This window comes from Echiichthys vipera (genome assembly GCF_963691815.1).
Source record: "Echiichthys vipera genome assembly, chromosome: 22".
Classification (NCBI taxonomy): Eukaryota; Metazoa; Chordata; class Actinopteri; order Perciformes; family Trachinidae; genus Echiichthys; species Echiichthys vipera.
This window is the reverse complement of record NC_139847.1, coordinates 10,686,544-10,747,577: the sequence shown is the minus strand read 5'-3', so window position 1 is coordinate 10,747,577 and position 61,034 is coordinate 10,686,544. Positions and strand designations below refer to the sequence as shown.

The following is a 61,034-nucleotide window of genomic DNA, read 5'->3' as shown; positions in this document are numbered from 1 at the left end:
TGGGAACAGATAGAGCTGTTAGAACAAATCAGTTACATCGACTAAATGTGCTTTTGGAGGAAAATCACACCGCTTAATATCGCTCTCTCTCTCTTGGTGGTAGTGTAACTAAAATAGTTTAGTTTCTTCTATTAATGGCCTACTGAACCCGCATATCGCTTCCAAATGCCTAGTAAAAAGGAGTCAGTCAGAAAGAAAATTTCACTGATGTGATAATAAAAGTGACCTCTGTTGCAGCAGCAGGTGGCCGCTTATTCTGGCCGCATAATCCCGTTTTAAACAGTTATTTTAACAAATGCATTCCCTCCTAAATGGGATTTGAATTGTGTCAAGTCGACCAGAGTTCACTATAATAAAACAGGAAATTGAACAATACCCTGTTTTCGGAATAAAATATATACTTGCCTTGTATGTTAAAAAAAAAATCCCATTAGTGCTCCTATTATACGGCCTTATCAAGTTAATACTTTGGCTATAGTCTTGTATGAAATGTAATGGTTCCTTCTGTTAAACTGAATGTGAAAAATATCTTCTCCCATGGTGGAACGTTATCAAGTTCATTTCCTACTTAAATATTTACATTGTATGCTACTTTTTACTTCTACTACACTACAATTTAAATGAAGATATTGTACTTTAACAGTCCCGTTTATTTATCTCACAGCTGTAGTTACTTTTCACTTACAAAAAATATTATCAGTTTATAAATTATGATACATCCTTACAGATTAATCTACCCCTCACTGTATAGGCCTATTACTAAAGGGCACATACTCCTTCACGACTGAGACATATTCCTAAAGTATTATATTTTTAGAATTGATTGGGGTTATCATAATTTTTTTTTAAACAGTAAAAATAAAGAGCCACTTTTCAACCTCATCATTAAAATACCAATTACGCATTAAACACCGGTTTGGGTGTATATATATACATACCAGTCGTGATCTTTATTTTGAAATGAAGTACCGGAAGTATCACTCCTCATTCTGTCCGTTTGACGCTGGTTGAGTTTTGAAGGAGAGCGAATCGTCTCCTCAGCTTCTTGAACCAAAAGTGAGCAGCGGACGGAAGCACCTGAACCTGCCTTTTTTAATTACATTGTCGCTTGTTTGAAAACTAGTCAATAGTCCAAATACAGCTTAAAATACCCTTAAAGTACTGTTAATATGTAGGTAAAAGAATTCGGACTTGTTTAAACCGTTGGATAACTGTATTTCTTTTCCTGAGCTCGCACACCGGGGGGCTGACTTTGTGCGGTTTAAGCTCTTTTCCCCCCGCAACTTTGTGGAAATATGTAACTGTGATAAATGAACCTGTAACATGGAGCAGTCGGCTACTCTCGACATAGAGACGTTGAAGGTAAGCAAACAATGGCGAAAAAGTGCATCTTTGACCATAATTGAGTTGACACAGTTGATTGGTGGAATGGGGGATAGTTTTGACCCGTTATGCTGCAGCAAAGTGAGTTTTATTAACAAGCCAGGAAGGAAATTGATGTAAGTATGAATAATTATAAATCTTGATACTGTATTGTTTTATTCATCAGTCAAGTTCCTCCTCTCTGCAACAGGTGCACCCTCTGTTTCAATTGTTCCCTTAAAAAAAAAGCTCAGCTAATGCAGGATGAACGTCTGCAGTTTTGCGGTGGTTGCTTCTCTTTCCAGGAACATGATGATTAATAACCGCTCATCTGCACTCAAACACCTACTTGAATTCTTTACATGATATAGGCGCCCTCTCCCTTTTGCACTATATGCCTCATATTCTATGCATTCTCCTCTTCAAGAATCACAGTAATGTGACAGCCTATGAATATTCTGCCTGCATGGTTTTCTCATTATCATTCCAGTCTAGCAAGGGGAGGCAGTAACCTCTGGGTACAGTATGTGCATCTTGTCTTCGTGCTGCAGTGCAAAAGAGCAGCTCGGTGTCAGAAACCCACACAGCACAGCTACTGTTTGGCTATGCACTCAAATCCATCCATTGGCCTGCTACACACACACACACACACACACACACACACACACACACACACACACACACACACACACACACACACACACACACACACACACACACACACACACACACACACTCAAACACGCACTGAGCTTAGTGGTTAAGTCAGGTTTATCAGTCAAGAAATCACTCCTGCTTACACCGGCTCTGATCCAGCACTTCCTACTTAGTGACAAGTCTGCAAGTTCAGTCTTTGAAGCTAATTTGTCATGTTTTTTATTTTAATCGTTGGAGGGCTACTTCAAAGCATCCACTCATCTTCTCTAATTAAAACGGAGGCTTTGTTAAGAATGCTTTATGGCATTACTTTTTGTTGATAATGCGCTGTGGAGTCTGGCACTTCCCCTGTGCGTTCGACTGATGAATGCAAATGATGCCTATAAGGTTGCGGTCCAAAATGGCCCCGTTGCTCTCTCCAAGGATTTGCTAGGGATTAGCAAGGAAAAGCTAGTGTCCTGTGGAGAAGTGACTGTCTGTTTACATCAGCAGTTTGACGTCTTCTTCCCCCTGCCAGAAACATCATGAACACCTAAAAACAAAAAAAGACTTTGTCTTTAATGAACAAGGGTTCATACTTGTATTTTAGGTTACTAGTAGAAAAAATGCATTATTTTTTTCAAACTGTTTGTCTGGCTATACTTGTATTTAACCTCTGTCTGAAACACTCTGTCTTAGTGCCTGTCTCTTTAAGCCCCCCTCCGTAAAAGGCTCTATCTTTTTGTTCAGAGTTCTGGGTCTTCTTCATTTGCGTCTCTTCCCTGTCATTGCAGACGGGGAGTGACTGTAACAGCACTGTTGCAGCAATTTCTACCCATATATAGTATAGTTGTGACATCACAAACATGCAGAAGTCCCGATAGCTCCGTTAAAGACAGTTCCTGAATATAGTTTGTGTGCGTTTCTTTGTAGATTGAGTGTTTGGATGCTTTCACAGTATTTATATAGAACTTTTTACCATATGTATTTAAAAAAAAAAATTTTTTTTTACACCCCTGGTCCTATAATCGTACAAGATACAGTCATGAAACCTTACAGGAGTGTAGTGGAGATCAAAATGAAGGTCGAGGTTGAAGGCCCTTAGCCCGATTCGGTTTAGCGGCTGGTGTAATCCCATCGCTAGATGGTCTCTAGTTTGATGTTTCTTTTATTTAAGAAGGGACAATGCACAATAAATTACATGAGCTCTAGAGTACAACATGTAAATGTGCCTGTAGCCATACAGGCCGGCTTTCATCTGCACTCCCTGGAAGGTTGATCGCATTAAAATCAAACATGCAAGAGCACATGAACACATAACCACAGACAAAAGCATACAGTAAGCGTATATGCAGTAATCACAGATCCTTGAGCACAAATATTAATACACATAAGCACAGACAAATCATATAAAAGCACATAAGCAGTGAGCACAGACAAATAGGCACATACAAAGCTTAAAGTGCACAAACACAGATAAACAAGCACATGGAGACATGTAGGCACAGATAAATAGTAAAACAAGGACCATGACTGCACGTTAACATGTTTGATTGTCCAGTAACCTCTGTTTTGTCATTTTGGAGAAACAGTTGAGAGATGTGATGTTCCAGGTATGTGCTACTGGATAGGAAAACGCTGACTGCCCGAAGGTACTTTTTCCACTGTGGTTTTTTACAATGCCCTCTGGTACTCTCTCTGGTTGATGAGTTTGGATTTTGTTTAATGAATTCATTAAGCAGAGGGGGGTGGCGGGGGTAAGTAAAATACCTGCAAATTTGATCATGTTTTCCCAGTTTGGTAAAGCCTATTTAGCTAAAAGTGAACAATGATAAAATGAGTTTGAATTCTCGTTTTTATGATCAGCTGGTAAGTGGTTCATATGTGAAAGAATCATGGCATTGATGTACACCTTTGAGGCCATGGCAGTAAAAATGTTTTTACCTTGCCTCAAATTTGCCAAATGAATTCATTTCTGTTCACAGCTTTTTTAAACTTGTGTTTTGAATGTCAGTTGTGAATCTATTATACCTAAATATTTAAACGTGCGCACTGATCTGGTCTTCCCTGCGACTAAAACATCTGGCTCTTTGCTGACATTGAGGCATGACATTGAAAATTAGTTTGCTAACCAATTTGAAATATTGACTATTGAAGATGATAGTTTGCTGCACTTAGCATGGAGATATATGACTGCATTACCATCATGCAGCTGACAAGTTACATTAGGCGATCAAACTTCAGATAGGTTAATATGAACATTAATTAACAGTGGACACCAATATAATCATCAACCATTTACGAAGGTTTATATTCAACATAAACGCATTTCTTCCTGTCTGTAAGGTATGATTTTATCACATTAGGTGAAAAGTTCAGCTTTGATTACTTTAATTAGAGCCTCATGATTGACTGTATCAAAAGCTTTCTTTAGAGCAAGAAAGACGGTCCTTACCACGCCTCCTTTTTTCCAATTTAGCCGTAATATTTTCTAGAAGAAAACGTTAAGCCCCCCCTCCCAACAAAGCCCAGTATGCTCTTTCATGAAAGTGTCATCAAAAGCAGAGCTGCTTGTAACAGCAAAAGCAAATTCTCTCTGAAAACCCATCTTCAAACAGTCTGTTGTTCAGTCTTGTTGACTGTGTGCTCTGAACAGCTGCGACCTTTCCTTGTGCTGGACTTATCGGAGATCTTTGATCTCCAGTCTCATACCTACTGTCGAGTTTCCTTTGTTGCTTTCAGCTGAAGGAAGTGTTATGACATGGCTCGACAGTAACAGTTCATTTGTAAATTTAGGGGTCTTTTATGTCAAATTTTCCTATTAATTTGAAGTATAACTGCATAGTATCTTAATTACTCAAAATATAAGGCTATTGTAAGGCTGCCAGCCTGGCAACCACTTTTAAAATGCTAGTTTTGAGCCATAAAGGGCAACCGCACTGCAGAAGGTGAAGCCATTGACAAGCTCCACAGCTATTGTGACTCCACCAGAGATGACGGAGCCACAAAAAATGGATTTCACATCTAGGTGCAGCAACTATTGACAGCAGCACCCTCACACACATTCTTGATTGTCTCATCAACAAAAACGGAAATGGTTACATCAATGAGTTGCACATTTGAGGAGTATAATTGGTTTTCCCTGTTACTGTCACGTATTCAGACTTCTCTGTCTTTTTGATTGGGCTTTCTGTCAAACTAAAAAACCCACGGAACCAAAACGAATAGGTGCTTTCATACTGTATGACAGACTTGCAGCAGGATTCTGTCCATCCCTTTTACCGTATTGCTGCCTCAGCGATTGTGCAGTGATCATACGCAGGATGGATGTGTACAAGCTTTACAGTCATTAGTGCATCTCAAATGTTTTCTTACCTCCAGCTGAGGCAGCCCTGTGGGACTCCTGTGGCACCGCTGAGTGAGCGAACGCTAGCCGTTTTGTTGATTAACACTATCAAGCATTAATAACGTCTCATTTTCTTTCATTAGGGGATTCTCAGCTGCATTTTGCTAGCTCTGCAGCATGTCACTGTTTGATCAAAACAGCATGTAGAATATCACCCTCTACGCTAATTGGTGGAGATGAGGCATGCTGGCAGTGGGTTGTGGACTGCTGGGTAATTGCTGGCTTTCGCTGGATCCAGCTGTAACGTCTGTAGTCAAAGCTCTGAGGACCACCCCTTCCTCCCCCACCTAGCAAAATGAAAAGTGACACAGTAAGATCTCAGCACAAACTTAAAGGAGATTGATGAAGTAGCATATAGAAAAATAAATATGGTCATGCAAGAAATCCACAAGGACTTTTCCAACACAGCAATCTACAGAGATAGCAGTTTTTTATACCTATTGTACCTTTTTAGAGAAGCAAGTTACTGCGTAGGTGTCACGTTTCTATTAATAGAAACTACATGTAATCAGGGTTGTAGGTGGTAAAAAAATCTGTAGCTTCGTGTATATCCATCTGTTCGTGATCTGACTTTTGTCTTGATCATACTGTAACATATTTTGATAATTTAGAGGAGCACAACTGTCTAAACTGTCACTTACTTTGGGCGGCAGTAGCTCAGTCCATAGGTGACTCGGCTGGGAAACGCAGGGTTGCCGGTTTGGTTCGAATGGAGCGTGAACTGGTGGCTTGAGAGGTGCCAGTTAATCTCCGGGGCACTGCCGATGGTGTTGAGCAAGGCACCGAATCCCCAACTGCTCAGGGTGACATCCATTTGGCAGCCCCTTCGCTCTGACATCTCTCCATTAATTGCATGTATATGTCCTGTGTGTGTGTGTGTGTGTGTGTGTGTTTAATTTGTTGCATTTGGCCCTGGGGTGTTGGATATAAAATTAACCAAGTACTTTAACATGAACATATTTTACTTAATCAGGAGCAGAATGCCCTTTGCTTTCAAGCACCTTCATTCCTTCTTGAAAACTCCTAATCTAAACAGTATGTAACAAGATACAGGGCTGTGTTTAATAAGACAACCAACTGTTTAAATATACATCTTATTAATCAGCAATGTCTTTAAACGCAGGAATAAAACATTGCTTGTATTTTATTCATCTCTTGGCTCAAGAAGAGCAAGGGTAAAAAAGTGGAAATCTTATTCATTATTTGGTGTGAGAAGACGTATTAAAAATATCTTAGACTCCACCTTAGATGAAAGCACTTTTTACTCTATTTTTTAGCAATATGCATGAAGAACCATTTGTAAGATGCTAATGGAGCACCTGCAGTTGGCAGCGGGCATCACAGATACAGGAGACCCCTGACGGCAGTGATTAGGAGGGCTTTTTTTTTTTTCAGTCTGAGCTGTGAGAAGGGCAGTTAAACATTGGATCGCCTTGAAATGTTGGATTTGAATTATTTTGGAGATCAGAAAAGGTAAAACAATACCCTGTTTCACTGGAACAGACAGGATCTGGGGAAATTGCTAAACTTCAGCATAATTATTTGTAGTAGAATCTACCCAACTAATGATCTTGTGAACGCTTTGATTCGTTTTGTGACTCGGGAGGTCCTACTACCAGGTTGGGAACCCCTGGGCTGGACAATATGCCCTCAAATGAATATCACAACAACAAAAAATGTTTTAAATAACATGAATGCATGTTATTTTCTTCCCTCGTAAAGGCTAATTTCTGATTTGTAGCAAGAGTCTGAACATGCCAGGTTTGGATTTGGCTTGGACTGAAAAGCTGGTTGAATGTTTAGCTTGAGATGTCTTTAGTTGTTGTAATTTTCCTCAGTTTGATTCTATTGGACTCTTTTGACAGTTTATAGAAAATTATTATATGAGTAAATGAATGTTGGTAAGAGACTTATTATCCGGCCCCAGACAGTTGTATCATAAGCGTCCATCTGTCCCTGCAGTGACCTTTAACTGACAACTGCTCCTATTTTTTTAATGTTTGTTAGGACTGTTTCTGTAGTTGCTACAGTAAAATGGCAAAATAATTAATTATGGTTTTGGAGTGGCCATACCAACAATATGGACACACATTTCTCAATCTGTACATAACAATACCTTTGCATATAACGTGGTAATTGTCTGACCTGCTAAAGCTGACATGAACTGATGAAAATGGAAGTCAACACTGTGTGACATGCCTGCACAGCTCGCTTTGTAATCAATATTTTCTTTCTGAAAAGCCAGAGTTGTTTCTCACCCCCGCTGCAGTCGGACATCTCGATCCAGCGTGTTTGTGAGAGTCAGCTGTGACCGGCATGCTGAAGTGACAGATTGACAAAACGGCGGCCAGTATGCACTCCTCCACTCTGTGAATAACTGAGCTATAGGAGTCATGACTTGACCAGGGTAATATATGCATTAAAACTCTTGCAAAGGAATCACAGGATCCACTAGCATTGGGAACAGTGGGTTGCCATAGAAATTACAAGTGCTGAAGTTTCCCCTAGCAACAGTGAATTGAAAATAGACTGAATCTGTCCAGCAGGGGCATGGCTCTAGGCTAAAAGATTGGTTTTTAAAGAGTTTTTTCTCTGTGTACAGTATGTAAGTTTTGAGTGTCTTCATTTCAGTGAGATGTAAGGATATTAGAAGTGTCTTGAAGATGATCTGTAGTAGTAACTATATGCTGAAACTGTGGTTGTAAAAAAGCATTTTGTGACACTGCATTAAGAGTTTAGAGTCAGCCTTTGTTTAAGCACCTCTCATAATGCTCTTGTCCCTCAGCTGTATCACCGGTTAAATTGGAATCATTGACATTTCTAGGCCAGCGACACGGGTCATTTGTATTTGCTGCAAAGTCGCAACATCCATTTGTGAGACATCTGCCTCAGTTGGCAGACGTGACCTAAAATGTTCGTCCAAGGAAACAGTTGCTTAAAGACTGGATTAAGTTGTTGGGCAGCGGGAACACTGTGGAGGACTCCGTTAGGTGCCATGTTTGAAGGGTATCACCCTGTGTTATTATTGTTCCGCTTTAGAGATTGTCCAATCATTCATTCCTTTCAAAGGAGATGTGTCAGTAATGGGAAAGATTTGGAAAAATAGACTTTGGTGCACAGAAGTGTAGACGATATGGAAATTTCATGTCACTATTATCCCGACTGTATAGTAGCAAGCTGAAAATATTTTTGAAAGTTCATATACTGTAATAGGCCTGCTCAACCAAAACATGTTAAATATTTTGCAAATGTGGAGTTTGTTTTAATTCCTTTGATTTGGATTGTAATACTTTGACTTGTCACAGTGATTGATAATGATGATAATTACAATTATTGCACCAGTTATTTTCATGATAAAATGAATCATTGTTTGGAGAAAATATCAGAAAATCATTTTTAAAAAATGTTAAAATTATAATATTGAAAGATGGGCCTCTCTTTTCTTAACAGTGTGGGATAATAAATAAAATGTAAATATAGGACTGTAGAATCTGTAGGTAACAGGGAAAGCGGAAGTGGTCTAGTTCCGGTGTCTAGTCGGAGTAGGCTTTGGTTGCATGCAGATAAACAGTCCACTTGGAGAGAATACAAGACGGAATGCATTGACCGTCATGCTATCATGAAACCATCTGCTCCCAAAGCTTTTCATTAGCTTTTGATATTATTTATCTGCATTCATCTTCAAACATCTGTTTATAGAGACACCTTCTCTCAACTCCAATTCTCACGGCTCAAGTTGCCAATCGGACCATAAACAATGACGGCTGCTCGGAAGAGGAAGTCCTGGTCTGGAAAACCGCTGGCTACACCGGAAAGCCCTAAATATGAGCTGTTGCCCCTGTAGGCGAAATTGTCATCAGACCGATAAGCGATGGGTTCCGAGATTGACTGCGGGGTAAAGCCAATGTTCTGAAAATAACCTGTGCAAGTCGAATTATATTCTCCAGGCATTCCTGTTTAGATTACTACTTAAATAATTAAAACTATTTGATAAGCTTTTTAATAGATTTCTCAAAAGCTGGTGGATCAGGGTGAGCGGGGGATTCCATATTTATTGTTATACTATGATGCCTTTGGCCTCTGGCACCTTGTCCTCTGGAGTCTTCCGCCTGAGCATAACCCAAGAACTTCAATCAAGCTTAAACTCAATCCCCACTTGAATTTGTCAGCAGGTATCTGGTTGAATCCCAAATTAATTAAGAAAAACAACAACATTCCTTTGGAAGCAGTGAGTGGAAACAGGTATTCTTGTACTGGGGGTTTTACTGTATATGATGGTGGTACATTGAAATCATTCACTGGTGCAGGAGTTCGGCCTCCCTCAACATCAGTTTTGGAGATATCTTAAAATTAGAAGTGTCCTATCACACCTTTGGTTCCGTACAACAGCCCCACCAAGTTCTGATGTTCTCTCTTGTGTTAAAGGTATTGGACCATGAGGCCTCAAAACATAACTCTCTTTTGGTCAAAAATTCCAATCTGATGTCATCCTGGGCATCTGATCTCAATGAGACAACATCTTAAAGAACTCTCAGACACACTAGGGTACTTGGAGCAAGATTAGTGCTGTTTAAAATATTAAACAGGGTATATTGGTCCCATATTAGTACAAGTAGCTGGAGGTGAGGGAGAAGCATTGGTACACTGCTCCTCCATATGTCGTGGTCCCCCCCGATGGTAAAAACATTCTGGTCAGCCATGCATGGGAATATCAAACCGATCCTTGAATTAGACATCCCATTCTGCTCAAGCCTGTTTGTTAGGGGTGATCCTCTCCCTTTAAAAGCCCTCCCTGCTGTGCAGGCGGACTGGTTCCAGATATCCCTTATGCTGTGGATAAAGCTCATAGTCACAGAATGGACCCTACCACCTGCCAGGGTGTGGTTGTCTTGGCTGGTATTGATGCAGCTCATTAGGGTCTTTCTTTTAGACTCTCCAACAAAGTTGAGAAATATCATGCTAAGTGTGTGAATTACAGTACATCTCCTTTTATTAAAGGGGTCTGAGACATCAGTATGAAGGATATCTGCTCAAATCAGAGAACTGTAAGAGTTATCTAGATCAGTTACTATGACAAACAACAACCTATTCATCTGCAGCCAAGTATTTTGTTCTTTTTTTCTGACCGAAATATTTGTTTTCTATTTTCTTTCTTTTTTTTATCACCCTCAGTCTCAGTTTTGTCTGCTGCTCAGCCATATTACCTTGTGTAACCTTTTTTGTACTCTTCCTGTCCTAGGGTTCTTTCTCTCAGCTCTTATGTAGCCATGTGATGTATCTGAAAAGAAAAACAATATCATTTTATTGTAAAAAAAAAAACAAACATTATAATGTCCCAGAATCTGAGGCAATATATTCAAATAGCTGGTTGGTGGGTTTTGTCCAACCAACGATCCAAACCCCAAAGACATTCAGTTTTCTATCACATATGGCAGAAAATCATCACATTGGACAAGCTGGAGCCACTGGGTAGTTTAATTTAATTCTATTCTGACTAAAAAAGGACAAACAAGTAGAGCTGCGGATTGGCAAGAATCTGGCCATATGATATGTATCATGATGCATGGGTTAAGATCTAATATTTTGCAATACTTGCAAAAAAAATGTTTTACATATTTGAAATAAAAAGAAAGAAAGGTGATTTATTGCAATTTTTTTAGTTTTTGTTTTAGTTGGGTTTTTTTTTTTTTAAATCTACTTTGAGGAAAACTCATAGTATAACGGACACAATCATATGTTGTTAGGTCAGGGTGGAAGAGTCAAATGGCTATCTAGCGGTCAGGGATAGAACACAAAGTCTGCCACAAATTTTGCAATTAAGCTATTTATTAAAAATCGATAATCTTTGAGAACTGATGCAGTATCACAAAACATAATATTGCGGTACTCAAGTCTATCAATATTTTATCAATACAATAATTGACTCCTCTTTTCGGCTCTAGATGGATCTATGTAAAGTAGAGGGATCAAGTCGTTTACTTCGTCTTGGAAAACATTTTCAGCTTGCTGTGCTAAAGAGTCTTTGCTTGCTCTGCCACAGTTAATGAGAGCCTGTCAGGAAAACATACAATCTAATGAAACCTGCCATCAGTGGCCTATGCTAATGACATGCTTAGTGTGAATAAAGCATGTGGGGCATGGCTTCTGACTTGAGTTATGCATACATTACACTTCTTGGTTCCCACTGGGGAAAATTGCACAGGTGTGTCAACTATAGATGTGTGTTTCATGCAATTACAATGAAGCATTTTTTACTGGCATGAAGAATGAGTAGATGCTCCTTGGAAGTATGAGGAAACATAAACTTAGGCATAATAAAACATTTTGCTGCCCCTGCTGGACATTTTATCGGGGTTTGGACCAGCAGAAGCTTTACTCTATTCATTATCTATGTGAGAGGATGGGATGGCATGCAGCCTCAGTATGAATTCATCCCAACAACAGCTGAACAGAGCAGTTCAGAGCTCAGCCATCCTCACACCCAGTGATGGGGAGTTTCACACTGTCAGCCCACGGTCACGACCGGCTGGAGAACAGCTACTGCTCACCCTCGCCTGGACGAAGGCATTTGACAGATATCATCCTCTCTGATCTCTGATCAGAGCTCGCATGTAGCAGCTTCTCAGTAGCTGGCAGGCACTTAGTTACTCGGTTAGAGTGGAGAACATTTCTCTGGCGCAGATTGGACCCTCTTTTCTCACCCCCCATTTTTATTCATACTGCGTGGAAGAAAAGCAGCCTGTAATTTGTTCACAAGGTGAAATTTCATACATGAAGATTGGGCTCTAGAGATGCTCTTTGCTGAAGTCATCACATCCATCAGTTTCACATCTTTTGCTGGACATGGCTCCTTAAAGACTGCTCAGTGCATGTGGCATAGGAAATGTATTCCTGTGAAAGGTTGATGGGCAGTAAATAAAGCTCTCATCCAGAGGGGAGTGGTAAACAGGTGGGCTGCAGGAAGCTGTCACTCACTCATGGTGGCTTTCTTTATGAACACAGGGATGCAGTTGGACAAGATGTCAACAAGTAATTAGCATTGGAAATAGTGCTGGGTGATATAACAATATAAACCATGGTCTGGGTGAATCCTTGTCCATCAAAATGTGATATAGGACACCTACTAAATAGTTTCTCTTCACCATTCTAAATTCATGCAGTAAATTAAATGAAAAAGAAGAAATCTGAATCTATTATTTACAGCACTGACTATAGTCCTCCTGTGTCTGAACACCACAGGATGGCGACTGTAACACACAGGCTGTAAGTTTACACTACTCTCAGACGTTTATAGTATCACATCGATCATCTCACAACCCGTTCGCTGTTCCACTCGCTACTGCAGGCTGCGGCCGTATTATTTGATCAGGAAAATCTATACAGTGATTTGGGGACACTGAGATTGCTGGATAGCTACGTAGTTTGACTTGTTGTTAAACATACTGTCAAATTATATTTACCATTTGTCAACCATACTCAAGGTTATTTACTTTGATTCTTGCTAGCGGAACGTTAATGTTAACTTTCTGGCTCGTAGCTGTGGTTCTATGAGCTGAGCAGACTTGAAAGAACTCCTATTGCCAGGTTGTGTCTAAGGCCCATCCCATTTACTGGACCAATGAACGTTTCCATTGCATAAGAACCTCAGATTTATTATTTGAATAAACTTTATATGTATGTATAATGTTTGTATACATTATGTAATATATGTTCAATTGTAATATAGAAAAACCAGTGGCCAAACTGCGCTATGGCAATATATTTGTTTTTTGGACAACGCTTTATGTTTATGCTTCATTTGAGAGACTACTCAGTACTTTTCATTTGTATTTGTAATTCACATTAATCTCTATGCAGCTTAGTTTATTAGTATGCAGTTTAAACACCTTTTCCATTTCTGGGACAGTTATTCCCACGGCTGATCGCTAACTTGTAATCGATGAATCTTGACTGATGATTCCCCTCTCCTGCCGAATGAAACACACCGCCACTTGGTTTTTTTTCAGAGTGGGATTTCCTATCTCTTTGAATAAAACCAAGTCACTCAAATGACCTTGTCTTTTAGGCACAGGGTTTGATGAATTACCCTGCTACTGGTCCAATTTCTAAACCTATGTACCCAAGTATATCATTACAAAAGTTACAAATAACAGAAAATAGTAATTTTCCAAAAATAAATCAGTATCCCTTATTCAAAATTTTAATAAATCAGTGTATTACAGATCAAACTTGCTCCACTAATGACCAAGAATGGATGTTTGAGACTTTAGTAATACCCCGGCTTGTATTCATGCCATGCTCTCACCTTTTGTAGAGTTATGTTGTAGCACCGCATTTTAAAAATTGTAAGATTACCCAGCCATGCCGCAGCCCAGGGTCATTTTTAGAGGCGCTTGCAAGGTAATAATCCTTAACAGTATGTGACTGCTTCTATAGTGTGAATATATTCTTGACAGTACTGTAGGCCAACATAAAAGCTCCTGTGTGTGTTTGTTTACCAGATTACCCAGGAGCAGTTTATCCTTGCGTCCCAATCCCTGCATCTCCAGCGACCAGGCTGTGATGCCGTGTACCCAGTGGGTCTGTACGGCTGGAGAAAAAGATGCCTCTACTTCTTTCTTCTGCTGCTCCTGGTCACCATGATAGTTAACCTGGCCCTCACTGTCTGGATCATAAAGGTCATGAATTTCTCAGTGGTGAGTACAGCACGCCATTGTCCAAAACACAGCTGATCTAGTTTTTAACATAATAATATGCAACATATTCACGAGTGACTAAGTTTTGGATATGCTGCTGTTTATTGTGAATTTATGTGACACTACAGTTGTTGAAGCTGTCCCCAGGTTATGAAAGACTTCACACTTCTTGACAACAAATCTGTCCTGGACAAATCTCCACTTAAGGGCTACATTTAATGAATACGTTCATTAACTTAATTTTAAATTAATTGATTAACTGTTTGTCTATAAACAATGCCCATCAAAATTTCATAGAGCCCAAGGTGTTCAGTTTGACCCACCATCTAAACTTGTGAGTCATCCATTTTCTGTCAATTAATGGTCTTTTGATATGAGAACTAGTCCTCATTAACATTAACAGCAGTAGCTTGGATGGCTAGACATAGAAAAGTGAACACACTACACAAACCAAACAGAAAGCCCAGAGAAAACGTTACCAAGTGAAAGAAACACAGGAGGCTGCAGCTGAGTACTGAAGATGTTTCCATCATTTAAAAAAGATACAATTTCAAAGAGACTTTGGTTGGGTATAATGTGAAATGTAATGTAATCAGTTTCTAAAATCTCATAGACTTATAACAAAAAGCTGTATAGCTTCACTTATTCACTTGCGTAACATTTATTAGAATACAACCAAAAGCAGAAACGTGTGAAATGTGTTTTGAGGTCAGAAAATTAAACGGTAAGTACTCTGTTTTCAGTGCACAGCAACAATTTAATATCAAATTAAATGTCACAAAAATGTCTTATTGAGTTTTCAGAAAAAAAGAACAAGAATTTCAAATGTAAACACAATGATGAAAATATGTTTTGTTGTGTAAATGTTTAGCATTTAATATCAATATTGGGCCTTGTTAATAAAATTACAATATCAGTGTCAAACCACTAGTACTGTACTGTCTCAATTAACATGAATTTACTGTGTGTAGATGTGAAGTATAAGTTCTTCCTTTCTTTCTCAGTTTCTTTTATTTTGACCTTAATACAGAGCTCAAGTGGAAGAACGTATTCATGCAGGCCCATCTGAAATGTGTTACAGGCACTATCTCTCATGTTGAGTGCTTTGCCTCATGTGGATTTGATAAAGAATTAGAAAAGTCTTGGCAGCAGGGACGGCTGACACAGAATGTGTTAATCTCAAACGAAAAAAAAAACAAACGGGCAGATGCGGCAAGCTCCTGTGACATTACCAGAGACAATGCACACAATTTAGCTTTTTTTTTTTTTTCAACAAACTCACGATGGCAGCATCCTCCCCCTCTATCTGTCCACCTGATTACTGCCATCACCCCTCTACTCCCGCGCCTCCCATCAATCTGTGTCATGGGTAAAAGGACCTTATCAGTGCTGTTGGTGTCGCTCCAGAAAATGTACTCCGCTGCTCCCCATCCCTCAGGACTCAGGCAGCTCAATAAGAGTGCATGTGCCAAACTACACCCCGTGGTGTTCGTATTATAGTCTGCTTTGAGATGCTGTACTCACTGTACTCCTGGCATGAGAGTAATGTTTGCTAGTTTTAAAGTTGTCACTCTTGTTACACTGTTCCAAGAAAAAAAGCTGCCAGATGACACCAAAGGTCATCATCCCGCCTTTTCTGGTAAGGCGGGTACATGATCACATATCTGGAGACATTACACACAAAACCTAAAGTGGGAACTCTGAACTTATATATTTAGTTTAAACCGTAGGTACGAGCAGCTAAGGTTGGAAAAAAAATTCACGTTGATGTCTACCACTTGGTGAAAATAACTGCAGACATGTCAACACACTGTTAGCAGAATGGCTGCAAATGCACGACTGCAGGCAGTTGAATCGAAATGAAATCGAATGTTAACACTAGTACAATTGATTGATGCAGATACACTGTATCTGGTTTCACTTGGTAATGAACCGCTACAAATTCTTAACTCAATAAAAGTATATAATTAAGGCTATTCATCTGGTGTAATTAAACGGTTAGCACTTCTAGGTTAGCACTAGGGCGAACCACCTTGGAATAATCCTTTAGAGGTTAGAAAGCCACAGTTTTTACAGGCTGAGTAGTACAACACATAACTAGTCATCTGTTCAAAATCACTGTTCTGCGTCAACTCGGTCTGTTGCGTTCATGTTTTGTGGCTTTGAAATCTAAGATGGAGATCACAATACAAAATACAAGATTTGTTCATGTCGTCCAAAGTAAATGGAAATGTGTTCCTAGGACTTTGATATGTCAAGCAAAAGACAACAGAGGGACCACATTAATAAAAATGAACTGCTTATTTATATGCTTTAAATACGGACTCCACTGGTGATTCCTGCCCAACAACGACCACATTCCACTATTTTTACGGCAGAATACATTAATAAGCACACAAGGATTTGTGACTCATTCATTCTTCACTTGTCTGAAAAAGCCTTCACCTTGAGTTTTATTTAAACTTGATTATAAATCTGCATCATCTTTGACCTCATCCTCTGGAACCAAACTTAGAATACAGTCTCAGCTGTGACAAGGCAGATCAACCTCGATCACAAAACAACTTCTGTCTGCTTGTTAAGGACAACGGGGTGACCTTGGCTGTAATTGGTTCTGCACTTTTCTTTAAAAGCTCACAAAGCAAACCGTCCACTTCGTCATTGTTCCACCTCAGCTACATCACCTTTTATCTGGTCATTTCTTTTTCTCTCTAATGCTGAGGAACTCATCCAAGCCTTCAGCACGTCACGACTAGACCATCATAACGCCCTCCTTTTTGTCCTGCCTCCCACCTCCTCGTCTGACGGACTGCAGCTTGCACTGAACTCGTCACACCCACCACATTACCTCCACTTCAGCACAGGAGTGACTTTAATGTCTGGCTGCTGACATACAGTACAAATAACTCCACTCTCCCCACCCACCTCGTCCACTCCTCTGACTTTGTCCTCCTGTCTGTCCCCAATCCTGGCTCTCTACCATGTATGATGATGCTCTCCTCGCTGTACTCCCGCCTCTATAATTCACTATCCATCCATCTATTTGTGCTGCTAGCATTATGGACTTTTTCAACACATCCCTCAGGGCCCATCTGTTCACTCACATCCTCACAACGCTGCTGTCAAACTTCACTTTGCTCATTGTGGTGTGCCAAGGCATAACCTTGTCTACTGAACTACCTGCGATCAAATCAGGTCTTGATTTACTGGTATATACACGTGAGGTGAAAAATGTGCTGTGAAGTTATCAAATATGCTTCATTTTACACAGTCTTTGCAATTTGATATTTTGTAAGGCAATGTAAAAATGCATTTCTTATTGAATCATGACAGCGTAGGACCAATCTTAAATGTAAACCAATGAGAATGAGGGATTTTGCAACAATGCTGCTTTTCAGCTTGATGGTTTTAATAGTTGGATTTTTTTAGTTACACACACGCTGGTGCAGCGTTAGGTCCCCACTGATGTTTTGATTTGTTGTTTTTTTTTTTTTTTACATTTTGTGGGTTTTTAATAGTTGTAGACCATTTTCATGGCAGACATTGTGACTTGTCACAGCAGGAAAACACTGTTGAAACTTCTTTTGTTAACAATGGTCCAGTTTCATAAAGTGCACATTAAGCCATGACAGTGAGCAAGCACTGTACAATACAAGGAGCCTGGAACCAGCTAAATGTAATGCAGTCGTTTTCCCAGTGCTTTTTCTTGTTATGGCAAGCCAAAATGTCTGCTGTGAAAAATATCTTTTGACATGGTTCATAAGTTTGGAGAGCCAAAAACACTGAGCTGAGTGACTTCCAGAATAAAATAATAAAGGGGAAAACTCTGCTCATAAAATATCAGAGGACCATACCGGTGGTATAGTTTGCACATTTTAGCCTATTCACTTTAAATCTCTTATCCCAACTAACCACTTTTCAAACCACTGCCTTCTATTATGTCTTTTATAATAGGAAAATAAAGTAGCAGACTCCCAAAACTTGCTCGAGTTGTGGAATTAATCATGGTGACCATCAAGCCTGCATTAACCTTTTGTCAACGCTACATTGTAATTATTTGAGGTAAATCACTGCAGGCGTTTAAAATCGATATGCACTTAAACTGCAATTAACAGGCTGAAAAAAATCTTTAATAAAAATCAACAGACTTGATGCTCATAGTTATGGTTGTACAACTTTTAAGAGCACACTCACGGATTATATGGATGGACCAATCCAACTTTTTCTTTTTAACCTTTCAACTCAAGGTATCTGCTGATACACTGGGTTCGTTTTATGTTAGGTAACATGAGATCAGGGGTTGCTTTAGCACCCACATGTCTGCAGCCGTCTTTGACACCGTTCCCAGTTCTGTGACCTTGACGAGAAAACTATCTACCCTAATATCTACCTGGTGTGTGAGTGCTCCTGTGTGCTTGTGCTTTCATCATTTTGATGCTTTTTCACTCTGAAAAACATACTTCAACATACTGTTTATCTACACTACAACAACTATTACCAATACCACTAGCTCTCATGATTATACTAATTATAATAATGTAAACATAAGTACTAAGCCAACTACTTTAAATCTGCATGAACATATATTTGACTCTTTCTTTTGTGATTACCATGAATATTCTCAACATTTGCATCCACAGCTGCCACATTAGCCTGCTTCTCCTCAGGCAACCTCCCACTATATGCAGCCTGTCACACCTGACACCACCGAGTGTCTGTGGCATTGTCACCTCGATGTCATGTCCTACTTCTTCCCTGTCACTCAACTGCCTTTCTGCCAGCCCGTCTGGCATGCAGCCGCTCACTGTCTTCCTAATGCAGCTCAGCGACAGCAGGATTCAATATTTCATGCATTTGAGAAGCTTTAATCCTTAAAATCACATCAGCAAAAAACATGCACAACATCACTGATGATCGTGATTATGTTTCAGGGCGGGATGGGAAACCTTCAGTTGAAGCAGGACGGGATTCGCCTGGAGGGGATCTCTGAGTTTCTTCTGCCTCTCTACGTGAATGAGATCCAGTCCAGAAGGGTAAGTTGCTCCCACTGCTTTTCTTGACAACTTTGACTTGCCTGTAGATCAATACTTTGTGTAACTCTGATAAACTAGGAATAACTACCATCGACTGAAAGGCATGTGAAAATATCTTCCCGAAGCTGCAGACAAGCTGGAATTGATCTCACAGTGTCGAGGAAGTTGTGATCAATTCATTAGCAACAAACGCCAGCATTGCTCTGAGCTCTGACTTGACGATGCTTTGATGTTACCTTATATTTGTGCCTGGATAGGAGAGATTACACTCGTTCTCTCTATGTCCTGTGCTGCTGCCGCTCCTCCTCCTCCTCCTCATGTCCTGTCGTCCCCCAACAGTGCACTATCACGGCCTCCCATCGGCAGGAGATGGGTAATAGGCTGCCTCTCAGCAATTCTCAGGCCACATACAACCCTACAGAAGATTACAGACGATTACAGGGGGACCAGAGTCCCCCCACTGGATTTCCAATCAAGCCCACACGATAAATTCCCCTTTTCCTCTTCCTCCCTCCCCTTTCTCCTCTTTGATGTTTAGTAGATTAACCAACACAGCTCCAGTGCAAAGTTGATCCAAATTTCCTTCTCCCACACAAATCACAGACGAACAGTTGGATCATCCCCTTTTTCACTGATTAGGCATGGTGCAGAAAGCAATTTCAAGCACTGGAAGCTGGAGTTCCATGTAAATTTGATTTTTGAGGGACGTTGAAGGAGGAAGTGGCTCAATAGTGGGTACAATTTTCCACAGCAGATTGAGAAACAACTTGGAATTGCCTACTCTTATTACTTTGATCTTGTAGTTGGAGCTAAATGTTGATTTAAATATGACAGTTGTGCGCTTAGCAAGAGCAAACACCTCAAGGCCATAGCAAACGGCCAGGCCGAACATTAGACAAAGCCAATATTTCATTCCCCAGTGCAATACCACCTTCAGACATTTTTACTGTCTTGTTTTACAGACAGGCTGAGCAGTGCCCCCCTTATCTACCGGCACCAGAGATATTTGCAGGACAAAAATCTCTGTGGGTCACTCGATATTTCTCACCTGAGGAAATATGTCAAGCACTGCGAGAGCGGGGATTATGGTTATCCAATGAGTGCACCACAGTGCACAGTGCTTTTCTTCAGTCAGATAACCACCACTGATCAATAAGCCATTACCACAAACGACAGTGAACTATGTAGTGCACCACAGAAGTTAAATATAGTTATGATTAATTTTTATATGTTGGCTGAGTCCAAGCTGCTGTCAAGGCTGAACTCAATGTAGCTTTAGTTTGACTTCTCCTGGATCAATCAATGCTTTGAATCTTCAGCGATGAATGAAGCCATAATCTGTTAAACCAAGTAGAAATGGCTCCCTCTGTGTTTTTGGCCAGAACTCCGATAGCTGGCAGCAAATTACAGGCTAAGTAGTCCCTTGAATCCGAGCTCTCAGTAGCGTGTTGTGAAATGAGAGCTGCTAACTTTGCACAAACGTTGGTTTACGTTGGTTTCAATCCCTGCCAAGGGAAAAAAGAAGCTAAGTACAACAAATGTGTTTTGTGGAGTTTAGCAGACACTTTTACAGGCCATTTGCAGTCATATTCTGTATTACAGACCTATTCTGCATTAATATTTGGCCATAGTTGTGTATTTTCAATTAGATACAGCTTTATATATGGCTGCAATTACGCAGCAGTTTGCCCCTTATGTCAACAGTACACAGAGTGAATGTCCAAAAAAAAAAAGAAAGTTATGAAGCAATGAAAACGTATTGTTTAAACATGTTATCCTTTTCAGAAGTCCAAGTGTATAATTCTTGGTTAAATTGAATTGTAATTTTACTTATTATTTCTTAGTTGGGCGACCATGGCTCAGGAGGTAGGGCGGGTTGTTCACTGATTGCAGGGTTGGCGGCCCAGCTCCTGCTGTCCTCCTCCGAGTCAAAATGTCCTTGAGCAAGAAAATAACCCCAAATTGCTCCTGATTGTTAGCCAGCACCTTGCATAAAAGCCTGCTGGATATGCAGTCATTTTATCATATTTGTGGAGAGTTTTGTCTCATAAAGCAGCATACAGCAGCATTGAACATTTTCAATTATTATTTTATATGTGTCCTATCATGATCAGGGCTGAGTACTACTTGACAGTTTTCTTTACCAGTGGCAATAAAATAGCCCATTTTTGTAATTAATAACAAATGATACTTGGTGTTAATTGATACTTAAAGCCGACTGTTTGCTAAAAAGGTTTGTCCATTTGTCCATATATTTGTCCATAAGATGCCAATATGTCAATGTTGTGTTTATAGTTGCTAAACTTCCGTGGGCATCCTTGTTTAATGTTGTCATAACACAAAGTTACTGGACAAGAACTTAAACTGAATCAAATACAACCTCTAATGCGCAGAAATAGGATTTTATTATTCTCATCAAAGAAAAAGCCTAACATTGTTGAAACGAAAGCTAATATTGGTCACGAGAGCAACAACCAAAAATCCACTGTCAGTTTTCAGTACTGGACTGTTTTTGATGCGTTGCATATATTATGGGCTAATTCTCAGTCCTAATAATGACATTTTGTCTAATAATTACTCTAATTGATATCACAATAGTGTTTGAAATCATGTTGCCCAGCCCTGCCATGGACTAGACTGACTTTATACTTTATACTTTTATAACTTATCTCACTCTGTATTTTCCACACTGTAGTGTCATAGTGCAGAGTCTAGTGCAATAATGCTGCTTCACATTTCCTGCCTGCTGTGCCCCGCAGTGTGTGAACCCAGGCGGTCACAACTGCCTCTCCAAACTTCTGGTTTGGTAATAATGTGCCTCTGGCAGGTGAAATTTCAAGTGCAGACTTGATTACAAATGCTTAAAAATGAAAGGCCCATTGTTGCTCTCATATCTGAAAGTGTGGGCATTGTTTGGCATTTCTGTTTGCAGGTTCAAGTTTAAATTGGACTACAGACAGATATATGCTCAGCTATTATCTATTTATCCATCCATCCGTCTTTCAGCTTTTACCAATGACACAGAACACACACACACACACACGCACACACACACACCTTGCTATGGCAAAAATAAGCCAATATGAAGACCATGAAGAAGATTTGATAGGACGACCTTATCAAATGTTTGAAATCCAGTTTACACCTGAAATTTCCAACAACATTTAAAGCCACGAAACTACTATAATTTCAGGCATGTGAAACCAGTTTGACACTTAAAATTTCATCCGTTCGAAAGCAACAAAGCAGCTGTAATTTTTTTACTTTTTTAAAATCCGTGTCACTCTTGCCATTAAAAAACATTGGTATTTCATGAATTGGGTTGAAAGCATGTGGAGGCAATCCCAACCCACTTTTTTATTCAGTATCGAGTACAACTACTTTAAACTGTATAATTGTTAGCTTCAAACACTGAGGTCTATTGTCACAGAATATCTTTTATTAAAAAATGGTTGTTCTGTTATTTTATATGAGTATTTTTCATCAGATCCAAAAACGGTGCATGTCCACAGGGGTGTTTTGGGATGTGAAGGGTCGCCCAGCTTCCCAGCATTGGATGCTTGATTGTCGTACTACAAGCAGCCGCCTACAAGAGCAATGGCTGCACCTGGGTTGATAAAGGCTTTCACTCGTGGGCTGTCTGATATTGGTTTTCACATTGGACCCTTTTATCTAATATAATGCAAATAGTGGAGAAAATAATCGAGGGACAGCCAACACCACAGACCTGTACCTTATCAACTGTGAATACCCATAGACTGACTCTGTTTTGGTCAATAAATTATTCATTATGTAGTATTTCTTTTTGCAAAAGCCACGCTTTATCGTATTCAGCTAATGTGTTATTTTGATTTCTGGTAGATCAAAGACTTGATAGGAATACACAGAGGAGAGAAGTCTTGGGTTTAGTGATTTGCCTTGGAACAGCTCCTGTTTTACACTTGCATTAGGGAAATAATGTCTGCTACTGCTTGAGGACAACAGAGGTCAATTAGATTTGATGAGCAGATATGTTTTAAGCAGAGGGTTTAGTCCGCTCGGATTTGTTTGTTTTTTTAGTGTTTTGAAAATTGATGTATTCCAGTGAATTTCAATCATGGACCTTTGAGACGTACATATTTTATTTATGTTAAGAACTGCAGGAGCTGATTTCACTGATTAGTTCCTCCTATGCTTGAACATGTTGAGGGGGGAAAATCAACTGCTGGAGTGTTTAGCCTGCAGCCCTGGTCTTTTTTGGTTCGATTGCACATGGTTAGGGCCACTGATGCAAACAGCAGGTCAACATAAAGGCAGGCAAAAGGTAGAGATGTAACTTCAGATAGAATTGAAATGGTAGAAGAGAGAGTTGTTCGATCCCTTGCTCCTCCTGTCTGGAAGTCAAAATGTCCTCGGAGGAGACGCTGAACCCCAAATTGCTTCCCAAGGCTGTGCCATCGTTGTGTGAATGTGCGTGTGACTGGTTAGATTAGATCCTGATGAGCAGATGGCACCTTGCATGGCAGCCTCTGCCATCAGTGTATGAATGTGTGTGTGAAGGGGTGAATGCGGCATGTAGTGTAAAAACATCTTGAGTTGTTGGAAGGCTAAAAAAGCATTATACAGGTCAATGGACCATTTATTGAAATCAAGAGAAAACTCCGTAATGAATTGAATTAAACTCTCTGCCTCAGTCTGAGAAACAATGTGGTGGAAGGCAACACAGTGCCAAGATGCAGTTAATCAAACCTCTGCTGTTCAGTAGGTTGGCTCTCCTTATCGTCTCCTGGGACCGTGACTGATCTATAAATAGTAACAGACGCAGGTGTATCTTTATTGCAGTGAAACTTCTCCCTCAACGATACCCAAAGACTTGCATTGGGGATGCAGGATAAAGATTATTTAAGCACCAGTTCTGAATTCGGGTAGATGAGGGCTAAAACTCAGTTTAAAATCAAAGCTTTTTGGAGCAAACTGCAGCAGCGCCTCAGAGATTTTAACATCTTTCGAAACCAAGCTTGCAATTTAATTTGACTAACAGTATTACATTGAATTACAAGGGTCTTTTTTAATATGAAAAATATTAAGTATGCCTGCTAATGTATTCCAAAACAGTCTGTTCCCTGCATGGAAAGAGCCTGTCTGCAATATTTGATGTTTGGATGAGGAAAAATGAAGACATAATAAGCATGCTTTTCCAACTTGTGACAATTTTTTCTTCATTATGTTTACTTGTTCAGCTCAGTGTGGAAATTAGCTTCTAGGCACAACAATCAAAAAATAATTAAAATTCAAACATATTTATGCAAATATTTGGCTGGGATTACAGTCAGATCCTGAGCAGTGCTCTTTATCTGTGCTTTAAAGGTCTGCATTTTATTTTACACTCACTCACTGACAGGAAGGTTGTGCGATCATATGAGGTTGCTTTGTTTTAAACCATTTCATCGAAGCAGTGTGCTCTTGCTTTTAGCTATGATGTTATTCATTGTATGCGAGGAAGCATCTCTTGCCCTACAGCAGCCATGGTAATTTTTCAGTCTGACGGGGCCCACTGCACCTACATCAACAGGCTCCATTTATGTGCATTCACTCTCATCTGCACTTGACCTTCCTGAATGGGCACAGTGACTAAAAAGCCTTTTATGTGATCCCAAAGAAGTGTTGAGAGCAGCAGCATCTCAGTCATGGCCCCCTCAGGAAACAGTTTAAGACCTATAAACTCTTTAAAGGTATGCCTCAGATCAAGATCTCAAATGTCTTCATGATGCTGTGCTTCCTGGAGAACTTCTACTCATGATACGCATTTATATTGAGAAGGAGCAAGCGGGGAATGAAAATTAACCGAATGACCTCTGCAGAGTTGTACATCCAAACGGGAGATAATCGGCTACAGTTTGAGCAGTTTGAGCAAGTTAATCAGATCTATTAGACTGCATCACTGCATAACTATTATCTCAAATGTGAAACAAAATGCTAAAAAGGTCACTTTTATTTTCGAGTTCAAATCATCAACTCTGTGAGCCATTAGTCAGTGGATTTGTTTCTGGAGGCAAAGTAAACTTGTTTGGTGCTTCTTTGCAGAGTTCAACTTTATTGGACTTGACAAATGCAAACTGTGTTGACAGTGCTGACCTTGGAGGAAAAAGACACATGAGATTTCAAAATGGAGGAGGGAGGTATTTTTACAAATGAGATGCAGCAAGGTTTGCACAAATAAGACCGGCGCATACAAACATGCATTTACAGCCGACAAATAAAGCTGCACTGAGCACGTACATAGCATTTTAGCATACTTAAGCTCATTGCTTTGGTTTCACAGTCTGGAAGTTGACTGTTTGCTTCACTCTCACCGACCGCTCTCAGCAATGTTTTTTTTGGACGCAGCAGGCAGCTGTTGATGTAATGTTTGGTCAAGCTCTTCAAGTGCAACCAGAGATATCAATGAGCAATACTTTCAACTGCTTCATTTCCACATTTACTAGCTACTGCAGGCAGACATGATGAACACAAGCACTGCTGTGCATTCACACATGGACCAATAGATTATGGAAGGTAGACCACATTTGATAACAATATTGTTTTCAAAATCTACAAAACGATATTAGGTTTTCTGAAGAAGAAAATATATCCCTGAAATGACCCTGAAATACATACATACACAATAAATAACTACTCATATTTTAAATTAATTCCATGCGTAGTAAACAATTTTACCTCTGTTGTCTAAAATACCCTGTAAACAGCTGAGTATAGACACAGCAACATTCAAATGTCACAGCCATAAACTGAATGAAACTAAAAGTGTGAAACTACCACACAGCAGAACAGGACCAGAGTTAAAGGCCCAGAAGACGTTAGAATCAGGCAGGTCCCCTAAGTGTTTTGGCTGTAGGGAAGGTAAAAAAAGGTTAAAGTCCCAACCCTACAATTGTGCCAAACATGTATTTGCGTCATCAAGTAAACTTGATGTGTTGCCGCGTTGTGCTGTCCCATTCCTATTTATACCATTTCGAGCCCTCGCTGTCTCTCGCACTCAAGCACTTAACCAGGGGTCTGTTAAGTCTGTGAGAGTTCAGGGCTTAAGGCTTTCGAGGGGAAACTTGGATTGGGCCACTTGGTCAGCAGTGAAGAAATGTTACACCTACGCCTCTCACTAATGGAAAACGCACATCTTAAGCTCAACCACTCCATCTCCCCAAACTCTACGTACACTTCATTACTCATCTATGGATAATTAAGTTTTAATTTGTTCCATTTTTGTCTTAATGGAGATTAATTTAATGGTTTATATCGAGGGAAGATTCACTTGGGAAGGCCTTTTACAGTACAGTACAACCTGCTTTGTAAAGATGCAGTTACACTACACAGATTTTTGGAAGTACAGCAATGACTTTCTCTAATGGAAGCTGAGTATTGGTATTTAAAGGATATTTCATGAGTAATTGTATATATACAACTACTAAAAAATAAGACCTGAGTTTAAATAAGCTAGCGGCAGTAAATCAAAGAAAGTCAAAGGAGAATTCACTTAGCTAAGAGATTCTCCCTCCTGCTAAAGGGATCCCAATACAAGATTTAAGATCCTTATGTAACATATTTCTTTTCTCTTCTCTCTTATTCCCTCTCTCGATTCTCTTTTTTTCCCCCTTCATGTTTCCCGTAGGACAGCTTGTTGGTCTTGGGGTCGGAAAAGAACGTAACGCTGAACGCCAGGAACGACCGTGGACAGCTGACCAGCCAGCTAACAGTGGGTGAGTCTCCAGTTCTGACTACCATACGCACATCAGTGTTTGGGGGTGTGGCCTGAAGTTTTTTTTTTTAATGTTTTTTAAAAAAGAAAAACATTTAATGTTAAAATAATAATGTAATTATCTGTCTTAAGTTTTAATTTACACATAGGTTCAGTCCTGATTTCTCCCTTTATGGATAACTAATTAAATAGTGCTCTTAGATTAATCCAGCCCTGACGGTAAATTGCCTGATCAGTCTTTTTTTTTTTTATTAATGGCTTTAATCAAGATTAGTGAAACAATTCATCTTTAAGTTCTCTTTAATCGTCTCGGGGCCTTCAGAAAAGACTAGTTTCTTCCAGACACTAAACTTTGATGTACTTACTGAAAGGGCAATGGCTTCTTCTTATTATCATCAAGTTCAGACCATCAGTCAGTCCAAATTACCAAAGTCATTTACATGATTAATGACCACTGGAAAGCAAATTACCTGCTTATTAACATTAATAGCTATTGATCTTAGCCAGCATAAGTTGAGAGTTGATGCTGATTTGACAAGACTGGTGATATGACACTTTTTGGTCATGCTTGACCTTCCTCAGAAAATTAGTGCTTGCTTTTGTAAAAGTGCATTTTGTCTGAAATGAGATGAAACTTGGCGAGAATAATTAAATTCCTGAGCCGTCGCAGCCCTTGGATTAATGGGAGAGAGGAGGAGAGAGCGAAAAAGGCAGACGTTAAAAGTTTCTACATGCACATCTGGAAAAACACCAAAGTCTGGAGAGCAGGAATTAATATTCCTCACCAGCGGAACAGATTACTGATTTGTCTGCATCTATTGTAAAAGCATGGCTGATCCAGCTTTGTTAGGCGCCTTTCATTTGCAGAGCAAGCACTCTACACAGTATTTCAGATCGCTTATTGTCTTACATGCCCAAACTTAGTTTCCAAAAGCTGATCTGCAAAGCCATAAGGCGACCTTTATTTGACAGTGCCATTTACAAAAAGAACATTATTGTTAGCATTGCAGACTATAAACTTTTTAGGTGGAAATCTGTTCTTTAGTGCTTTTTCATTATCAAACTAAAATATATACGTACGTTTAGTCCTGGAATGTTCATAAATTATTGAACAATGCAGTAGAGCTGAACAAAATAGGTTGAATTCTCGGCATCCACGTCTTGCAGTCTTACTTCCAGCACCTCACTTAAGTGTATTCAAAAGTGTTGAAAGCCAATAGCTCCAACCTGGATGTCTCTCTTTCTCTCTGCAGGACCTGAGGCTGTGGAGGCCCTTTGCCAGAGGCTGGAGGTACGAAGTAAAGATGGAGGAAAACTGCTGTTCACTGCAAATGAGGAAGAGGTCATCATGACAACGGAAAAGTTCACTGTCACAGGTAAATGTGCTCTACTCTCAATTTAGAATTTTCTGATGTCAGTGAATTATAAATCTGTCCGAGATGAGCAGTAAACCTTAGGGCTGGGTATGGTTTGAAGTTTTTCAATACTAGTACCTTTACAATTACGGCTGCAACTAACAATTACTTTCATTGTTGATTAATCTGTCGATTGTTTTCTTGTTGTTTGGTCTATAATGTGTCAGAAAATGGTGACAAATGTTCAGTGTTTCCCAAAGCCCAAGATTATGTCCAAAAATGTCTTGTTTTGTCCACAACTCAAAGATATTAAGTTAACTGTCACAGAGGAGGAAAGAAACCAGAAAGTTTTCACATTTAAGAAACTGAAGCAAACTTATAAATTGTTGCTGCTCTATTACAATATCAGAGTTTCAGGACCAAAAGTAGCTTTTTTCAATCGTACAGTATTTTGGTTTTACCTTTGTCGATATAAACATCACCTTCTAAATGTATTGTAATGTGTTTTTAAGTTAAAGGTTCCGTATTATAAAAAGTGAGATTCCCAGCTCTTGTTTTATTATAAAGCAGGCGGAGGTGCTATATAATTACTGTGAATGTATCAAAGCACTCAATCCACAGAGGAATGTACACAGCCCCTATTCAGAAACTATTCATACATATTCATTTTTTTTGGTTTGGTTTGACGCTACAGTAAACTAAACAGCAGAAGGCCACAAATGCAACACTCCTTTTTACTTTCTGACTGATCAGGGGAAAGCCCTGCCCGCATATGGTGACTCACATATGTGTTGCCATGGATACCAACTGATCTGGCCATAAATATGTAAGCTGTTCCTCCTTGACAGTTCACGTGCAGGAGATGGATGTTATAGTAGCATTTGTATGTAAATACTTACTATCACAAAATCTTGTGGTTGGTCCTTTTTCCTTTCACACTAAAAGGGACACCAGAGCCTGCTTAGAAGGTGCAATTATTTGGGCCATAAAAGGGCTCGATTGACAGCTTTTACACCAAATTAAACAAAACAAATCAAATGGCCAAATTTTCCAAATTTTATATGAACCAAACAGATTAGGCGTGAAAGCACCCTGAGACAGTTTCTGATGCAGTGCTGTGGACACATTTCAGTCTGTGGCAAGCATTGAATTTCAGTACCAAGCCTTAGTAAACACATCCTTGACTGTTATCTTATGAATTATAAAAGTATGTTGTTGTTTTTTTCCAGGTTCAGAAGGCGCCGTGTTTGGACATTCAGTAGAAACTCCCCTGATCCAGGCGAGGGCTTCTGAAGACCTGAAGTAAGTTCATATTCATCGACTTAACAGAAATTCATTAAAGCTTAATGACACATGTTCATATCCTGTTCAATTAAAATCTTTAAATAATGATGATAAATGTTCCATGGCATTTCAAAGTCAATGCCTGTGCTGAAGAAGGAAAGAAAATTGTGGCAGGAACCATTATTCACCAGTATAATTATTCTCAAGCACCCTCTTGTAAACTCAAGCGTCTACTGTTTGGCTCGTTATCACACAAATGTAAAACTAGATTTCACCATTATTTTAATTTCACAGCCGAAGGGTGAGCCAATTTGTTAGTTATTCTCTATCGCAGTCAGGAATTGATTACAGCATCAAGAGAGCATGGAGAAAGTTGGTAAGGTTGAAATGCATATTAGACTCGTACACTCCAGAGCATGTGATCCCCATCTACACTCCGCCCGAGGCTCTGAGCCCTGTGTTGGTCCATTAAAGAGCTATAACGAGTGTGGTTTGTTGTCCACCTTACTGGTCCTGAAGGGAGGGCTGGGATCAAAGTTGGCAGAAAAATCAGTGTTCTGGCATCTAATTCCTCTGGAGTGAGAGGAATACTGATGAGGTTCACTTTAAATCAAGCACACATACACACACCGGACTCGCACACACAGACTCGGCTCAGGGGTGACCATCTGCAATGTGGTCAAAATCTTAACGAGAGGAAACAGAACGGGACAGTTAGAAGGACACAAAAGCTCTAACAGGACGTCCGCTTTGATAGGATTCCAGTTTTCCTCAATTTTAAATCCATATTTGTCCACAGATAATTGATGCATTGTTAAAGTTTGATTCTGTTTGTGTGGTTTCATTTAATACGTATTGTACCTTCAAAAACCATTCCTTCAGGCTATTATAAAATGACTATCTTCCCTCACTAACGCATTACTGAATTATTTCCAAACAAGCTGATGTACCAACTGTACCGTCAGGGCTTTAAATAAATGTTCCTTTTATCTAAACCCAATTTATTTTCCAAACACCATGTCAAAGAATTTATATATTTAGTCATACAGTTGTATTAAAAAAGCAAATTGAAGAAAACAGAATCAGGTGGACTATTATTAAATGAACATGAATTCAAGCCTAAGAACATTTTTGTTATCATGTTGTTATTATATTTCCCCTTATTCCCAGCGTCTGTTTATAGACAGAGGGGCAAAGTAAACAAGCTGCCATTTCTGCAGTGGCGTATTAAAGCTGTTAAATGTTATTATTGCATGTATCAAGGATTTCACCTTTTTTAACTGCTCTTCCACAGCTTGTAGAGAAACAGATGCAGACCATCCTGCTGAACCTGTCACATGTTTATATATTATCATCAAAATGTTATTGTAGTCTGTATTTCTAAAAAATTATACTTTTCAACAATATTTTGTCCAGTTTACATTTATTTCACTAAAGCCACACGGCATATGTATGTTTTCTGGATGTGAAGAAGACAATTTCACTTTTAGAATTTTATGTTTCTGATTTTTTTTTTTTTATTATATTCTTTTTTTAATGAAGAGGAAATATTAGTGATTCTTGACTAAATAAGCAATAATCCAAGTAAACATTTAGAGAAGAAAGAAAAATATTTGGCAGAACATAGTGCATCCATGACCTCTCACTTATAGGCAACGCAGGTTTATTTGTATTGCACAATTCAACAACTAGGTAATTCAAAGTGCTTTACATAAAACATTAAAAACATTGGAAAGAAACACGACTTTCAAATCGAATACAAAATTACATTTAAATATATAAAGTGACATTCAAATAAAATAATTAAAAGGCCAAGAGATTTCTGAAAAATCATTTTCAGTTGTCAATGACAGGTAATAGCAGTTATAATAACAATACAGTGCAAGCAGTTAATAAATTATTTAGTTTACTGGAAGGCAGTAGTAAACAGAAAAGTCTTCAGTCGTGATTTAAAAGAACTTAGAGTTGCACAGACCTGCAGTTTTCTGGAAGTTTGTTACAGATATGTGGTGCATAAATAGGTAGAAAGTGATTGAGACAACCGTTATTAGGAACAATCGTGCTTTTGCTTAGGCCAGTTTTCCCAAACCTGAACTGAAGCTTTTTGATCCATCATCACCAGTTGCATATTTAGGGCGCACTCACACTGTCCTTCCGCACCGCGCCCCGGGCTTTAGGGTACTTGCCCCCCCTCCCTCTCCCCCCGTGCCCCAGGCCTGTTTGTACTCACACTACCTGGGCCTCGCGCAAATGCTTCTTGCTGTCCATACCTCATCACGCCGTAACACGTCACACGCATTGATTGACGTCATCGCGATGCGTCGCTTTGTTTACAAATCTTTCCGTAGACCTCGGAGTTTTTGTGGGTCTTGTCGACTGTTTTTGAATATTTTCATCCGACCAAATCTGCAGTAAACACTCCACCTCCGCATCACACCAACGTGAACCTTTCGCCGCCATTGTTGTTGTTAAATGTCCGCGCATGGTCCGTCCTTCTATTTTCTATGTCCGAACAGGCACACATAAATTACGTCAGAACCGTCGTAGGCCTCGTGCTCGTGCTCGTGCTCGTACACGGGCGCACGCTCTTGCTCATACATGTGCAAACGCGCTCTACAAAAGCCCACCTCCACGGCCCGCTGTCCGCAGTTATGCACGGAGCGGGTGCTCTCACACTGGTCAAACGCACTAGACTTTAGCCGAAAAACCGGTTTTGTCCCGGTGCGGAAGGACAGTGTGAGTGCGCCCTTATAGAGAACACAATGTAGTTACTATGCCAGTAGACTAATTTATATCCCTATATAATAGGATTTGACATAAAGGTCCGGTCACCATCATGGACCAGAAAATCACCACCATTTTTGATAACTCACGTTCCCTGCACTGGTTTGTTTTAATGTCACCCGTTTTTTCATTAAAAAGCCAGACGGTAAATTAGGACCAGGAATAGCCTGTTGATTGATTACACATGTGTAAATGTAATTTATCATCAAATATGATGACGGCATACTGTATAATTAGGGTGGCAGTATCAGAAAAGACTTACTCTTACTAAAATAAAAGTTCTTAGACACAGACAAACCCATGTGATCAGAAAAAATTTTCTCTTTGGCATTATTTTTCTCTTCCACTTTGCTATATTGCACTCAGCACAGCTGATTCAAGACTGCGATTATGCCTTTTGTGAAGCAAACTTGGAAGTTTCTTCTAAAACTCCCCATGTCTGTGTTAAAAGTGGAAAGTGCATCTTTTTTTGGTTCATTGCTTACGTATGGTGCCCTGAGTCTTTTCAGCAATTCTTTTACTCGTTTTACCTGAAAGTGAGACGAGTTAAACCCTCCTTTCAAACCTCCCCATTAGTAACCCTCTCTAGATGATAAAGATACGGCTTGGCTAGCACGCATGTTGCCCTTCTTTTCCTCTTTAAAGAAATATCATTCTCTTTGTGATGCGTTTTATTTCTCTGCAAGCCAACAGCAATCTGGGAGAAAAACAGAGCGGAGACAAAATCAAAGAAATCCACCTGAGAGCTTTCTTTTCTTTGAAGCCCCTGTTCTTCTCCCTGAGTGCTTTATCTGTGTACACAAGTTTTTCTTTATTTGTCATCAGCATGCGGCTTCTGTATCATTAAATATACAGCAGGCCATAATTATATTGGCATTTAATTACAAAATATATTCCTGTAAGGTTAATTGTAGGTGATGTACAGGTTTATATTGCCACTGGATGATAACTCAATGATGGTTTAAGGCGTAATGTGCAGTTTTTTTGTTGGTTGATGTTTACACAGTGAGAGAGAGCACCGGTGGTCGAGCAAGGTAGAGAGTGAATGAAGAGAGGGAGGCTGGCAAGAACAAAGGAATCAGAGGAATAAGACTTAATTTTCTGATTGGTTCACAGCAGGCACATTCTGAAGCACAAATTAACGCTTACACCTCCACACAACACATAGCTGTCGTTTTTATGATGTTGTTTTTTTTCCCCTCAGAGGACTAATAACAACCCATTCGTCATCAAATACAGCTGTGCCCCGGAATGGGAACAGACTTCACACTCTGCTCGTTGTTATTGGCTGGGGGTTACACACCCACATGGGGCCCAAAGGCTCTTTGTTGACACCCATTAACATCCTGTACCAGCGAAATAAGGGGAAAATAAGAAAATCCAGGCAGAAGACAGGATCTCTGCCTATACAGACACCTCCACACACACGTGTGATGGTTGAGAGGGATTATAGTCTCTACATAGTGACAATGGGACAATTTCAATCGCAATGTGCAATACTTTTATTTTTCCTCTGTGCCTTAGTGGAAATTTTGAAATACTAAAAAAATCTGAATATATTGTTCCTGTTACTCTTATATTTTATATTTCCCTGTGTTTATATTGTTCAGATTTTTTTTTCTACTCTAGAATTTATTGTTTCTATTGATGCTTCTTCTAAGTGTGCTAACCACTTTGCTGCTGTGAAAAGAAATGTCCCCTTTGTGGGACTAATAAAGGAATATCTTATCTTCTAGTGTTTCAGGAAAATCCTTCATAGTATTTAAAAGGGATTCAGATATAATGGCAAGACCAGAAATCCTCTGCACAGCAGTGTAATTCAGTTAGAGAGAATGGCTTCTGTATGCCACATAAGTGCTGAAATAAGTGGGGAAAATGAAAACGGTCTAAAAACATTATTTGAGTTACAAAATGACATTTGCTTCCTATATTTGTGTTCACATTTATTTCAGAATAATGAACAATGCTCAAAGTGGGTCTAAAGCAGAGTTTTGGTGTATTTTGTCATTTCTGTTTGTTTTCATCTAGCAGATGCATACACAATGTTAAATGAGCATACAGTATAGATATTGAGGTGTCTTATGTAAAGGATTGTAAGACTTTGTAGTTTTTACTTTGCCTTTAACTGTTGCCTGCACTTTTGTTTACAATTGGTAAAAACGTATGCACTACATAAAGAATGATATTGATTCTGCACAGGGAAATTTGTGTCTATCACAACAGTGGGGTAAGCACAAGGACAGATTTATAGTATAGATTAGTAACTTTGATAAACTAAAATATTATATACATAATAACATTAACTTTACACAAAATAAAGTGTAAAAAAACAAAAATAAAAGGTTCTATAACAAAGATTATACACTAAAAAAGTGCTATAAAATTACTGTTATTTTGGTGTGTGTATATAGTAGAATATTAAGTGTACTGAGATTAAATACAAAAACTTCCTTTGAAAAAATTGCAGAGAAGAGAATGTATGGTGAGTCAAGTTTTGTGTCTGCAGACAGCAGTGTCAGCAGCAGTGTTGAATACAGTTATTGCATGTAGCAGCAAAAAGTGTGTGAAATGTAGGGCTGCAGCTAATGATGATCATCTCCTTGATTAATCGTTTGGTCTATAAAATGTAACTAGTAAATAATGCACATCCTAATTACCCCGAGCCCACGGTGACGTCTTCAGATGTTATGTTTATGCCAACAGTCTTAAGAACCAACATCTTTCATTTATAATGACATAAAACAGAGGAAAGAAGCAAAACTTCTGTTGACTCCTTTTGTAATTGCTTATGAAAATGTTTGCCAATTCATTTCTGTGGATTGACTGAAATGTGGTTGAATGAAAAATGGTGCAGTGTGCCTCTTACAATGCAGAGTCAGTAGTGCAGAAGCTTAACAGTTGAGTAGTTTGATTGATTTATAGTTGTTTTGGTCCCCCTTCGACTCCCTTGTTGTTTTTTCTCTTACTCCTGCTCAGCTCATCCTCTTTGTCAACCGTACACTCAAAAAACTAGGAGACATGTTTGTGTATGGCGACTTGTGAATAATTGCACTTGTGCTGAGAAGCCGTCAAGAGTAGAGGCCTTGATGTTGAGGTCTCTGAAACAAGGGCATGGCAGTTATTAAGTGGAGAGATGTGTCAGTTTGTCATGTCCCGCTCTCGCCTCACAGCTTCATTACTAAAAGTCATAGCTCTTGTCGGGCTCGAATCATCTCCTTCACCTGACAGTGACCTCTGTAGTTGGGTTCAGAATACTCTCGGGTACTGAGTTGGGAGGACAGAAATCCAGATAGTCAATTGCATGTTTTGACACCCCGGCTTGCTGCCCACTCAGTCTGATAATAGTAGGAGCTTCCAGCGAGAAATGACAGGCCTACATATGAAAATATTTCTGTCACTTACATAATCAGATCATTTTGTGTCTGTGTCTGGAGGATGGTGCTCTGATTTCTCATGTATATGTCCCAAATACATCTGAATAAGTAGGGAAGCTGTGTGATAAATCTTGGTATTCTTCTTGTATCAGTGAACAATTCACTGTGATACTCCCGTCATCTAGTTTGTTCACATTCAGAGAGACTTCAAGTCTATTCTCTTGACATGTATGGAGGACAGATGGTTTGTGAGCATCTGATCAATGCCACAAAAACTCTCCAGGTCTCAGTCGTGTCAAGAACTATTTTTTGTTTTTTTACAGTTTTATGCCAGCTGCTGCTTTAAAACGCACATGGGGATCTGTAGTGAGACAAGTCTGACGTTAAGAAGCAAAGGCAGACCAGACAAGATTTGAGGGCTCTCTGCTTTCTTACGGTGCAGACATCACATGGTACATTTCTAGGCCCAGCATTAGAGAACAGGATACAGCTTGTGATTTCATTTTCTCTACAACTCTCTGCTACTAGAGCTCTAAAGTCTGTTTGCGTCGCGGCCAGCTGCGTACCCCTCTCTCTAGTTGATCCGAGCAGCATTCAGGACAGTCTCTGCGGTAGCTGTGACCTAACAAGAGTGACAGGTTCATTAAGAAGATAAAGGCAGAACAGAACCACTCTTCTTGGTCCATCTTCGCTCTGGTCAGACTTTTCTACCTCCTATTTGTCAGGATTGAGATGTAGTGCAGCAAGAGCGTATTCTTTTGTTGTTTGTTATTGTGATGGTCTTATTCGGCCACGAGAGATATGTTTGGACAGCAGAGAACATTACACACAGATGCAGTGGAAATAATAGGGAGCTGGTCTTATTTATGGTCATACTCATTTCTCCATTTGTCAGTATAAATAAACAATATCTATCATCTTTACACAGTTCAGGCTCTGTAAGTCATTGGTGGTAAACTACCTGATCTGTATCACAATTTCAAAGGTTTGAGTCATTTTGGATTGTCCTCTCCAATAGGGCTGCAGCATTATCAGATTTTTTTTTAGAAAAAACTCAAGTGTCAATATTGGTATCTTTAAAAAATTGGTATTGGTTATACTATACTATGATACTGTCAAATACCAAGTTTGGTCCACAACAAAAGAACAGGGGAGTGAAAAAAGGGCTTTTATTTTCAAATGTGATCAAAAAAAGAACCACAAAAATACCTTTTCCAACCCTTTATATTGCACCTTTTTAACAACAATGCAATTGAAAGGTTTTACATTTACAAAAGACTCAGATGAAAATCACGACAGGCAGACACTTTCACTTTTGGAATCACCTCAGCTACCTAAGCAAATATTCAGTATTCGATCTCATCCACTGTGACTTCAGCACATTTGGTCCTGGGCCGCTCTTTCCTCCATGATCGGGGAACCTTTTTGCTGATGTAAAGGTCGTCCTGATTGCAGCAAGAAAAGCTGGTCTGTAAACAGCCTTTATGTCTGAAAATACCCCATAGGTTATCTGTGGTGAGAGCTTTCCATAGTTTCACTGGATGGAGCAAGAATCCTTGAAATAGCCTGGGGACGAGGAATTCCTTGGTACTGAGGAGAAAATGGAGCTTTCTTTAACTGATCAGCCTGATCAGTCAGTCTAATGATCTGAGAGTTTCAGGACACAAACTGAAAATAGCCTCATTTATTAGTCTCAAAGCTGCTTAGTTCATTTCAGTGTCTTATTGGGTAGCATTTAACAGGTCTAACAGTTTTCTAACAATCTCACAGGAATTAGAAACCGTTTAATTGCCAAGTAGTCTTGGTGATTCGGTGCATAACATTAAACACGGTGCAAAAATCAGGAGATGTAATATAAAAAAGAAACTTTAATAATAGAAAATATTAAAATGTAGTAAAAAGATTAAATCCTGAACCCTGCTTAATTTTCCCATAAAGAAGTACCCATTGATAGTGTAGTAAGTGGATAGCAGGTCAGATGAACATGCACAAAATGTAAAGTTGATCTCCAGGCAAGCAAACAATTGAAATATACATAAAGGAAATAGTTTGGTAGATATGAAGGAGATTCATCTCCAAATCAACTGCCTACAAACATAACTAACATTGAAAAAACTGTCTCTAGATATTTTATCTTTCCTTAGAACCCCTTACAACTGAAATAGTTATTATATTACTAGGAAATTGCAGGACCTGTAAAATAAAACCATTTCTCAGCTTCTGTCACAACATCACAGAAAACGGGACGCAACCTCTTACATTTAGATTTTGTTTGCTGAGGTTCAAAGTTTATTAATGCCCTAATCACTTGTGTGGTGGCTCTTTCGATCATACTACCAGATATTTATCCATAGATGGAGTTTGTCCAGTTGGCTCTTGTCCATTGCGGCTTAAAAGATGAGGTTCAAAGCTCACTCTTGACCTTGGAAACAACAATAGAATGGTGAAGCTGAGTTTAGGTTTTGAGTCCAATTTCACGAGTTTCATATATTTTAAATTATATTTATATTTATATTTTAACATGAACCTTTAATAAGAATATTAAGCAGTCAGTAGTAAGGTGAAATTGGCTCTCATACTGCTTTTAGAGCGACCGTAAGCTTCGGACTGCACATGAAAATGGAAGAAGTCTGTGATGCCCAAGAGACATTTTTAATTTAATTAAATTCATTTAATTGAATGTTTTATTATGGACTGTGTCTGAAACAAGCACTCTTGAAAATTGAGCACTTTGTCTTCTGGCAGAATTGCCAGAGGGGTGTGTATGTGTGTGTGAGTGCACGCAGCGGGTGATGACAGAAGTACTTTGAATGGAGTGAAAATATCACACACGCATCACATATCACTAACTCCTTACTGCACAGCTCAGTGCAAAGTCTTTTAAATGGGTCTTTTAATGACTCATATATCCAAGCCATGGGTAATCAGTGAATGCTTGAGAACTATTTATTGAAACATACCAAGCTGATGAGCACTTGGACAGATTTTTGTGGCTTTCTAATGAATGGCTGGAGTTCGGGAGTAGAAATGGTATGTTGCTACGGGAGATGGCTGTTGGTTAACGTTTTTAAAATAATTATAGTAAAATATACTTAGTGGGGTTTTTTTCCAATTTCTTGTCACACATCCACAATACATGATGAAACTCATTCTAAAGCACAGTAAAAAGTGTGAATTGAGTTAACAGAGAGAGGGAAAAGAGCAGACATCTATCTTTATTTCCACAGGTCTATAGCACAAACAGTCCCAGGTCAAAGGCACATTTCACAGATCCTCTCCAAACCGTATCTAGTGAAAGCTGATTTAAAGTCAAAGAGGCTTTTCAAATGCAGATGAAATTCATTTGCTTTTCTTTTTTTCCACCCCTTATTCCAATAGTGTATAATCCGAAATGTGTGTCACTTGCAGAGGGTATGGAGATTTAAACGATTTCAAGACGGCTCCTTAAAGTCTTCCATTTAAAATTCATTGAAAACAGATTTGGGGAAGATGGGGGGGAGAGAATCAATTTGAAACGGTTATGAGTTATGAAAACAAATTCCACATTGATTGGCTCTTGCACTTTCACTTTCACTGTGTAAACAAATAGTCAACGGGTGGAAAATGCAAATTGCATTAGCCTCAGTGTTGCTGAAGGTCAGAATCAGCTGATACAATTATGGGCTGTTTAGGAGCTGTACTGGATTAGAGTAATGAGAAGAGCTACTTAAACATGGACAGCAGCTTTAATATTCCACAGGTGGAAGTACTTGGTATCATTAACACTCAAAATATATTTATACAGCAAAAGTCAAACAGAAATATAAATAAGCCGGTTTGTTTTCTCAAATGGGAGCATTTTGACTCAATTTCTAAATGCCCCGCTGCATTGGGTCTGTTACGAAACAAATAATACGATTGGATTCCATCATCCTGCCCCAAACAAGTAATTACACAGGGATGTTCCTGAACTGTGAACTGAATAACAATCAGTTTAACCTTGAGCGCATCATGTATCCTCAGCTATTGAATCGTACTGAAAGGTTAAGTAATGCAACATACATTCCGAAAGTATAAACCAAAAAGAATTGACAAGTTAATGCACTAAATCTCTGGGCTTGTGCTTGTTTTTTCTTTTTAGGCTGGAGTCTCCAACGCGGACACTGGCCATAGAGGCGCCCAGAGGGGTGGAAGTGAGCGCCGCCAAGGGGCCACTGAAGGTCAGCAGTCGAAAGGATCTACAGCTGGAGTCCACAGAAGGAGAGGTGAGGAGAATCATACGGAGCCAAGAAAAAAAAGAAGCCATGTACTAAACTAATGGCACGGATTGCTAAACCGTGCGCACGGTTTACTTAAACTGAGGCTAGGATTATTAAACTTGGCAATCCACGCCTACGCATATGACGTCAGCTACTTCTTTTCAACATTGCGACCACACCGCACGTTAATGAAAGGTGCGTTTGACGTGACAACAACAATAAATGCAACATTACGAAAGCAGTCAATGTACAGTGCTAAATACAATATAGCATTAACTGTAAGGCTATGAAGTGTTTATTAAATAGTGCACCGAAGAGGTTATGATACCAATTATAGTATATAATATATAGTATTATAATCTCTTTGAGTGCACTGTACAGGGAATGGCCAATGAGATTTCTGACACTACACTTGAATTCTTTATCAAATCGTTGCGTCAGTTATGCGCCGGATACGGGTACCAGCATCATGTCAACAAAACAAACGAATGGAGCTGTAATCCGGTTCTACGGTCTGATTATAATACAAACCTGCTCTCAGGAGGACAGTCAAAGGTTGTATTGATGTTGATGTTAATTTTAATGGTAAATCCTTGTGTTAAAGTGGGGTTTTGTTAACAATGGTGGTGTCCCCCGATTGTGAGCTTTAATAGCCCGTGGTTAATTTATTTATTTCACTTTATTTCTTTTATTATTTTATTACATGGCCTTTTTTGTTTCTTGACTGACACCAGGGGGGCTCCGTAGGATTATCAGTTATGCTGGGGACTGAAAAGTTCCTCTCTTGTGCCCTTATTTATTCGTATCCTCTTTAGTTTTTTCCTTAAACATTTTTACTTATTTTGTATTTTATGGCTACAACGTTAGCGTGTTCTGTTCTATGTGGAGTAATTGTGGAATACTGGACAATTTACAAATTATATGTTTCACAAAAAAATACTTAATGACCGGACTTGCAGACACACATGCTAGTAGCTCTGTGAAGTTATATACATGGACACAGTGTTTCTCTCAAATAAATGCTCATTTCAGCATGCTAACATGATGATGGTAATTATGTATAATATTTAACATGTTTACCGTTATTTTGTGTTACCATGCTAACATTTGCTGATTAGCACTAAGCACAATTCAGGCTGGTGGGAATATTATTTATTAATAAGCATTTTACAAATTATAAATGTTGACAAATACAAAGTAAAGGGGTTACCAAAGTCACTACAACTTATCTTGAGGGATATCCCAGTCTGGCAGTGGACCGACTCACTCACACCACTAGCATGGCTAAAAATGAGCAATTTTGGGTTCCAAATAAAGATATTTAATAGAGAGATGGAGTTCTCCCTGCACGTCTTATCCTCAATCCCCAGATCGGTGCTGCTGTATTTCACTACACCATCTGTCACGTTGTATTTACTGATTGCACCAGAGTCATTTATCAGTTCGAGTTGGTAATGCATCACTTCAGGGCACCTCTGGCGATGTTATTTGAATGACTTCCAGTATGTCTATGATGTTTTTTCCTCCCAGATACTTTTAGATGCCAACACCATTCAGTTGGGTAGTCTCCCGCTTGGCGTCTACACAGCATTGCCCAATAAGGAGGCCTCCAAGGAGCAGGCCGTATACGAGGTGTGTGTCTGCCCCAGTGGCAAGATCTACCTCTCTCCTGCAGACACCAGCTCCACCTGCCAGGCCCTGAGCAACATCTGCCTCTGGAGCTGACCTGGGAGCAGTGTTGGTGGTGAGGAAACACCTTTAACGTCTGCTCTGGAGCTGAGTTTATGAATCCTCCATTGGTACATTTGATGGAGAGCAGAACTGTCCACAGCAGAGACGGATCTCGAACTCTAGAGCTCAGATCGGTACAGAAGCATCGGCCTCCACTGCCTGTGACGGCCTGTTAGACGTCAGGACCACTGACAGTGTTTGAGGACACGGCAGTCAGAACAGCTTTCTGAAATCAGGAATATCACATATGAACAGGAGCATTTCCACCCGGGATGCACTGATACCGCTATCGGACTGATACTGACTCAAACAGCTGGGTTTAATAATAATAAATAACAATTCAGTAAATGTACATCAATGTGTTTTTTACATTTGTAAGTTCTGTTAGTGAAGTTTCATGTTGCCTTACAGATAAAAGGATGATCCCACTCACTTCCACACAATGAGGCATAGAGCTTATTGATGAAACACTGGTATTGGATCGGAACATGGATATTCCAGCCCAGGTATCGGTATCAGGACCGAATAAGTCGGATCAGCGCATCCCTAATTTCCACTACCTTTCACTAGAGTCAGAGGGCACAACCTTTATTTTTCTACTTTCGGTTCATTGTAAACATTCAGTGGCTGTTTTCAAGATTCCGAAAGAATAGGTGAGAAAAGGTAAAACACCGGTGCCTTCAGCTTTGAAAGAACTCGTATTGTGACTAATATTGAACCTGTCACAACGATAGTAAGCACAATCTTGTCATGTTTTTCCTCTGCAAAAGATTTGAGATTTTCTTTTAAATACTGTGGATAGATATTTTTGTTTTTTTCCACAATGGAAAGTAGCTGTTTAATTTGACATTAAACATGTTTTTATGTGACACACATTGTACTTGAAGTTTAACTGTGATTAAGACCACATGCTGTTTTGAATGTTCAGGTAAAGGACTTCTTCACTTCTAAGGTAAATATCCTGCTTTTTCTTAATAATGTTTATACTACATGAGAAAATCAGTTAAGACAATAACCTCACATGGAGGTCCATTTCAAGCATACTAAATGCTCTTCATCAGCAGATGGAGTTTGCACAGTTGTCATGGAATAGTAGATGCTCAAATTTCCCCAAAACTTCTGATCATTTTAAAGGACTTCCATTTTGGCTTCATTCCTTTGGAGATTTGAATCGTATCCATGATCTTGAACATGGATAAGAAATACTTCAAGTGCTCAGGAAAAAAAAACAACAACCCACAGCTCCATAAAAACTGTGATGACTCAGAAGGCTGATGAGGATCACATGCTCTAGAACGGCTACTGCCATTTGAACGATTATAATACCAAATTCATATTTTAAAAAATGTATTAAATGATTTTTGTAAAGCTCTGATGTTCACTGGCTAAATTTTAAAGAAAATGTTCTCTTTCAATCACCTGCTAGTAATTCTGACTTCCCTCTGTGGAGTTTGACTTGAGAGGCTGGCTGACCTTGGCACTGCAGCTGAGAGCGAGGCAGGCAGCCATGTGTCAGCAGGCCTGCTGGGGTGCAAAGCCTCGCTCTACTCCACTCCTCATCCTCCATCATCGCCCTGCGGCACAGACAGGTTGGTTTGGTAAGAGCCACGGTGGCATTCTAACTAGAGCTTAGCTGCCCCTTTTGCTACTCCCTCACTGAATTTTTCTTAAGTGACATCAGTGCGACAGTTTTGTTTGCGATTTTTGTGTGTGGAAAAAACACCCCAAGATATCACCCTAGAAAAGTATTTGGTGAGATGCTGGGAATGATTGTACTGATGCTCTTTCAGCCATATGAAGTGACAAATCTAAATGGAGTTAATTGTATTATTGCATGTGATTTACACTTAACTAACTAAAATGATTTAGTCCAATGTGTGTAAATCATGCATTAATTAGAGGCAACCCCCTTCACCACCACTGAGTGGCAAAACAAAGCCGTTTGGCTGCTGTGAATGGGATGGCCTGTTGTCACTTCTTTTTTTTTTCACCAGAGAAGTACATTAAACAGCCATACAGAGAACAGATGGAAAGCAATTAAGATGTAATCACTGAGTAGACCACAAACAGTCTTAAGATAGGCCTATAACTTAACTTCAAGATAATAAAACAAATACAGACCAGGATTCCAATTGTCTCCAAATTGCAGTGAGCAATTAGCTTCTGTGCTTTACACACAGCTTGTAGTGCTCAGTGAAAAATGTACGCCTTAATTGATTCTGAATACATTTATGCCTTCCATTGTACCACATCTCTTTAAAGTTTTAGCCTCTGCTTCCAACAGAGTGCCTTTGTTTGCAACTCCAAGATGAGTGACCGTGGTGACACCCGCATGATGACAGTGTCACATGCATGCCCTCTATAGATCATAAAGTTATAATCCGTAAGATTTTCTTCTAGTTAATTGTCTGTTAACGTGTGAGTTAACGTACTGTATACTCACACTGGTCGAACAAACTAGACTTTAGCAGTGAATCGTGCTTGGGTACGGTACAAATGGCAAGTGTGAGTGTCTGTGGAATAGAATATGTCCAATACAGTCATAGCATAGTTTGTTGAAAAAAAGTCAGTATGTCAAAATAAGTATATGATATGTCCAAAAATTGCTTAAATCAGTCATAGGATTGCGTCTCTAAAACACTGAGGTGACAGTTTCATGTCACAGCAACAAGACACAGGGTAGTTATACTGCATCAGCAAAGTCTCTCCAAACCCAGATTTTAAAGCAGACTTGAGTTTCAAGATGTTCTGTTCAAGCTCTTTTGAAGAACAACAAAGAAACGGGCAACATTGAGGATGAGACGCAGTGATCGGCCAAGGAAACTTGGTGCAGCAGATGAAAAATACATCAAGCTTATTTCCCTTCAACATTAAAAGATGTCCATCAGCTCAGAAGTGGCAGAAACCAGTGGGACCCAGGTCCACCCATCTACTGTCCCGAGGAGTCTGGCCAGAAGTGGGTTTCGTGGAAGAATTTCAACCTAAAAGCCAAACCTCCAACGTGGAAACAAGGCCAAGCAACTCAACTATAAACAGATACATAGGAACTAGAGTACAGAAAAAAATGGCAGCAGGGTCTTTGGACAGATGAGTCAAAATTTGAAATATTTGGCTGTAGCAGAAGGCAATTTGTTGGCAAAAGACTGGAGAGCAGCACAATAATGAGTGTCTGCAGGCAACAGTGAAGCATGGTGGAGGTTGCTTGCAAGTTTTGGGCTGCATTTTTGCAAATGGAGTTGGAGATTTGGTCAGTGTCAATGGTGTCCTCAAAGCTGAGAAATACCGGAAGATACTTATCCATCCTGCAATACCATCAGGGAGGCGTGTGATTGGCCCCAACTTTATACTGGAGGACAACGGCCCCAAACATGTAGTCAATGTCATTAAGAACTATATCCAGCGTAAATAAGAACAAGTAGTCCTGGAAGTGATGGTATCCATAGAATGAGGGTCTGGCCTATAACTGTTGCCATGCTTTGGGCTGTGGTCATGCTTGGGCAGATTCCAGCCGGATTTGTATGGGCGTTGCATAGGTGCATGACTGTATGTTGCATCAAAACTCCAAACTAATCATTTACTCCCCTCCTCCAGCGGTAATATATACTGTAGGGCCCATAGTGAGTGAGTAGGATGACAGGTGAAAGGTGGAGTAGACTTGCAAAGATTCAATAATTGGATCCCATCAGAATAAATGTTTTTTGCTGCTGGCTAAATACTTGCATCTGTGAATTCCTAATGGTGTTGAAACATTAATTTTGGTTCCAACAGGCATCAGATTCTTAAAACCTCAGTGTGTGGCTGTCTTGTATCCATGCCTTTAAGATGCATATTGTTCTCATGGATTAACTGAATATGGATGATTTGGATCCGGGACAAGTGAATTGCCAAAGCTCAAATATGTATTCAAATTGTTGTGAGAGTTGGTCCCCAAGTAAGACTTGAGGCTCAATATTAGGGGTGTCCAATCCAACTCCTGGAGGGCCGCTGCCCTGCACATTTTAGGTTTCCAACACACCTGATTCTAATGGTTATCAAACATGTGACAAGCATCAGCTGCTTGATAACGAGCACATCATTTATCAGATGTGTTGGAGCGGAGAGAAACCTAAAACATGCAGGGCAGTAGCCCTCCAGGAGCAGGATTGGACACCCTGCTTTATATGGACCTGTCAACACTGATGTGGAATGTCTGAGGAAAAGCTCCACGCAGGCTATCAGTTTTGGTTTATGTAGTTAAACGATGTCAGGTCAATATACAGGGTCAGAAATTCACTGTTTTCTAGATGGAGGTGTGGAAGACCAAGCGGTAGTCAGGGTATTGGGATGCCAGTCTTTGGTATCACTCTGAATCAGCAGCTTACCTTATGGTTGATGTCTTCAAAAGCTGCACAAACGCCCAGAAGCAAAACATATTCTTCTTATGTGCCTTCATGTTAAAAAGTGTGTATTATCTACCAATTATAAACGCATTGTTAGCCATAGTGATGTTTGATAATGCAGACTATGTAGTCGCCCTCATAACATTGAGGCCGCAGGGAAATATCATTGGTACAAAGCACACACACTTATTGTAGAGTATGAACCAGCACTACTGTTTATTGGTTCAGCTGCACATTATGAAAAAACCCTGTGTACCAAATTGTTGGGATGGTAACTACTCAAACTGGTTGTGCTTTGTTCCAGGTGCTGTAGAAGTCGTTTATTGTTTGCAGCTCAGGACTTTCTCTCGATGTGCTGCAACGGTATGTTTATCTAATCAATCACAAAGTTGGGCTGTAATACAAATTGTTTTTCACATGGCAATACATGTTTAGAGGATTCTCCGAGTTGCCTGTTAAATCCAGAGCCAACACTTAGCTTGTGCTGCCATCTACTGGCTTGTAGACCTCAAAAACTCAATTAAAAGCTACTAGGCCCGCTATATTTGCCATATTCTTTTAGTAATTGTTTGGGAAATATGTTAAATTACATTTAGCTGATGCTTTTATCCAATAGGTGCACTCAATCATGGGAGCACAAACCCAGAACAGCAAGAATGACATGTGTTGGCTTCAAATAAGCCAAACTGTAGTGCTGGATGTAATTGCAACCTATAAAAAAAAATATTAGCAGTCATCTTTTTAGACTAGGTGCACTTGAAAGATGTGTGGACTTTGTGCCTTTCTGATGTTGTGGGGGATCTTGTTCCACCATTAGGGAGCCAGATCAGTAAACAGTGGTGATGTAGTAGAGTGACTGTCCCTCGCAGTTTGGGAGCAGCAAACCCATAAGCATCATTTTGTAGATGGGTCTTTTGGGTTTAACATTTCAGAGCAATGCTCTCTTTCCTCAGAACACGTTGATCGCATGAGGACCATGTTCAAATAATGAGACAGGGAAACAGGATGAAAGAAGATTTAATTCTTTAATTCAGATCATGAACTCCATCATTAATGAAGGCATCTGGATAAAATAAGCCGCCACTTGATAAACCACAGATGAACTGTAACTTTAAAGGCATCTTATGGATAAAAAAGGATAAAAAATTAAGTATGCAAAACAAAAGTGATTGTTGTATTAAAATAGGTTTACAAGGATTGTTTGACAAGACAGGATAAAGTTAATAAGATAATTCTGAATACAGATCATTTAAATACAGGCCATAATGTGAGGATCTTATAATGGTATTGTAACGTTCACATGGTAAATAAAGTCAACATCAGTGAACATTCCCATGGCTATATATTGCAGCTGTGAAAAAAGAATTGACTAACTTTACTAGTTGTGATACTGTGGCCTTGTACTAATTCAGGAATTAAAAAAGTCAGACATTTATTGAACACAATTATTTTGGCACTCAAACGTTGTGTACCATACCACCGTTTTTGCTTAGCTGTGATACGCTACTGTGGTCAACCTCAACACTTGTCAGGCTTGAACAATCTTGGCATAAAGTCAATACTTTAAAACATCAGCTCACACTGACAATGTTTTCACCTTTGGTCAATATTTATATATATTTTTTTTTAAATGATGTTAAGATCAGTAGACTAATTAAATTCCTTCTTGAAGTCTACCAAATAAGCACTGGTTTCTGTGGTCCACTAAAATGAAAACTTTAAAAAGGAAGCAAAGCCATAAAACCCAGTAGATACTAGTGATTAATCTGTACTAGACCGTAAAAGTAATTCTGCTTTTACTGAGAAGTCGGTCAGACCTCTTCATAGGTGTCTAATTTCCTCTCAGTAGTTGTGATGGCCTTTGTCGTCTGGGCCGTTTCTGTAAGGACGAAAAGGTCTTCGGCTTCCAACTGCATTCCCTCCATTAACATACTCTTTGTGCCTGTAATCAATGGATTAGATGAGGTGTGATTCATTTACACTCAGGTGTTTTTTTTGTTTTTTTTGTTTTATTTAAATCAATGATGAAATAAAAGCACTCACCCCATATTTTCATCTTGCAGGTCCACAGATTTTAGGGCGGACCTGGAAATGCCCATGCCGTGAGGAATCCTGTCTGGATACCTAACAGCAATCTTCATGCCGTTCAGCTCAAAACCCTGACGAAGTGATCGCAAAAAAATCACAAGTGAATGTCGGTATACTGGAGGAACACGGATGCACTGTGCTGGTGAAACACCTACTCCTCGTTGTGCTCTTCTAAGACAGGGAGTGAACAGATAGCACGGCTCATTTGGACTAATGGTAATTGTAACTAGGTAAGTGTAGCAGAATAAAAAAGCTGGTGGGGGGGGGGGAGGGGGGTCGACTGCAGAATTTTACATTTAAAGTTTTGTGAACCCCATAAATCTATGCATCTACCCTTTTCCATATGGCTGACTGCATGATAAAGTACACAGCAAGGGAAATGTGCAATTTACGTTAGAAAGAAATTCAGGGTGTACTTACATGAAAGCGTTGGATTGCTTCATCACAATGCTTTTGTTTTGTAAAGTTCACAAAGGCACATCGTTTGTAAATCAGAAGCTTCACACTATAGACGACCCCGACCCTGCGAGAGAAGACTGGTGTTAAGTCAAATATGCTCGTGTGTCTGACAACGTGAACCCTCAAGTAAAACCACTGCACTTACTTGTTAAACACGTTGGTTATCATGGACTCCGTTACTGGGTAAACCAAGTTTCCCACCCAAACTGGAAACAGCTCCCTGTTGGAAGAAAATACAGATTCATTGAACACGTTTTAAAGAAAATGAAGGTGACAGATGTGACAACCTATGCTGAGATCCTCATTGCCATATTTTAAGTAACCATCTTTTCAATGATTTTCTGTTCTCTTAGAATAAACTGTCTAATAGAGAGGCACTACCAATAACCATAAGTACACTTCAAGCGTGTCAGTCCGAGAACTGATCATCCAATTAACCTTCATTTCTACCGACTAAAAGTGGCGGCCACTAATTAATGCATCAATATATTCATCTTTCAGTATTTAAGGGAGAATTGTCCCACTTCAGGGGTCGAGGACACAGCTTGTTCTTGCCCCGCAACATCTTTTATCATCCCCACACATGCAAACAGCAGACGTTTACCCTTCACACAGGAGAAGTATTATAAACGCAAGAATTACACCGCACCTAATCACTTATTTCTCTGTGATACCTTCAGTTACAGCAAGTATCATACAAGAAGCAGGGTACTGGGTCTGTTTTCTATACTACATATTAATGATGCATCACAGAGTTTTCACTAATGCTGGGTAATATATAACTAATATGGCTGAAAAAAACAAAATCTGTATTTCCCTGACTCCCTTACTCAGTTTGGTACCAATGTATTCTACATAATGCTACTAGACTCGTTAAGGATTAACAGAGCTGCACCACACACTTCAAACACAATATTCTAAATAAGAATTCCATAATATTACGTTTTATGGAAACATGAATCGAAGTTTGTGATTTTAAAATCTTCAATGAAACCGAATCCACTAAAATTCATCGGTATACTGTGCAAGTATGTTGGCCAATTAGACGAGCAAAATATGCTGCTGCGTCTTTGTTTGAAGCAATTTATGATAAAACACCAATATTTCAAACAGTGCAGTGTGACTGAATCTGTACTCACTGTGGTGGGGGGTTGCCTTCACTGTTGGTCTTCACAATGGGCTTTGGTTGACTCTGGACACTGGACGTATACTGGACTGGGCCTAAAGGTTCATTCTTAAATGCGGTTTTTTGTGCATCATGGGACAGAAGATGAGGATGAGCAGGGAGTGTGTTGGCTGAAAGGACCGGAGACACTCCCGTGACATTTGCTACTTGAGCTGGCTGGAGGGCGCCATTTTGAAAAGCTCCTAAAAACAAAGACGAGCGTTAAAAAATGTTCACACAGACACACTATTAAGTAAACAATGGGCTTATCACACAAGCTGATGATCCCTGACAGTGTGTTCTTTCAACTGACAAGGAAATGCACTTTACACAGCTAAGCTACAGTAAAACAAGGGGGATTTTCTTTCCCTCTGATGGAAGCAGCATTTAAATGTAATGCTTGCTAGTAAAACCCCAGACGGGTGGACACACTCACCTGGTCCATGGTGTAATTTGGACAGCACCTCTAGTGCCTTTTGTATGGTCCCGTGAATAATTAAAGCATTTGTGCTCTGCTCCCGAGTGAAACCATACTCCTGAAAAAAAGTGAAAAGTTAAAACCCCTTTGTTGAATGATTATCACTTTGTCTGCAATAGTTTTAGTGCATTACCAGTTATTTTAAGTCTTAAATACGTTTCAATAAAACAACTGATTTCAGGAAGAAGAAAAAATTGTGTTTTTGTTCACTTGATAATTCAGTTTTGACACTTCTGACACCATCTCCCAGCTACCTCCCCATTGGTGACTACTGTCGTGGAAATTTTCTGCTCTTGGTGAAGAATGAAATAACGAATTCTTGCCGGCCGACAAAGTTTATTTTCTTTGCAAAGAAAAGGTCAATCGACATGTGAGCAAAAGAAACCTTGAACATTTATACCTGACGAAAGCCCACCCCTTGAATGTGTATTACATCCTTTGTCTTACTGTGGGGTTGACCAGCCCAGACATCCTGCCGTATAATTAACAGGTCTGATCAACACAGTTTCAGAATACACAAGGGTTGAATACATCATGAGACAGTGAGCGGTTGACTGTCTCTGAAACGTGAAATGCAATTACAAGGTCTAGACATTAAAATACACAAATGGGTAGAAAAGAAAAAAGGGATCTGATATCTTGGGGGGAAAACCTTCTGTTCTGCCTGTCTGAAAGGCTTCTCAAGGAAAAAGGAATATTCAAATTTACCATTACACTACACACCAGTGTTACTGTTACACACCATTAGTTGTGTTATCTGCACCCGCATCAGTTCCTGGGCAGCGTCTGCACATGAACTGTCCAGTTTGAGAACCTCCCTGAAGGCATGGGCAGCCTCCTCGTACCTCTGGAGGAAGAAGAAGGGGGGTGGGGAAGAGGTTCACCTGCTGCTACCTCAGGCCTAAACCAAAGTCCAGGCTCATTGAATGTCATGCTGCTGGACTAATCAGTTATTAATACTCCAACTGTCAAACGTCTGAGTAAATAATGTCACCCTGTGCTGCTCAGTGACACTTGGAATGAATTCAATGCTGTTGCAACAAAGTTTAAGTGATCACAAAGTCATTCCAACCTGAAATACTGGGCGCAAACTAGATGTAAAAACTGGTGAATAATTCATTTAAAATAAGAAGTTAGCCACGGCTGCAAAAGCTGGTGAGGTGGATCATGCTTAGGGGTAGAAACACTTTCATACATACCATAGGTTTATAAATATAGAGGGGATGAATTAACACTTAAGAGTGGCTTCTGGGCTATAACTGTTACAACACTGTACTTTTGTATGTGGCTGATGTGTAACTATATATCAATATCACTCTGTCTTGATTATAAAAATATTTGCATGTGTACATGTACAACAAGCACACAGGGATGGTGCAGATTTTATTGAAGAGCATTTACCTTTAGACCTGCCAAAGCTCTGCCTCTTCTAAACAGGCCTTTAACCCAGCCCGGCCACATACTGAGAGACAACTCTGCATCAGCCAGCGACTTCTCATATTCTTGCATCTTTTCAAAACAGAAGGAACGATTTCCAAACAATCTGCAACAGAAAGAACAGTTAAAACATTGGATAACAATCAGGGATGGTGTTGGCACCATCAGCACTTTAAATGAAGTAAAAGGACATTTTCTTACTTAAACTCTGTAGGGTTGTACTTAATCGCATCCGTGAAATACTTCACAGCCATATTAAAATCTCCAGCACTTGCAAACCTATTTCCAATATCTATAGGAAAAAAAGGGGGGAAATTAATATCTTACTGACAACTAAAGTGACAGGTTATAGGGCTGCTCGATTATGGGGGAAAAAATCCTAATTGCAATTATTTGACAATATTGAGATCTTGATCAATCACTGACTTAAGTTTTTGTCAGTGATCCATTTTTTAAACTGATAATAAATAATTATATTTTTGTAATCTGTTAATGCAAGGTTTGGGGCACTAACAGTTATACAATCAGGACTATACATAACTCACTTAGTATCCCATGATTCATGTTTTTGGGATTTCTAGTTGGATTGAAATGTGAATTTCAGTATACGTTCTTGGAAAAGTGTTTTCTAGGCTGTAGTGTTATGTTGAGGATGTGCTGCATGGCTTTCACCACCAGGTGACACCAGTGAGTGAATAGCAGGATTACAAGCAGGAGTGTGTAGAGGAATTGTTGAGTTATCTCTTTTGTTATCTTTGTCTCCAGGATCACATTTTACCATAATTACAAACTGAAAGCTGTTGCTGCTGGTAATCAATCGAGCAGCCCTGACATATGTATAAATATTTTTTAAGCAAATGATGAGACTTTGTACATGAGATGAATACAACTCACTTGCAAGTTCAGTGCTTATTTTTACATTATCTACATAAGTAGGGCTGCTAGGGGCGGCAGACTCCTGTTCAGACTGTAAGAGAGAGAGAGAGAGAAATGAGATGAGCACCCTTAAAAGAAATACCAAAATCCAAGTAATATGGTCAATCTGTAGTCTTTGGAATAATAAAAATGGTCATCTGTCATCTCGGGTGAGACTCTGACTTATAGAAGCTCACCTTCTTTTCAACCTCAGAGTCTTCATTAGGTTTGTCCGGTACGGTTTTAGCTTCTTTGACGGGGATCTTCTTTTTCTCCCTCCTCTCAGGCCTGGGCTTCTGCTCCAATTTACGCCTGGCTATAAGAGCAGCTTTACTCACAAACGTGCTCGTCATGTCCAGTTCCTTAAAGAGAGATTAGAAACAGAGACACAATCAGTCACCTTCCTAAAGTCTTGCAGAGCAGCTGTTAGTTCAGACAAATACTGTGCAATTAAAAAAAAAAAAAGAACAACTATAAACCTGTTAAGAAACCCTGTTTTGCTTTAATGATAACAGTATGAGTTAGGATAAGATGAGCACTTGGTACCTCAGAGTCGCTCGAGTCATTCTTGGTGTCACTAACTTCATCACTGGATTCGTCTTCACTACTGTTGCTGCTGTCTGTATCTTTTGCTGGAGCCCACTGTTTAACATTGGACATTGTATTGTTTTTGGATACATCGTTGACTGGTTTGGCCTCATCTGCTTTAGATTGCTGTGCATCGTCTTTTCCCTGTAAGTAAGAGAAAAAAGAAACCTGTTCAAGTTTGCAGCTTGATGCGTTGTTGGAGGCTCCCATTTGCAATAAAGATGTGCATATTGATCATTACCTCTTCATTTCTTATGGGGTTTTGTTTTTCCTTCTCTAGCTTTTCAAGACGCTTTCTCTCCTTCCGTTTCTATAGGATAAGAATACACATTATTACGGTTCATTTACACAATTTGACATTTACTCATTACTATGAAACATTGCAGAATTTACCTGTTTCTTAAGTCGCTTCCTCTCTGTCTTTTCTTTGACTTTTTTCTCCTCTTCTTCTAATAATTTGGCATTTCTTTCAGAGTCCTAAGAGTTCCAAAAGAACATTGCAGGGTTCAAATGATTAAAATCTATGCACTTCACAGCATAAGAAAGCAATTTATTTGACAAGATAGACAAAATAAAAGTACACTCACGCTTTCCTTTGCATGAACTTTAACAGAAGACGGGTGAGGAATTCCACGAGAATTAGCATAGTAATGCAGTGGAAGTGGATAAACGGAGGTGGATGACCTTGTACGGTTCCCACTAATTCCTCTATCACTACTCCTTTGGTAACCATGGAAATGACTATGACCATGTGCCCAATCATTATCATCATCTTGCTCATCATCGTATTCCACGCCCGCTAGAAAAAGAGATTGATCAAGTTTAAGTTACTGACTTAAATGTGTAAAGCCTTACATTAAGTTTAATGCAACTGATCAAACAAAACAGTAAAAAACAGACTTGTGTGTGTGCGACAGATGTGTAACGTAATATCTTCTTACCAACAAGGCCAATTATCCTTTGAATACCAGGACGAGTCTCGAACAAACCCATAACCCTTTGCTAGACAGGAGAAAGAAAGATGTGAATGCCAGTCATCTTAGCCCCTTCAGCATTTAAACATGTATTGTCCTCCTACATTTAGAGCCCATTACACTCTCAACAAAAGAAAAGTTGGCGTGTTCCCAAGGCTGTGGGTCCATGCCACTACTGAACATGACCTTGAGCTGCAGTAAGTTAACACTTGAGCACTGCACCCTTAAGTTTCACTTTCCCTTTAACCAATGGGAGCTGACTCACTGGATCAACATCAGCAGTCTCCAATGGGTAGACACATGTAAAGTCAACACCTCTGGAGACGGCATCTAATTTGGTGAAAAATTAACACTTTTCAAGAACTAAAGAATAGCCTTTAAAGTAGCTGCAGTAAACGAGTCACTGACTAAGCAGTATGTCACCCACAGTAACGTAAGGCCATAGGCACATATAAAAAACAGTGCTACAGTATTAGGCAGGGCCTCAGGAAGTGAAACAGTAAAGTATGTAAACAAAGTCAGGCTATGTTTTTGTTCATTACAGGACAGGCAATAAAAAGGCTAATTTTTGTTTCCCCAGCTACACGGTTTAAACTTCATTTGTTTCAAAAATTGAAATGCAGTTTCAAAGCAGTAATGTCGGATGAATTAACAAATGACCAAAATAAAGGACCCACTACAGATACATGTTCTACTTCAGCAACAACAATTTCACAAAATCTATCCAAGAAATATCAATCTCAGTATAATTCATTGGACACAACGGGCTGTTATGATAAATATGTTAAGTTCACTTAGCCCAGGGATCTTCAATGTTTTAAGGCCAAGCTCAACTTGGCTAAAAGAGAGACAAAGCAGGGAGCTCCTACTACAAATATTATTGTATTAAATTGAGTCGCCTAATAAACTGGATCTAACAGCCAGAGATGCCTAAAGCTTACACACACAGCATTTTATAGTGCATGCAATACTAAGATATATATTAATACATCATATGTTAATGTTAAACATACATTTGGAGGCACAGTGAATCCTTCAGCTCAGTTGTATCCATGCATGGCTACCTTGCCTTTAAGCCAGTAAGTCCATCATCAGGGTTGTGTAAAGGTATTTATTTATTTTTTCACAAACTATCTTTGCTAAGAACGGGGTTGCTACACTTTTCCCCAAGTCAAATTCAAGCACTTTCACTTTGCATTTTCATGATTTCCAGGCACCACAGCTGTGGAAAACTATGTGTAGCCTGTGAATGTTCTCATTTGTCCAGGTCATCGTTATTTCAGTCAATAGCAACTGGACTTGGTTATTTGTACAAATAACTAAGTAATAATTAACTAAAAATCAAAGCAATTTGGGGATACATATTTGTATAAAGTATAATACTCAGTATATTTATAGTTACACTTGTTCATCACATTAAATTAGATGTTATTGTTAACATGATGTTTTGAGACAGCTTTCTACAGAAGGACGACAAATGGAAGGAAAACTAACTTGACATAAATATAACTAACTTTTTTGAGCGGAAGTACTTTTCCATGCAAAAATGACAGAAAATGTCTCTTGAATATGTTGATCTTCTCTCTATGTTATATCCTATATGTCATCTCATATTACACAACATTTCAAGCACTCTTCAAACCTTGAAAACACCAAACTAAAATTCAAGTGTTTTCAGTGTTTTCGTTTTTTACTCTATTTGTCTCATTTCACCTTAATTATGTACTTGTGATATTGAATTACCTAGTTATTTACTGTGACTACGTCTGACATTCTGGGCTTTTTTTCTGTGTCTTTTTCACTTTAAAGCAGTACGCAACTGTTGTTCTTTTCTTTGCCTGTGTGCAAAAACTCAATAAGGACATTTTGGAATTAAATCGTGGATGTATATTTTCAGACCTATTTTGGGGGGGGGACGTGCAGTAACTCTCGGGACCGCCCTGGAGGTCCCGGACCCTCTGTTGAAAATCCCTGGCTTGGCCCATTGTTCTGTATGAGAAGTTAACACTGGCTACGCACTTCTGAATATACACAGGAAGTACGTGCACAGTTCAGTGTCTCCAACCCGACATTAGGCTGATCAAAGTCCACTTTAATAAAACTAGCACTAGCTTTTAAGTACAGGCTACATTAATGTTAGCTACACTATCGTCACCCACAAACCAAGAGCCAACATGTGGGCGCTGACGTTGCCCTAATGTCTTTGCTGCGTGTTTTCAACAACAGTTTAAAAAAAAGCTTTACTTACGACCATTCGGATATCTGTAAATTCTGAAAATGAAGAAGACAAACAAACAATGTAATTCCGTTTAAGTTAGTACCAGCGTTAAATACAACCAACAGGGATATTCAGGGTTAGCTATTAGGAAGAGCGAGCTAGCTTTGTTAGCTGGACTAGCCCCAAACTTCTTCCTTGAGTCAAAACGTGCATTTTCTCACCTGTCTCGTCCCCAAATATATCCATGTTTGCTATACGACACGCGCGCTTCACCGCCTCATGTGCTCCGAGGTTTGCGTTAATTCAACGCACGGTTGCATTAACGTTAGCAGCCTCTAACTTTTGGAGCGTACATGTTGTGTCCGCGCTCTCAACTTGTTTCTGTCTGCATCGCGTGAGCGAACGCAACTTGGATTTGTTGTGCGCAAGCGCGCTGTGACGTTTTACACCCCCCGGAATAAATGCAAGGATAAATACAGGAATAAATAAATAAATAATAAATAAATACAGGTATAAATAAATAATAAATACCGGAATAAATAAATGTGTAAAGAAATGCATAAATACAGGAATAAACAAATACATGTGTAAAGAAATAAATACATAAATACAGGAATAAACAAATACATGCATAAACAAATAAATGTCTAAAGAAATGCGTAAATAAATACAGAAATAAATTCATAAATAAATACAGAAATAAATAAATACAATAATAAATAAATGCATAAATAAGTTAATACAGGAATAAATAAATAAATAAATAATAAATACAGGAATAAATAAGTAAATACAGGAATAAATAAATAAATAAATAATAACTACAGGAATAAATAAGGAAATACAGGAATAAATAAATGTTTAAAGAAATGCATAAACACAGGAATAAACAAATATATGCATAAATAAATAAATGTTTAAGAAATGGATAAATAAATAAATAAATACAGAAATAAATGCTTAAATAAACACAAGAATAAATAAATAAATGCATAAATAAGTAAATACAGGAAAGAATAGCATAAATAAATAAATGTCTAAATAAATGCATAAATATAGAATAAATGTCTAAATAAATGCATAAATACAGAATAAATGTCTAAATAAATGCATAAATACAGAAATAAATGTAGGTGAACAAAAACGTGGAAATAAATGTAAAGTATTTATTATTTTATTTAAAGGTGCATTTATTTATTCATTTATTGAGACTTAAAGGTTGAATATGTAGAATCTTCATTAAAAGCTATATATATATATATATATATTATAATATATAATGAAAGTATTGTTTTTCCATATAAAAATATACTTAGACTGAATTAATATTTTAATAAACATTTGACAGGTTTGACAATGACTTTCTGACACGTTCTGTTTACATTGTAGCAGCCAATAGTTGGGCATTAGACTTAGACTTCTTTTTATTGATCCCTTGAGCATGACTCCCACAGAAATGGAATTGCGGGTTGCCAGGGTTGTCTGTTGTTCGGTGCAGCTACTGTAGGCTGGCACTGTGGGAAATGGAGCTTGCCAATTCTGGTGTCCAGAGAGCAAAACAAGAGTCAATATATTAGTATTACAATATCTGTGTCTGTGGCAACCATGGACATAGAAAAAAGAAGCTGGTGATATTCGCAGGCTAGATGCAAATAAGCCGCTATGTTTGACGCTGCTGACAGTCACTAACAGTCATGCTGTGTCCACTTGTAATTGGAAATCAGGAACCTCAACTTCTGAGTCAGGCTGTTGTAAGGACAGAAGTGTAAAAGGAACATGTATGTGTATGGATTTGAGAGGGTAACATATAAGGGATCGACTTGAAGTAGAGAGGTGAATGTATTTCAATAAAGTTACAAAAGAGCAAAAAATATAAATTGTCAATATACATAGTGACCATGAATGTGACAGGATGGAGGGCTCTGAAAGAACAGTTACATCTCACTGCCAAAGAGGCCACTTCTTATAGAGTACAACTTTAATTTGTTTTTAATGTGAATAGCTTGTTTCTTACCTTTTTGCATCTCTCTCGTGCTGGTGTAAAATGTAAATGTACACCCTGCTGATGATAAGTAAAGTCTTATATGGTATACCGTCTTGCAACATGCACATAAGGTGTGGGGAAAGCATTGCTCTCACTCGATTGCTTAGCCACTCCTGATCAAAATGAAGGTAGAGTGACATTGATCATTTAAGAGAATATCAACCATTTAATGCATCTCTCAGTAAATCATTAGCACCCACACACTCATCACATATCACTTTCTGAATGAGTTCCGGCAGACAACCACCTAAGCCATGACAAGAAACAGGAAATGAATATCAATATCTGCCTTTAGAGGAAAACAGGTAAATGTGGGAATGTTTCACTGTAAAATGTAATGTTTGTTTCTCTCTGCATTTCTCACAAGCGCAACAATTAGTAAAACATGACATCTCATTTTCTCCACTTAAACATGTTCAATCAAAACATAAAGCACAGGGAATGACACATCCAATGAATCAAACATAATTCAGTAGTCAGCACATTTCATGTCGATAAAACCTAAAATGTCAAATAATTTGATGGCATTCATTTTCAAGTACCATTAAGTAGGTCATGGTTGCTTCTATGCAGTCCATGTGCCTGTAGAGTTCACAATTTAATGTTAAAATTGAATGCAAAGACATTCTGAGAGCACAAAAGGCTTTGATAAAGTAGGCTAAGTATTAAAAATGTTTTTAGTTAATTCACCTTTCAGACCAATGATGCAATAACATAAAAGTTGTCCATTAAAAACTCAAATCTTTTTGATGTCGTGGAAAAGGCATCACATGGCTTATTTCACAACAAGTGCATGAAAGTGCAGCTTTGGTGCTAGCTCCCTTTTAACTTGCAAACAGTCATGTTTTGTCAAGTCAGGAGAAATAACCCGGCTTTATCTGTTCGCCTTAGAGTTTAAAGGTCAAGCCTGAGTCACAAACTCTCAAAGGCTTATCAGTAACCACATTTTAAAGTTAGGAACAGCAAATAAAGCCTTCATTACAACCTGGATTTAGAGAATAAAAGTAGGAAACTGCCATCAGTCTCCCCAGTGGGAATCTTCACTTGTTATTCTATAATCCTTCCGTGGCGTACAGAAAAGGCGATGAGTCTGTGGTAAAGAGAGCTGAGGAGGATGATTGCCCCGACCACCATCCCACAGATGAGGCTGAAGGCCCAGCGGGGTCCCAGGATCGTATAGACCTGGGAGACAAAGATAGGGCCAAATGTCCGCGCTCCACTCCCTGAAGCCGTCAACCACCCCATGTACACACCCTGCAGGAAGAAACAGTAAACATCCACACTCTAGGTTCTCAAAAGATACATGATACACATTTAATACAGTCGTTTTATTAAAGTCTTCTTACCTGAGGTTTGGGTCCAAGGATTTTGGAATACAGCGTGTAGGACATCACGTTGCAGGCTGGGTATCCCACCCCGATGAGGATGTCAGATGAGATGTACTGGGCCAGATGGATGGCAGGAGTATACTGGCACCAGGTCTGCTCATACGGACAGCCTGTTGGCTCCGCAGAGTTGTTGGAGGCAATCGCAGCTTTGGACATCCAGCCGACCAAAGAGTTGTTTTTGAGGTCTGTATTTTGAAAAGAAAAGTTCAACAGTTCAACAGTTATCCAGTGCAACTCTCAGCTATATTATTGCAGTCCCAACAATTGGCCCAACTAAACATCAATATACTAATGTTCCCACAGTAGAAGATTCAAACAAATCTTAAAATATCAATGCCAAAACAGTATTATTTCCATCAAAATGCACACCTGCCCACTGGATTTTAGGGTAATGATTTCCCCATGGAAGCAGAATAAAGAAGCCGCAGAATATAATGGCCAAGCCTGCTAACAGCACAGGACGATCCCCGACCCTGAAAGGAAATCAACTTGATGAACCAAATTTGTTGACGCTGAAATATATTTTTTTATCTAATCCATACATGCATAGGGAAGGGTACCTTTGAGAGGCCACTTTTACAACCAGAAACACCAATATGGATTCAAATCCAATACCGCAGATGATGATGCCATTGTATAACACAGCTTCTTTCCTTGTCCAAGCGAACATGTCCATGGACAACGGGGTGGCAATTCTGGAAAATTACAAAAATATACAGTCAGATTTCGACAAACGTATATAACTGAGTAAAAAGAGGCAGAGGTTACGTAGAAATAAGTGTTATAATCTAACTTGACAGCCTCAGTATTCTACTATGGGGTACGTACGTCTCAAAGACAGCAAAGATGAACATGACGATGAAGAAGAGGGCGTTGGAAGTCAGGACCGCTACGTGATCAATGGGCTCCTCAGTTTCTTCACTAATGTCATCACTGTCTACAGGAAAGGGACGAAGATAATAAAGGCTTGAACCAAAAACAAAGACCAACATCCTGCAACGATAACTACAAATATTGCTTATTTAGTTTCTTTTCGTGACTCTAATTTTATAATAGTATAAGTATCATAGTCACTGTAGTCACACTACCCTCTACACTTGCTGCTGCCAACTTATTAACTGGTTGTACTCTAAATCACAACATTTATTCGGTTTAAAAAAAGGGAGGAGCAAAATAAATACCTTCCGTAATGTAGTTGATGGCTCGGATGTGTCTTCCACTGTCATCAACACGGTGCTCTCTGTTGACAAAATCCCGACATCATAGTCAA

At 39.2% G+C, this 61,034-nt stretch overlaps 3 protein-coding genes across 3 annotated transcripts in view; 1 reads left to right on the top strand and 2 right to left on the bottom strand.

The window, feature by feature from the left end:
• Positions 1-1,323: 1,323 nt before the first annotated feature.
• LOC310964051 (zeta-sarcoglycan-like) lies at positions 1,324-41,625 on the top strand (the record flags this gene model as incomplete). Its single annotated transcript, XM_083937038.1, has 8 exons — positions 1,324-1,362; positions 13,906-14,100; positions 19,032-19,133; positions 26,779-26,866; positions 28,119-28,241; positions 29,450-29,522; positions 39,783-39,906; positions 41,431-41,625. 8 exons carry the CDS (start codon positions 1,324-1,326, stop codon positions 41,623-41,625), a joined length of 939 nt encoding a protein of 312 aa, XP_083793164.1.
• A 5,391-nt stretch (positions 41,626-47,016) lies between these two features.
• Positions 47,017-56,694, bottom strand: LOC310964334 (uncharacterized protein). The gene is made up of 18 exons (XM_083937422.1): positions 56,554-56,694; positions 56,363-56,385; positions 54,082-54,142; positions 53,728-53,939; positions 53,534-53,617; positions 53,382-53,450; positions 53,099-53,284; positions 52,750-52,914; positions 52,532-52,604; positions 51,839-51,929; positions 51,602-51,743; positions 50,943-51,047; positions 50,159-50,258; positions 49,697-49,925; positions 48,703-48,777; positions 48,519-48,621; positions 48,054-48,169; positions 47,017-47,952 (listed from the first exon to the last, which is right to left on the bottom strand). The coding sequence occupies exons 1-18, from the start codon at positions 56,576-56,578 to the stop codon at positions 47,853-47,855; spliced, it is 1,959 nt and encodes a 652-aa protein (XP_083793548.1). The 5' UTR covers positions 56,579-56,694; the 3' UTR covers positions 47,017-47,852.
• A 1,919-nt stretch (positions 56,695-58,613) lies between these two features.
• mfsd8 (major facilitator superfamily domain containing 8) overlaps positions 58,614-61,034 on the bottom strand; it is a 5,246-nt gene continuing 2,825 nt past the window's right edge. Inside the window, exons 7-12 of the mRNA XM_083937513.1 lie at positions 60,946-61,004; positions 60,593-60,701; positions 60,325-60,459; positions 60,134-60,237; positions 59,723-59,949; positions 58,614-59,630 (exon numbers count right to left, since the gene is read on the bottom strand). Of these exons, the coding sequence (XP_083793639.1) occupies positions 59,424-59,630; positions 59,723-59,949; positions 60,134-60,237; positions 60,325-60,459; positions 60,593-60,701; positions 60,946-61,004 (841 nt within the window). The 3' untranslated portion in view covers positions 58,614-59,423. The remainder of the gene's footprint in view (positions 59,631-59,722; positions 59,950-60,133; positions 60,238-60,324; positions 60,460-60,592; positions 60,702-60,945; positions 61,005-61,034) is intronic.

Coding starts and splice junctions, on each gene's coding strand:
- LOC310964334 (XM_083937422.1), bottom strand. CDS start 56,578: ATGGATATATTTGGGGACGAGACAG. Junction 51,930..52,531: donor AATAAGCACTGAACTTGCAA/GTGAGTTGTATT, acceptor TTTTTCCTATAG/ATATTGGAAATAGGTTTGCA. Junction 51,048..51,601: donor GAGCTTTGGCAGGTCTAAAG/GTAAATGCTCTT, acceptor TTCTTCCTCCAG/AGGTACGAGGAGGCTGCCCA.